General features: G+C 36.3%; 8 protein-coding genes and 1 non-coding gene across 15 annotated transcripts in view; 5 read left to right on the top strand and 4 right to left on the bottom strand.

Moving 5' to 3' along the window:
* Positions 1 to 3,746: 3,746 nt before the first annotated feature.
* On the top strand, positions 3,747 to 6,572 carry LOC103328700 (10 kDa chaperonin, mitochondrial-like). Its single transcript, XM_008231109.2, has 3 exons — positions 3,747 to 3,944; positions 4,538 to 4,677; positions 6,215 to 6,572. Exons 1-3 carry the CDS (start codon positions 3,840 to 3,842, stop codon positions 6,261 to 6,263), a joined length of 294 nt encoding a protein of 97 aa, XP_008229331.1. The 5' UTR covers positions 3,747 to 3,839; the 3' UTR covers positions 6,264 to 6,572.
* A 2,072-nt stretch (positions 6,573 to 8,644) lies between these two features.
* Positions 8,645 to 12,021, bottom strand: LOC148917574 (uncharacterized). Its single transcript, XM_089050957.1, has 4 exons — positions 11,622 to 12,021; positions 10,935 to 11,302; positions 10,162 to 10,204; positions 8,645 to 9,574 (listed from the first exon to the last, which is right to left on the bottom strand). The coding sequence occupies exons 1-4, from the start codon at positions 11,752 to 11,754 to the stop codon at positions 9,078 to 9,080; spliced, it is 1,041 nt and encodes a 346-aa protein (XP_088907083.1). The 5' UTR covers positions 11,755 to 12,021; the 3' UTR covers positions 8,645 to 9,077.
* Positions 12,022 to 12,028: 7 nt separating this feature from the next.
* On the top strand, positions 12,029 to 14,339 carry LOC103328698 (carboxypeptidase). The gene is made up of 2 exons (XM_008231106.3): positions 12,029 to 12,304; positions 13,937 to 14,339. The coding sequence occupies exons 1-2, from the start codon at positions 12,094 to 12,096 to the stop codon at positions 14,089 to 14,091; spliced, it is 366 nt and encodes a 121-aa protein (XP_008229328.2). The 5' UTR covers positions 12,029 to 12,093; the 3' UTR covers positions 14,092 to 14,339.
* A 2,230-nt stretch (positions 14,340 to 16,569) lies between these two features.
* On the top strand, positions 16,570 to 17,439 carry LOC148917573 (uncharacterized). The gene has a single exon (XM_089050958.1). It carries the CDS (start codon positions 16,625 to 16,627, stop codon positions 17,096 to 17,098), a length of 474 nt encoding a protein of 157 aa, XP_088907084.1. The 5' UTR covers positions 16,570 to 16,624; the 3' UTR covers positions 17,099 to 17,439.
* Positions 17,440 to 17,950: 511 nt separating this feature from the next.
* On the bottom strand, positions 17,951 to 18,256 carry LOC148917572 (signal recognition particle RNA). The gene has a single exon (XR_016126571.1).
* Positions 18,257 to 21,240: 2,984 nt separating this feature from the next.
* On the top strand, positions 21,241 to 23,206 carry LOC103328696 (protein PIN-LIKES 2-like). Of its 2 annotated transcripts, XM_089051205.1 has the most exons (2): positions 21,241 to 21,376; positions 21,913 to 23,206. In XM_089051205.1, the coding sequence occupies exons 1-2, from the start codon at positions 21,286 to 21,288 to the stop codon at positions 22,950 to 22,952; spliced, it is 1,131 nt and encodes a 376-aa protein (XP_088907331.1). In that variant the 5' UTR covers positions 21,241 to 21,285; the 3' UTR covers positions 22,953 to 23,206. The 2 variants fall into 2 exon arrangements, with proteins under 2 accessions (XP_088907331.1, XP_008229326.2); XM_008231104.2 differs by lacking the exon at positions 21,241 to 21,376 and having other exon boundaries at positions 21,388 to 23,206.
* Positions 23,207 to 24,145: 939 nt separating this feature from the next.
* On the top strand, positions 24,146 to 29,593 carry LOC103328694 (uncharacterized). Of its 5 annotated transcripts, none has more exons than XM_008231103.3 (10): positions 24,147 to 24,254; positions 24,475 to 24,592; positions 25,460 to 25,505; positions 26,059 to 26,305; positions 27,491 to 27,562; positions 27,666 to 27,733; positions 27,869 to 28,022; positions 28,553 to 28,633; positions 28,733 to 28,822; positions 29,174 to 29,593. In XM_008231103.3, the coding sequence occupies exons 4-10, from the start codon at positions 26,060 to 26,062 to the stop codon at positions 29,249 to 29,251; spliced, it is 789 nt and encodes a 262-aa protein (XP_008229325.2). In that variant the 5' UTR covers positions 24,147 to 24,254; positions 24,475 to 24,592; positions 25,460 to 25,505; position 26,059; the 3' UTR covers positions 29,252 to 29,593. The 5 variants fall into 5 exon arrangements, with proteins under 5 accessions (XP_088907279.1, XP_008229325.2, XP_008229324.2 ...); XM_089051152.1 differs by lacking the exons at positions 24,147 to 24,254; positions 24,475 to 24,592 and adding exons at positions 24,791 to 25,000; positions 25,117 to 25,192; XM_089051153.1 differs by lacking the exon at positions 25,460 to 25,505 and having other exon boundaries at positions 24,146 to 24,254.
* A 4,390-nt stretch (positions 29,594 to 33,983) lies between these two features.
* Positions 33,984 to 36,610, bottom strand: LOC148917571 (eukaryotic translation initiation factor 5-like). Of its 2 annotated transcripts, none has more exons than XM_089050203.1 (2): positions 36,481 to 36,610; positions 33,984 to 35,747 (listed from the first exon to the last, which is right to left on the bottom strand). In XM_089050203.1, the coding sequence occupies exon 2, from the start codon at positions 35,398 to 35,400 to the stop codon at positions 34,084 to 34,086; it is 1,317 nt and encodes a 438-aa protein (XP_088906329.1). In that variant the 5' UTR covers positions 35,401 to 35,747; positions 36,481 to 36,610; the 3' UTR covers positions 33,984 to 34,083. The 2 variants fall into 2 exon arrangements, with proteins under 2 accessions (XP_088906329.1, XP_088906328.1); XM_089050202.1 differs by having other exon boundaries at positions 33,984 to 35,758; positions 36,481 to 36,601.
* Positions 36,611 to 56,017: 19,407 nt separating this feature from the next.
* The window catches only part of LOC103328691 (uncharacterized), a 5,723-nt gene continuing 80 nt past the window's right edge, over positions 56,018 to 61,660 (bottom strand). The window contains exons 1-7 of the mRNA XM_008231098.3: positions 61,459 to 61,660; positions 61,039 to 61,164; positions 59,806 to 60,006; positions 57,679 to 57,775; positions 57,117 to 57,220; positions 56,881 to 56,932; positions 56,018 to 56,460 (exon numbers count right to left, since the gene is read on the bottom strand). The exon at positions 61,459 to 61,660 is cut by the window's right edge and continues 80 nt beyond it. Of these exons, the coding sequence (XP_008229320.2) occupies positions 56,260 to 56,460; positions 56,881 to 56,932; positions 57,117 to 57,220; positions 57,679 to 57,775; positions 59,806 to 60,006; positions 61,039 to 61,164; positions 61,459 to 61,660 (983 nt within the window). The 3' untranslated portion in view covers positions 56,018 to 56,259. The remainder of the gene's footprint in view (positions 56,461 to 56,880; positions 56,933 to 57,116; positions 57,221 to 57,678; positions 57,776 to 59,805; positions 60,007 to 61,038; positions 61,165 to 61,458) is intronic.

The raw sequence follows: 61,660 nt of genomic DNA, 5'->3' as shown, positions 1-61,660 counted from the left end.
TATTTGTTTACTTTAAATTGAGTTGTTGTATTCTACATCAAATTGTTATCTTCTATTGAAGGACACCCTTTAGGGTTCCCTATACTTTTTTTAACAATCCAAATATTCTTTCATAGATCATCATTGCAAAAAAATTATACAAATTGAAAATCATTAAGGCAGCCAATTGGGACCAACAAAATAGATGAATACGGTGCTAACAACCATCTAATTGAGTGGTCACATGGTTTCGAATTCAAGTGATTTTTTTTTTGAAGATATGATATTTGAGGGAATATCTAAAAACTAGACAGTACAAATCATTAAAATATAATGCATGGTGGGTCCTACAATGGTGTCTCTCAAGTAGGCTTATTTGAGAGATCACTCAACTAAGTCTTAAAGATTGGGTATAAATAGTAGCTCCCTAATAACCAAGATAAGATTTAAGTTGAAAAGAACAATTATTCAGTCTTTAAGTCTTTATACCCAATCTTTAAGTCTTTTCGCGTACTAAACTTTATCCACTTGATAAAATTTTAAAACATTAACATTATATTTGGATGAGGCACCTTGAAGTGAGGGGACTCCAAAGTGATGGGATTAGTAAAATCGCTTGTTTTGCTAATTTTAGTTAGTGGGATTTAATTGGGTAATTTATTATATTATGAAAAAGAACAAAATATGGCAAGAATTGCCAAGAAAATTTCTTACTTGTTTAAATTCATTTATTTATTTATTTTGGGTTATAGAATCTATAAATTTGTTTAAGTTTAAGGTCAAAGAAAGAAAAAGGGAAAATGACATAACCTGCCCTAGATTCCCCTTTGGAATCTGTGACGAACCCTATAATTGTCCAACATCTAGCACTTGTCAGCACTTTTTACCAACAAAAAAAAAACGCCTTAATCTATATTTTCAAACTAAGAAATAATACTTATACTGAAAATCCGGCAGAGTCCCCTTGTAACTAGAATGTTTACCAAATTTTTTACATGTCAGAAGACACAACATACCAAAAATCAATCATCAATCAAAATTGGGTCTCAAATCCTAAATAAAAATTATGCAACATAAGTAGATCACGATAACCGTTCCCGGCATAACAGAGCATAACATAAAAAGTGTTTAACCTCATATTAGTTAGTTCAATGACAAGATAGAAAAACCAAAACATGAAATATGTGAATTAATTCTCAATTTTCTCCTGTCATTTAAACAAATTATGAAAAAGACACCTAAACAAATATAGGATCATAAAAATAAAATAAAAAATATTAAATAGATTAAGATGTTATTAGTATGCTTTCATAAGTTGTTCTTCTTGATCATGTAAAAGTTTCAACAAAAAAGCAAGACCGGACCCTAAACATGTTAGTGTAGCACTAATACCACATGTAAGAATACATACAACACTAAAGCCATTAACATATGAAATATATGAATGTAAAATAAATAATCAACTACCTGCAGACGAAGGCATGATTGACAAGCAAGGCTTCTATAATCAGTAAACCAAAAGACTCAAGGCTATTGAATATGGTTTAGGACCTTTTATGAGCGTATGTTTATGAGTGCAGGGCCTATACTTTTATACTTATACTAAGCTCTATCTCTATCCAACCTATCATAGACAGAGTAGAGTTCTTAGCCCAGCAAACACTAAAGAGCCCTAGTCTAACTGCATAGACGAGTTACAACATTAGGAATCTACTAGTTTAATTCTTATACAACACTGAGCTAACTTTATAATGTAATAATTAATACTCAATAAGGTTCTTACAGTTTAATCTCCTTGGCATCGTATGTGTGTGTGTGAATAACCCTCTTATAGGGTCATTTTTCAAGTTCATACATACTTTTGGGGACATTTACAATTATATACTCAAACTCACGAAAAACTTACAATTTACCCCATCCGTTACCTAAACCATCAATGAATCAGTTAAATGCTTGCATGTCAACTATGAAACATATTTTTTAATGACATGGAGTTCTATGTGGACAAAAAATTAATAAACTATTATACAAAATAACTAAAATTATATTAAATAATTAATTTTCATTTAAAAATGAGAAGGAAAAGAAAAATCATTGTCCTCTCCTCCTCCCAACCCCTCGGCCCAACTTACCATACCAAACCCAACACCCAGTCCCTCTATGCTCTCACTGAACTGGCCAACCGATCCAAACTCATCTATCCGCTGTAATCCTCTCTCCTGTCTCTCTCTGCTCTCTTTCTCTCTCTCTCTCTCTCAAATAATGTAAGAACTTGATTTTTTTGTAGAAGAAAAAATCAAGAAAATAACTTCTCAAGGCTCAACTCATGACTCGCCATACCCCACTCAACTTGTGAGGCTTCGACATAGCAAATCCATCCTACAACTTCATTCCTAAGAATCGTGGATGCGTCATTGAGGCCCTAGCGCTTTGTCGCTTGTTCTCTCGCATTGATCACCCCTAGCCAATAAACACTGACACTGCCCACTCCCTTAGACCTAGAAATCTTTGATCTACAAAACCCGGATTTGGGTCGCCGCCTAATTTCTAAAAATTCACGACGACTATAGACGCTTCAAGACCTCACTGAGCTCATTGTGCCCTTGTTCAATTGGGGAAGGCTGAAAAGAGGGAAGGATAATGATTTTTATTTATGGCTTATTATCACAGAACGTCCCTAAGGTTTACAAACTATCGTATTGTATATATATATATATATTTTTTATAAACTTTTTTTTCTTCAGTTTTTCAGTTTTTCATTTTTTAAATTTAAACATTGTTTAATCCACTTGGCATCCACGTTAACAATTTAACAGGAATTTTTTACTGAACCTGACAACATTACCAAATTGATATGAGATGTGTAACATAAAGGACTAAAATGTCATAAATAAGTAAGAAAAAGGACCAAAGGTGATAATTTGACAAACCTCAATGACCATTTGTGATCAAATATAAATTTACTTTTTACAAACCTATTTTTGAAAACACATAGAATTGTTTATTATAGGTTTTGTCCACGTGGAATCCATCTCTTTTCTCCCACAAACCCCCAATCCCCCAATCCCCAGTCATTAAAAAATGGGACTGTTGCTATTATCCCCAAGCATAGAATTAACAGACCCGCTAACAATAAGGAACATAGGGGTAAATTGTAGGTTTTGAGGGGGGCCAAGGCCACTCGTGGAGTGGCTTTGCCACTGCCTATTTGACTATGTAATCCACTTGTCCACGTTAACAATGTCTCTAAAATTACCAAATTGATATGTGATGTAACATAAAGGACTAAAATGTCATAAATAAGTAAGAAAAAGGACCAAAGGTGATAATTTGACAAACCTCAATGACCATTTGTGATCAAATATAAATTTACTTTTTACAAACCTATTTTTGAAAACATAGAATTGTTTATTATAGGTTTTGTCCACGTGGAATCCATGTCATTAAAAAATGGGACTCATGTTTGCCATATCAGCATTTAACAGACCCGCTAACAATAAGGAACATAGGGGGTAAATTGTAGGTTTTTCGTGAATTTGACTATGTAATTGTAAATGTCTCTAAAAGCATATATGAACTTGAAAATTACCCCCTAGTTTGGTGGTCTTTTGTAATTTGACCAAAAATGAACTACTTAATTATTGAGGAAAAAAGGGTCATTTTTCAAAGTTTTTCCTTTGTTAATGGCCAAAAAAGGGTTTTCATGTAAATTCAAGGGGCTGAGAAACGATAAAGCCTTCAAAAACCATTTACTTACCCTTCAAAAAGCTAAACCCTACACAAGATATAAAGACTCGATTGAAGGGTTTTAGCAGTCTCGGCTTACTCTTACCCTCAGTGTGCTGTTTGCCAGTTTTCTGATGGCGAAGCGTTTGGTTCCACTGTTGAATCGTGTTCTTGTTGAGAGAATTGTCCCTCCATCCAAAACCACTACCGGAATCTTACTCCCTGAGAAGTCCGCCAAGGTATACTTACCATTTTACTCACCCCCTACTTTCTCATTATTGTGTTTGTTTCCTGAGAAACTCGAGGATAATGACATAAAATGAAAATTAGAGTAGTCCATGGTTTCTGGGATGTGGATCCTCTTTGGAACAGAATTGGGTCGCTGGTGTTTGACTGATACCGGGCTATGGCTGTGGGTTTTTGTTTTCTTGGATTTGAAAGTAGTGGAATGTTAGATAGTATAGGCTTTTGATTTTTTGCTTTCTCTCACATTTTAATCCTTTTTTAATTACTTTTATGGTAGCAAGGCAAGGGTTTTGTTTTAAATCCACATCGAAACATATATTTCTTAATTGGGGTTTTCCTTAATTAATTAAGTTCCCTCTTATACAGAAATTTGGTAGAAAGTAACATGAACTTAGGCCTTTTATTTTATGCAATATGAATGTGGCTTTGCTGTTAAATGAATTCCAGTACGTCTCAATTAGAAGAGTCCAAAAATGATATTTTGGAAGTATAATTTTTCTCCTCAAGGAGAACTAGTAACTGGCATGCATGGATTGAAATATATGTTGTTTTTGCAAAATTGAAAATTTCCTGCTTTACACTTTAGCTGAACTCTGGAAAAGTCATTGCCGTGGGTCCTGGGACTCGTGATAAGGAGGGCAGCTTTATCCCTGCCACTGTGAAAGAAGGAGACACTGTTCTGTTACCAGAGTATGGAGGAACTGAAGTGAAGCTTGGTGATAAAGAGTACGTATATATTTTCACAGGGCCTTATTGCTTAAGCTTCTTGACATACATTTTCTTTGTCTAAAATCTAGATATAATTTTTCAAGCACTACTAATTTAGCAGATGTGTGTGTCTATGCATATTCACGTAGATACTTACAGATGCGTTTAGTATACATGATGCATTGAGTGCATTTGTGCATGAAAATATAAGAAAACTACAGAGACACATGATCCATTCATGAGTTTGACTGTAGTCTCTGTGATATGGGGTGGAGTCAAGGTACCTCAGCATTTTTATGTAAATTCAGCCTAAGTGCTTCAGTTGACTATTAGCATAAACTGCCTAGGGCATGTAATTTGAAGTAGTGGTTAAGTAGATAATTTAGCTTATAAGGATTATAATTAACTTGTTGAAAAGATTCCTGTCATGATGCAAATAGTTTTATTGGCACTATATCAAACCAATGCTAATTTGCTAACCTTAAATCAATCTAGATATATTGAAAGCTGAAACTTGGATTTGCAAGCTCTTCATTGAAGCATGGGGGCTTTTATTTTACATATTGTTTTTCACATTTGTAGATAAAATATTATAAGGGCAGAACTTTGTACCCTAAAGGAAAACCAGATCTTTGATTTTGTGCTGATGAATTCCCTTCCATTATGAAATGTTAGCCAAACAATGAGAGTGGCATTCTTTTAATTCGATGGTTTTCAGTTATACAAATCTGTTGTGCATAAGTGTGGGTACTGATAAATACTTATGTATTTGTCGTCACATGTATCTACATATTGACATGTCTCTTTTTTCTTATATGCATGATTGCCCATGTATTTTTCTAATGTATGTCTTACGTGCATATATCAATATGCATGTATCTATCTATATACAACAAATAGCCTTAGGCTCCTCAAGCATGTTAGTTGGGTCATTGATTAGGATTACAATTCAATGAATTCACTCAAGTAGGCATCTTTCTTGTTTCATGTGAAATGGCCCCCATTCTCCCTCTCGCTCAAGTAGGCATCTTTCTTAGCTTGTGTTTTGGCTTCATAGTTCTCGTATGAGCTCAAGCTCAATTCTAGCTCACAGAAGGATGTCAGCTTGAGTTGAGAAATTTTAAGTAATTTTAGCTGTGTTTGAGCTATGGCACTCAGGCATTGTTTGGGATGTTTCAGGAAACTTGGAGCTTACATTCGACTCCATTTGATTAATATACACAAATCAAGCTTGATCTTGTTTTGGGCTTGACTAATTAGCCATAATGTTTTAAAAGTGTTGAATTTTACTTAAATGGAAAACGCACATTGTACCCAAAAGAACAAGTGGAAACTGCAGGTTAAACATGACATCTCTTTATAATCACCTCAAGGTCTCAGGTGTGAGTTAGAATAAGACACCAGCCCCCACATGGTATTATTAGGATGTCTTACCTCAAGTAATATTTGGTGTGCCTTTTCTCAAAGTTATTGTGCATAGGCTTTGGAATGCTTTCAGAGTGATGCCTGATATTTTTTCCAATTGATGCTCATGAAACTATTTTTGCCATTGTAGGTACCACCTATATCGAGATGAGGACATATTGGGAACACTGCACGACTGATTATCAATGGAGTTAAATTTGTCCATGAGTTATCCTGGAGGATTTGAGTTCCATAGCATGTATTTGAGTCTGCCCTTTGTTGATGCCCTACCGTCAGTGCTGCTTATAAATTAGATTAGATGAAAGAAACATGTAAAACTGTTCTGTTATTGGGCAAATAATTTTAATGCAACTAAAACGTCTTTGGTTTGTGTTGGAGTATTACATAAACTCTTTTGAACACATTGAAGAAGTTTAAGGGACTGTTTGGGAATGCTTATATAGGAAGCACTTATGCTTATAAACGGTTCTTAGTTGCTTTTGTTAGAAGCATCATTTTTTTTAATTTTTTTATTTTGGCTGAGCAGTGGCTTTCCTCCCAGACATGAACTAAATAGTAGCGATATCTCTAGTTGTGACAAATAGGGATGGCAATGGGTCGAATCAAGGGTGGGTTTGCCATTCTCTTCCCTATCCCCGTTAAGCTTTTTTCTCTCATCCCCGCCTTCATATCCGCAATATTTATATCGGGGATTCCCTATCCCCACCTTTGTTAGGGATGGTTCCCTGACCAGCCCCGTTACAAGAGAAAAAATCAATATATAACTACTTTGTTGAAATAAAAAATACTGATGCAAAATAATGAAAATATATATGATATATACTTATAAGACAACATAAGAATGTTTATAATGTCGTGCAGTGTGGCTTAAGATTTGGAGTTAAATTTGTCCATGAGTTATCCAGGGGATGGTATTGAAAGTTAACTAAATAAATAAGTATTGTGGCTTAAGATTTGTATAAATAAATATATGTAAGTATATAATATAATAATATAATAATATAAAACTTAGTCAGTACAATCACTTTAATAGCATATTTATATATACAAAAAAAAATAATATATATATATAAAATACCATCACTGCCGGTCCCCGAACACCATACCCAAAAAATTCTCCGTACCCATCCTCATACCCCTCTTTTGTCTTTCATATTTGACCCATTAAGATCGAATCCCTGCAAAAACCCTTACCCACAAGTAAAATTGCTATCCCTAGACAAAAAGAGCTTCATGAGCTACTAAACTGCTCTTATGGTACCTAGAGAAAACATTCCCATATATTGTCCCCCATCTTAGGAGGACTTCCCTATACCAATGCGAAGATAGTAAAGAAGAACACTGCGATGTATTTTTTTTTTTTTTTTTTTTTTGGGTCTGAAAAATGGAATTTCATAAAAAGGCAAACAGCCAAGAGAAGTACACAGCCTATAAAGCTAGGCACAACGAACAACAAGAAATAAAACAGCACAGCTGCATGGAAGGAGGACTAAGAAAAAGACGTAGTCATAAGACAACCGGATACGTCGAAGCCCACACAACCGCAAACATTAAGCACTCCTTGGGGGGCATGGTAAACCATCTTTGTTCAGGATATGCATTAGAGAGGATGGGGGTCGGTTGACCCATACTTCCGGGCTCATCCTCGAAATGGCAAGCATTGCCAAATGATCTGCCGCTTGGTTGGCGGTTCTAGGAATCCACTTCCAAACGTAGGTCTGGAAGCAGTTCAAAAAACATCTCGAACATTACTTAGGATAGGATAGATTTCCCACCTTCCATTGGATAAGGGGCCCTTCAAAGGAGAGATTATTTCCTTGCAATCAGATTTCAAAAGTTACTTGACGATAACCCATCTCAGCAGCGAGCTTACAACCTTCAAGACAAGCCTGTGCCTCAGCCTCTATGGCAGAGTTCGCCACTGATGGGATGGATGTACCCTTGATAGAGTCTCCATGGGTGTTCCTAATTAGGATACCAATGCCAACCCTCTTTGAGTTTGGATTCCATGATGCATCCACATTAACTTTGACAAAGGGAGAGGCAGGGGGGGCTCCAAAGATGTTGCTGGTTGTCATTAGAGAGGGTAGGAGGCTCAATTTGATGTCTGCCATTATCAAGGGAGCCAAGGAATTCATTGATGGCAATAGAGGCAGCGTGGGTAGTTCTAGCTGGTGAAGGGGAGATGTGTTCCAGCACTGCTTTGCACCTATCCTTCCAGATCTGCCAGCAGAAGTACGCGATAACAGTTAGGCATCTTGATCGCTCCTGTGGGGTCTTCCCTTTCTCAATAACATTCCTAAACACTGCGATGTATTTCTACCATCTTAGCAGCCTAAGATATTTAATTTACAAACATAATTTAAATTACTCAAGTCTTGAGCTCTCAATGAATTCTGTGATCCATCAAACATAGTCTTTTTACTTTTCGTCTAAAGAGATGCAGCTGGTATGGCACAGGCATACCCAGTCAACATATTCCTGTTTAAAAAAGGTCGGATGAATACATTGCAGCCCCATCCAAATACTTTGTTTCAAATGCGATTAGACACATCGAAAATTCAAAGGCAGTAAAATAGTGAATAAAATATATGCTAATAAACATTACAATCCATCAGTTTTTGTCCTCCGAGACCATGTCCCTTGATATTAGATACATCATAAAAAGTAGTCCAATCTACATAATTTACAATACATTTTACTCGGTCAATCTCCCATCAAATTGTTAGATCTACTCAAGCATGTCAACCAAATTGGAGAAGAGACCCTCACATGGGATCTCTGCTGTACCAGATGGTGGTCTAGATGTACACAATTACCAAGCTTTCAATCAAATTTTCAGCCTAGTAGCAAGGGTGAGACATGTTTGCATCATTTTGTACCTACTACTTCCGAGGAGCATTTTTCCATGGAGAATCACATTAATGCTAGCTATGTTATGTACTTACTACTTCACTATGCAAGGTCTTTATATAATGCCTCTTTTCGTTCCACTAGATAGAATTTACTGAGTCACCACCTTCACTGCTTTCAGTATCACTGCTGCTACTCACGCTCTCGCTTTCATTTCCACTGCCACTTCCACTGCCGCTTTCACTCCCACTACTCTCACTCCCACTACTATCACTAGAGCTTGAAGTCTGCTTCCCTTCCACCTCAGCATTCACTTGAGCTCTAAGGGCTTCTGCAGCATTTGGGACATTATCCACCACATCATCTACATCTACATCAGCAATCTCATCATCCAGATCACCTGGATGAGGTATGTTAATGTCAATGCCAGTGTGAAATTCATTTACAGGAGACTTTCCTTTCCCAGTTGTATCATGCACAACAACAACATCATCATCATCATCATCATCAATGACAACATCTACTTCTTCATCCATCTCATCACTTCTAGGTTCTGCATCAGGAGATGCAGCTGGTGGATTTGGTAAGGAAGGTGGACAATCAAAATCCTTGTCAGTTTCAGATGTTGGGCCTGGGGCTAGAAAGAAGATTATAAAAAGTATCAACATGTTATCTTTTTATAAAAAGCTAGATTAAAAAACTGCAATAATTAAGGCATTTAATGTAAGTCCATCTGTTTAATCATCAAAAGTCAATTCAGAACACCAAAATACCAAAAATAAAATAAAACTACCATTGATTTTTAATGCAGTATATGCAACTACAATTTTATTTTATTTTTATCAACATTTAATTTTACAAATTCAACTTTTCTGTTCAACATCAAATTGAAAATAAAAAGTATAAAAAAGAAGGATGATTTATATAATCACATATTCTCTGAAGGGAGTGTATTTTGCACAGAAAAACGTTTTAAGCTAATAAGAACAACTTTCTCATTAAAAGGCTCCACCTGGCGCAGGATAGCCAAAGAAAGTTGACGGTCATCATGCATCTGTTACTTACATTTATCATCTTATTTTGTGAAAAATAAGTATCATTATGACATTATTAATTGAATTTGAAGAAATCCAGTCATGAAGGTCAAACATTAGAAGATTGTATCACATAATGCAGAATAACAAAATTTCCATAGAACAAACAGGGGTTTAAGAACACATGTACCTAAGCTCTCTGAGTTGTTGATATCAATTCCTTTCACCTCCACCTGTACAATTACATGTAAGCAAGAAGTTTGAATCATCATATAATTGTAAGATTCCTGTAAGGAATGTGCAATTAGAAAGAGATGTTCATGCTATTTAACAAATCCAATTCTTTCACAATTCTATTTAACAAAAGGGAAAAAAAATGCAGCATTCAATACTTCAGGTTATAAGTGAAGCAGAACAGAAGGATATGGGCAACTTTCTCTAGATATGATAATAGCAGTTAGCACACCAAGAAGATTAATTCAGCCCCATAGAAAGCAAAAAGAAAATACGAAGTATAACAAAGACGCAAGATTTCATTTGATTCCATGATGTGCAAAATAATAATATTGAGGGGTATGAGTTTCATAGTGCTACCGCTCCCATTCATAAGGCAGTGATTGCAATTGATTAGTGCAAGCAATAAAGACCGGGCACACAAACCACATGTGCCAGCATAGGCAGATCTCTGATATTCAGTATTCTGGTTGTGGTGGTCAAACATAAATTATATGACGCAAAAATTGGTTTAAATCCCAGATATTGCAACCCCTGACCTTAACTCTACTCAGGTTTCATAGATTGTATCACAAGATCAAAACTCTACTGCAAAGTCAATCACCATCCCTGGATATGCAATTCATATGCAATTACACATACAATTATCCCTCTTTTGAGTCAGATCACACTTCAGCCTTCTTTCTTCATTCAACAGATATGAATGATAATAAAATCAATGCAACTTACCGGCATATGAGGAAGAACATCCTTGTTCAAAGACTGAAGCTTTGCTCCTTTCCCACCAGTTGGTGGAGAATAAGATTCCAGTGCTGAAATTGATGTACTCGTGACTGAGGCTGCTGGAGCTGCAGATTCACCAGGCAGCCTTAGATGTCTCAACCGCTTCACTGCTCGGTGCAACCTCTCCAACCGAAAACTCTCACCATCAAAGAACAAAACAGCATCATGCTCCTTGTAATCCTCACTGACACCTTCAAAAGTAACCTTGGGTTTTCCATGTTGGTTGTTGTGAAACTCAACTGTAACCCTGTTGTCCTTGCTCTTGTGGAACGAACCAGGTTGATTCTTATCAATTGAAGCTGGTTTAAATTCATCTGAAAAAAAGAAAAAGAAAAAAAAGTAACAATCTTGATACAAAGTTTGACATTATGACTCTCTATTGGTAGCAGAGAAGTTCAAATCAAAGAACAACTAAGTGATAGTATAAGTTTCTAATTCACAAGTTTTGGATGGTGCAAAGTAAAAACAAAACAAGTTTACACAATTAAAGACTTGAAAAGCTTTATATTTAGATTTTCTTTCATAACAGACTAATCATAATTCATATATGATACTCCGAAAGCTTTCATTTTCCTCAGTTTTCTGGGCAGACAAACAGAACCCACAAAAAATTTATAGGATACTGAGACTTACAACGTAAAGTACAGAATTTGGGGAAGGGACGGTGATCCACAAAGGAGGAACCTAGGGATAGGTTGTACCATCGGTCAGGCTCTGGAGCAGTGTTTGGTTCATCGTTATCGTTGTTCTTCCGATTTTTAGCCATTTTCTAAAGCTCAATTTCTCCGCAATTTACTATCTGAGTCGAAACTGAATTTTGGTACCAAATAGGAAGTTGAAATTGGAAACCCTAGGGTTCTAGGGAGGGATTGCAACGAAACGAAACCACCTGCAGAAGAAGAAATGAGAGGGCATTTTAGTCCTTTAACCTCTAGTCCGTGACTGTGTCACTGTCACTGTGTCAGTATGATAAATGGTGACTACGGGAACCCAGTCCCAGACCCCAAATCGACCCGAGGGCCCGACCCGACCCGTTCTTCACAATCTTTTTTGGATTATTTAATACTGGAGAAGGTGGTAGTTGTTTTGTGGGTTGTGAAGTGTGATGGCTCTGGCTTTGGGTTTTGCTCATTCACCGAGTCCTTTGCTTTCTCTTCATCAGAAGCCAAAACCCACGTTGAGATTGGCTGCATTTCGATGCTCAGCGAAGCCTAGCAATGAAATAATCCTCAGGACGTGCAAGAATTGCAAAACCCAATTCGACCCTTCCATCAATAACCCCCGGGCTTGTCGCTTTCACACAGCTCATTTCGGAGGTAGCTGATTTCTGCCTTCTCTTCTTTCTTGTATGAAATTAGATTTAATGGTTTTCATGAATTGTATATGTTCTTGTTGAATGAAGTTTTAAAGCCAAAGGGTCTTAATATCTGTTTTCTTGCTGATTAGCTTGGCTTTGAATGAAGTTAACCAAAATTTCTGGGCATTTTTTTGGTCGAAAAATTTCTGGGCTTTATGAGCCCAGAAATATTATAAGCATACTCATGTTTGAATATTGTGGCTTCCTAAGTTTGAGTATTCAATTCTATGTGCACATACTCGCTGAATTCGAAACTTACCCGCTGTTGAATACGAAATTCTTGTGAGTGAGTTCCTGTGTTTGTGTTTATGTATGTGGGACTTATGAACTTTCAGCTATTATGCAGTGCTAATGGGTTTTGGGCGATTCATGTTTGTCAGTTTCTTGGAAATTCATTAGTTGTAAATTTTCACCTGCATTCTTCGAGGAGGACGAAACAGTTGTGAATTTGCATTGGTGTGTAGTTTGCATTTCGGCCAAGATTTTTGCTGTAGGCTAATCAGCAAACCCTCTTGGGCACAATAATCAAACATAATCAACAATTGTGATTCATTTTGCTATAAGATAGGAAAAGACTTCCGTTTGTAAATATTTCGGATCACTGAAAATCTTAAGCATGATGTTTTTTCAAGAAGGCTTCTTCTTGTGGGTGGAAAGGAATACAAAGGGGAAAGGTTATGGGAGACATAACTCTCAAATAGTTGGAAGGGAATATGTAGAGTTTCAATGTTGCTTAAATATAATCGTTATCATCATTCCTGCAGTGAAATAATATGATTAGCTTGTGGATTGTGGTTTTGGGGTTTCAATGATTTATCCAATTTGGAGAAATTAAGTCTTCAGCGGTCTTTCTTTTTCAAAACTAATGAGTAAGGAATAATTGAATTGGTTAGCAAAAGTTAACTGAATGCAGGGAGAAAGAATCTCGAGGTCTTGTCTATATTTAAAGATGTTATTCAATGTGGCTGACTGAGTTTAGATAATTGAAGTGAAGGCTATGTTTCTGCATTTTTATTTTCATGAATCAGTGGCTCTTCCATATCTGAAAGGCAATGTATGAGAAAGTAACTTGTTTGTATATCCATATGTATCTATATATATAGAAAGTTTATAAACAAATAAAAGAGTGCATGTCAAAAGCAATGCCTTTTTTTGTTTTTTTGTTTTTACTTTCTGCTTAAACTCAGACAGAATAGAAAGGGACTTATTCCTCTTAAGCTCACTTTTATCTGCTTGAGAAATGGAAGGAGTTGACAAGGAGTGTTTTTCTTTCAGTACTGTCTGCATATTGCTCAAAATTTACTTTGTGTTATTTTGTATCAGTTGCAACTGAAGTTTTGGTGGTCAATGAAAGGAGTATAGTTTATATGGTTATGTCACTTAGATCGTATTACATTGATGCCCAAAGATATGATTAAGCTTATTTTCATTTTAAAATACCTTGTTTGAACTCTGTTATAGTTGTTAATGTCATGTTTATTTACTTATTCATTTCCCCATAGTTCCTAGTATCACGTTCAGTGTGTTATATCTTTCATTCCAGATGTTTTGTTTTTCTGGTATAATGCTTTTAACACCTGTGCTCCCTTAGGAGAAACAAAGAGGAAGTTTGAGAGTGTGCACACTGGGGGCACCATGAACACTCCTGACTCTGGAAAAGTTGTTCAATACTGGCATTGTTGTGGATCTGAAGATCCCTTTGACCCTGGATGCACAGCTGCTCCTCACTCATCCTATGATGACTGATGCTGTCATATAATCCTCCCCCACCGGTACATGATTCGATTCACCTTGTATGTGTGAACATTTACTTACACTACTATGGATTTTGCTCATCTTTTTCCATTTTCTTTTTTTCCTGTGTATGCAACCATATCAGATTAAGTTTTGAGCTTTAAAATTTGTTTGTAAGCTAATTTTTACTATTATTTCTTCACTGTTGTGATATTTGTGTACAAATCAATTGATGAAATGATTTTCAAGTTCTATTATCACATTAAGTCTCGAATGACAGAAGAGATCCATCAAGTGGAAGCACAATTATCAGTAATATGATATCATCTTAGATTTCGTTGTAATTCATTCGGATACTTTCTTGCTGTATTATCTATGGTTGACTTGCTGGCCATATGGTAAACGAATGATAGCCGTTGATTTGTACGACACTTGTAGTGGGGCCCACACAAATCAATGGTGTTCAGTCACGCACGCACCCGACTGATGTTAGGCACCTCTCCTAGAATTATAGGGCTGCTTCAGTGTGGACTTGACACGTGGAATTTCTAGTCTCTGTCACATATGTTAGATTCAGTGATATTACATTGTCCGTAATGCTACAGATACCAACTTAATATGCCAAATTTTCGACACCAATAGAGTACACTAATTTTGTGTACCAACTGACTCTCTCTAGTGATATTACATTGTCCGTAATGCTACAGATACCAACTTAATATGCCAAATTTTCGACACCAATAGAGTACACTAATTTTGTGTACCAACTGACTCTCTCTCTCTCTCTCTCTCTCTCTCTGTGTGTGTGTGTTTTAAAAACTCTTCTTCTTCGTCTTTTTTCTGTAAAAATTGTTCCGGTGGCTTTCTGGCAATGATGAAGTAGATGGTAGTCTCAACCCCACCCACATACGCAATACACTTCCAATAATTCTCTTTTCATTGTCTTTTAATTACGATGCTCTAACCCAGAAAAGTGTTCAATCCCTTCCATCTTCCCCACCGTTTACTCTCTATATTGCTTTCAATTCTGACCTGCCCGCATCTTTCACGGCTGGATTGAACGGAAAAAGAACATCAGTACTGTGTATTAGTATGTCTCTCTTCTCCCACTCCCAAACAATTTCCTCAATCGCCAAATTCTCTCTCATCTTGTGGTTTTTTTTTTGGTCAAGTCTCATCTTGTGGTTGGTGCACCAGTCATAACAAACATCGACGATATACCACACGATGGCTTCATCACAGGCTACCTCAAACAAAACTAATTTTGATGGTGATAGCACATAACTTACAGTGAGAAGAGTTCTTTACAAAGGCTTCAGTATTTGTACATCCCATATCGATAATTAATGGAGAAAAAGTTCAAAGAAAAATTCAATGAATTGCTGCAGCAGACATTCTTTATTTTTACCATGTTTCCTCATCAGTGATTTTAAAAATACAACCGATTGATACTACCACAATGAGACCAAACTTGCAAAGCAAGTAAGAGAGATTGAAAGAGATAGGTACTTATGGACTTTTTCTGTTTTGGTTCAATACTTCAAGTCTTTTTTTGTTTTGTTTTTTTTTTCCATGTGATAACAGAGAAACAGAAGCTTCTTGCTCTGCTGTTAGTCAAGATTTAAGGCTTTCAAAGGTTCTCTTTTCCTCCCTTAAAATTGAAGTCTTTCAAAGTTCCTCTTTTTCTCCTCTTTTTCTGAAATTTCGAAGAAGACACCAAGGTGTGTGTGTGTGAGAGAGAGAGAGAGAGAAATAAAGAAGAATACGGCTAAGAGGGAAAGGAGAGAGAAAAGCAGGTGGTGTAGAGGAAAGATGAACCTGTGCACTAAATGTTTTCAAAAGTAAATTTTATTTATTTTATTTTGAAATAAAATTATCTCATATGCATTTATAACCATTGGATGCTCTTAGATCTAAAGGCTAAAAATATGTGTCAAAATTTGTGGTTTTATGTGTCTCCCAATCCTGACCCTATATATATATATATATATATATATAAGAAAATACTAAGAAGATTAACTTTAAATACCAACTTGTATCATCTCTAATAGAAATAGATTTACAAGTTGGTATTTAAAGTTAATCTCTTTAATATGACGGATATATATATATATATATGTATATAGTATAATCACTTTCTTTAATATTGCATTCACTGAAAGTACCTACATACATTGACAAACTTAAAATTATGAAACTCGGTGCCATAAACAATTCATATAACCATCTATGCTTAATTAAAACACTAATAAAAAGCGCCGACCCTGACTGAATATGAATGTCAAATGCTGGCCGGCTTCGCTTCCCCAAGTCACAAAGAGCTAACCATGCAACGACACGTGATACCATGACTTCAGATCTAACTAAAAAACGCGGAGAAGCAACACGTGTCAATCACCCACTAGCCTTTGGTTGAGGCTTTTAAGTTCTGTTTAGCCCATCCTTGGATCTTGATGTGCACAGCCACATCTATAAATACAGAACCAATAGTCAATTCTCTCCATCGATCCAAAAACACTCCTTCACTTCAAACATCTTTCTTCCCATGGAAGCAAATTGTCTTTGTTCATCGCCACTTCCTCCTCCGCCATTTTTCTCTGGTCAATCTCAATGTCCAAAACTTGGATTTGGGCACAGAAGATCAAAGAGATCAACTGCTAGAACTGCTGGCATGGCTGTTGTGGCGGCTACAAGGGACCACTACGGAGGGCGATCCGCTGTCGACGAGAGCTTGATTGTTCTGAGAAAACGTATTCATGAGATGAAAATGGTGGAGAGGAACTACGAGCCTCCTCAGGATTGGATGCATTGGGAGAAGCAATGCTACGCAAGTTATGATGAGTATATTTGCAATTTGGTCGGTTGTCTCCAATCTTATCTCATGAACACTAGGCCTAGTTTAGCTCTCTCCATGCTGCTTCTCGTCACCGTGAGCGTCCCAGCGTCGACGGTCATGATCTTGCTGCGTTTCATGGAGGTGGCTAATGGGGCTCTATCCGCCGTCCATCATCTTAGTTAATGTGGTTAGGTTTAGGGGTTAGCTTTATGTAAATTTGTAAATGTACAATTTGAATTCCAATGTTCAGATAAGAGATCCCACTTCAAATTGGTGGTTGCCTTCTCTTTCAAATTTGGTGCACCTCCACCCAAACAAAAGAGAGAGAAACCTTCTCTCTCACCAAATGTGGAGGCCAGACTCCTCAAATGAGAATAAGATGGCTTACATGGGGGTGCAAATGGTTAACTCCAAAACCCTAAGTCACCAAGCAAGTGGGCTTTTCCAAACCAACGCAAATGGGATTTCAAATCCAGTCAAATTTCAAAGCGGATGACAAATAGGTCAAAAATCAAAGATGAAGTAATTGACAAGAAGGCAGAAATTGGAGAAAGACTATCCTTACATGCATTATTATAGATATGACAATTGCGCTTGAGCAACATATTATTCACAAAACGAATGGAAACCAACACTAGAACATCTTTGCAAACAATACATGCATATTGTTGTTGTCCTCTAGAAAGGTCATGACAATGGACTAACATGACTCAAAACAGGAGAAATTATACAATGGTATCGCATCACCACGTTGGTGATATTTCCACTCAAAATCTATTTTGAGAAAATAAGAACATCGAAAAGACAAAAGAGCCACCGCCTACCCCGACTCCCCTGGCTGCCATTCTCTCCCTCTCTTTTCTTCCTCCCTCCATCTCTCTATTCCATAAACAACCACCATCTCTGTGTTTTGAATCGAGAGAGCATCCCACAATATCAGTAACAATTTTCAGAAATTAAAACATGGGTTTTGTAGATTTTTTACATTGCAAGCAGCTTGAAAAAGACCAAAATGTGAAAATGAGAAGAGGAAAAAAAAATGTTGGTTCAATCGGCTCAGCCTAGCAGCTCATGATGGGTCAAGTTGGCTCCGTCCCGTTATCCTTCCACCGCAAGGAGAGGGAGGTTATCGCTGCTCTGTGAAACCAGCCTCACGCTTTGCCCTCCTGTCTAAGGACCATGTGACCCAGAGCCTTCGCCCAAGACACATGACCCGACTCCTTGCTTGGAACGGGCGGGCCAGAACATTGCCAAGAATGACCCGACCCGCTATAGCGGAGCCAGCGTTCCAACACCTTGGTGCCCCCACTTGGGTTATAAGCTTGAGTTACCAAGCTCGGCGATAGCATTACCTTGTTATGGGTTTATAAACTATAGTTTCTAGGAGTAGTTTGTCGATGTGGGACTACTTGCTACCGTTCTCTTTGTGTTTTTCTCAACTGAAGATGACAAGTTTAAGTCCTTTTCGGAAATAGAAGCTAAAAATTTCATCCGCAATGACTGATCAATTTGTTTTTTTTCAATACCAAGTTGTGAGATTGAACTTGGACAATCATTGAAATGGCTAAATCTGATCAATTATATAATGGTATTTGAAAAACCCATCCATTTTTTGATATATTTTCGGTACCCTAGAGGTGTGAGCTTCAGTTTACTGGTGCTAAACTGTTGTTTCATGGATTTGTCAGTTATACATCCAATTACTAGTGCTATCATCCCCTCACAACTTAAAATCACATGTGAAGGTTTTCGAGCTCATATGATTAAGAGCAGTTATCCTTATATCAAAGGTTTTGGATTCAAATCCCCTCCCTCAATATTGATTGTGTTAAAAATAAAAAACCACATTTCATATGTTTCATGGTTCACTTCTCAACAACATTTTAACACATTATTCTATATATAAAAACGTAATTTAGATTTATATATAGAATTCTAAAATGACAGAATTTAGATCTTCATCGTTTAAATGTCTTGCAATTAACAATTTTAGTGTTTGGATTTATGCATGCCAAATTTTGTAAATGATATAAATTATAAGGAAAAACAATATCATGCTCAATAGAAACTATGAAATGACGCTTTTTTTGGCGGAATTTAAACTCGGAAATCTCGATCCCCAATTTCCACAATTTTTTCCGCACATCATTTAATAAGTTTTGTGGCTTTAAGTTGCCAAACAATAGAAATATCAAATTCTCCTCTTCAATTCTTAATTTTTAACTAAATTCCGAGTTATTTTCCACTATCCAAATAAAAGGTAAAAGAAAAGAATCAATATACATACATACATTCATATATCAAATTACCTACACAACGTTTAATTATGTGGTTGTTTATATGTTTCGTTAACAATTTATTCCAAATAAAAAACAACCATGGAATCAAAATTATTGTGGTTTAATCAGAATAAATTAAATCCTTAAGTCCATTACGGAAAACCATGAAATTTCTTAATCATGCTTTATTATCACATTTAAACATAATTTGGATAAAGTTATAAGACTCAATTCATGACCCAATAAGATCTTGAACTTCATGATTTTCAAAATACTATAAGGTGGAAATTTCAATAAACATAATTTACATACATTCCTTGATAATCAGCCTTCAAAATCTATAGTTAGAGAGAGTACAATTTTTCTAGTATAGCCCTAAGTAAGTACCACCCATCATGGAAGTAGAATAGGAAACTACTTCTCTTAATTTGACGAATATAATTCTTATGAATAATATTTACTAAACCCTTATAATAGCAAATAATTTGTGTAACATATAGGTCATTCATGTGAGCCACATAAAATATTATTATATAGAAATTTCTTACACAACTTTTCCTCCACAAGTTGGATAAGGCTGCATTTTTTTTTTTTTAAAATTTTTTTTGGGGCTTTTCATGTAATGGATTCTCTATATGGCTCGGCATTGGACTTTCTAAGTCATTCTATAGTGAGGGCCTTAGTCCTTAGATGATGCTCTATCTCTTAATCATTGGATCAAACTAACTAATTTGATCAATGACTAACCAATTTGATTTAACGGTTAAGAGATATGAACTCTTCTAAGGGACTTAAATAAGGCCCTCTCAAGAAACAAATCCAGGACCTCAGGTGCAACAGTAAATATTCTTAACCATTTAAGTTACAAGTCCCTTGCAAAAGACCCACTAGTTTAGTGGTTGAAGTAATTGCTCCCCCAAGAAAGGTTATGGGTTCAAGTTCTAGAATTTTTGTAGTATATATGAGTTTAATATGTTATCGCTCCTCTCAATAGGAAATGTCCTCATAAAAGCACTCTAATTTGATACTTTATTTTATCTGATAGAAAAAAGTGCACATATATATATATTTAATATACCCCAAATAATTGTTTGATGAGCAACTAAACTTTATATAATATTACTTATAACGAATTGCCCCCTTCAACAAAAAACAAAACAACTTGACCCCACATATTTTGTTTTTGTTTTTTTCCGATGATTCACTGTCACGGCTTTAAAAAAATCAAATTACGTATTGCTTTTGCTTCTTTTTATTGACTTTATACTTTTTTCGGTTGGAGTACCACTTTTATTTTAAGCGCTACCTCATCTACTAATGGAAAAGGTCTTTTTCTCAAAAGATCCCAAAAAATTTATGAATTATATTTTAGGAGATTTATTATTATATTCAATATAAGAGCTCAAATTTTTTTTAAAAAATTTTGTTATATGAAATAGACTTTAGAAATACACCCAAATTTCATTTACAACATAACAAAGAGACTTTTAATTTCTTATAAATTACAAAATTGCCATCAATTTCTTAAAATAAGTCCAACCTTAAAACCTCATAAAAAAACTCAAAACACTCAATAGGGTATTAAAGTAATTTAATAATAAAAATTAAATGAAATGGTGTAAAGTTTATTTATATAATTAGTGCTAAGAATAGGTATACAACTAAATAACTCTATTTATAATGGAAAAGATCTCAGATTTATATATATGTTTTTTTAATAGCCACCACAATTATGGAACATATCACGTGCATCATGTGATATGATCTTCAAAGGTCAGACTCTGATTGTATGTTACGCTTCAAATCTTATGCATTATTGGATATTCATTTTCAACCCTCTGGTCTGTCCCGAAATTAATGTATTTTTTAAACTCTCTCATTGTCTGAATATTAAAATAATGGAATTGGTCGGCTGGGTCTATTACAATGGAAAATGACATTCGCTTGCAAACTAATAGTTTCGGGTTCGAATCACTATAGCATTATAGTAGTATGTGTGTGTGAGAAACCCTCCTTCCTTATAATTTAGACTACAACTTTTACTAATTTTTTTAATGTAATTGATTATTTGGTTAATGTGAAAAGTCGTTGATGCAGGTGAATTGTATAAAAGCTCAAACCACCAATCAAATGATTGCTTCAAATTGGAAGGTCACAAACAGCCCCACATCTCAAAACACAGGTCAGATTAATTTAATTTCATGCTTGTTATGAGATCTTATTGTGATCAATTCTTGTGATTTCTGAATTTATAAGAGGTGTTTGATCCAAGTTTTGCTCAGTTCAATTCTTCTGATTTCTGAATTTCTTGGGTTTCCATTGAAAGCAACAAAACAATGGATTTTTTCCTTGCTTCAATGCACGGAAACACTCTCAGAGGAGGTTTGCTCCTAAGTGCAGTACTGCCTTTATTGAAGCTCCTTTGTATGGCTGCCATTGGTTTACTTCTTGCTCACCCAAAATACCAACTTGTCCCAAAAGCCACTTTCACATTTCTCAGTAAGCTGGTGTTTGCTGTCTTTTTGCCCTGCTTGATCTTCACCAATCTTGGTCCATCCATCACTTTAAAGAACTTGCTGAATTGGTGGTTCATTCCTGTAAATGTTGTTATAAGTACCACAATTGGGTTTGTTTTGGGGATTTTGGTAGCAATAATTTGTAGGCCACCACCTGAATTTTTTAGATTTACCATAATCATGACTGCATTTGGAAACACAGGTAATCTTCCTCTTGCAATTGTGGCCTCTGTTTGCCACAGTGATGATAACCCTTTTGGTACTGAAGATGACTGCACTGAGGCTGGTGTGGCATATGTATCTTTTTCCCAATGGGTTTCTGTTATTCTTGTTTATACACTTGTTTATCACATGATGGAGCCCACCTTGGAATCTAGTAGAAGTGCTTATGAAGTTGTTGTTGAGGAAGAGGAATATCATGAGATTGAGGAATTGGGGTCTAATGGCAATGGCAACGACAACGGCAATGAAAATGGAAATGAAAATGATCTCACTAGGCCACTTCTTGTTGAGGCTGAATGGCCTGGAATGGAAGATAAGGAAATTGAGCATTGCAAGACACCCTTTATTGCAAGACTTTTTAATAGCAGCAATTCTATACTTTCCCACACCGCTATTCCGGATTTCAGCGGCGAGGAGGAGGAGAAGGAGAAGAAGGGAGATCAGCCAAGAAGTACCAAGTGTCTGGCAGAGCCTAGAATGGTGAGGAAAATCAGGTCTGTTGCTGGGATGACACCAATTCATGGCATTCTTCAGCCCCCAACAATTGCTTCTCTTTTAGCCATTATCATTGGCATGATTCCTAAGTTGAAATCTTGGGTTTTTGATGATGATCAAATCCTTTCATTCATCACAGACAGCTTGGGAATTCTAGCTGAGGCCATGGTGCCTTCGGCCGTGCTTGTTCTTGGAGGCATGCTGGCTGAAGGTCCAAACGAATCAAATCTAGGAATGAGAACTACAATTGGGATTATTGTTGCAAGGCTTTTGTTACTTCCTTTGATTGGAATTGGTGTGACTCTGTTGGCTGATAAATTGAACATTTTGATTGCCGATGATCCATTGTACCGGTTCGTTCTTTTGCTGCAATACACCACACCAAGTGCTATCTTGTTAGGAGCAGTTGCAAGCTTGAGGGGTTATGCAGTCAGAGAGGCTTCTGCACTCCTCTTCTGGCAGCATATTGTTGCTGTCTTCTCCCTTTCAGTCTATATAATTGTATACTTCTACATATTGTTTTGAAATAGAGCTTGGACCTCAAATTCTTTCCAATATACAGACTACTTACGAACTATTGAAAAACGGTTTCATTTGGTGTTTCTCCTTCAAGTTTTTACGTTAGCACACGAAATGTTTCATGCATATACTCAAGAAATTGTTTGCTATTTGAGCCTTCTAGTAGCAAGGCCCCACAGTTTTCCGGGGGTATTCAATTGAGATTTTAATATATTGTAATTACATGATTTTAATGTAATGGAATTCAGCCGGATTTGTAATTGTATGATTTTACTCATGATTTTAATAGATTGTAATTACATGATTTTACTTATGATTTTAATTCACTTAGGATTTTACTTATGATTTTAATAGTATTCATTTGTTTTGCGCCCCTTCTGAAAATGGAGATAAAGCATCCTTAGTCTTGCAAGGTATAGCAATCACAAAACAAGCAGCCCTAAAACTCAACATAAAATTGAGGAAATATGATAATTACACTCCAATTTTCACTCCACTTAAAAAAAAAAAAAAAAAAAAAAATCTTCAAAACGAATTAATAAATAGTTTCTTTGGAAACAAAATTTGCATGTAAGGTGGAAAACAATTGGCATTTATGCACTGAACCTTAGGATAAGACTATGAACTTTAAATCTTAATACAATGTGTAGAATATATTTTCTCTGTTCAATTCCATGTTTTATATACTTTATAAAATCATATGATACCTCAAGAGTACAAGATAAGTTTTAGGCTTAATCGGCCTGTTATTTTTTAAAAGTATCATGTTGTTTTGATTGATTTGATGGTGGGATGCAATGTCAATCACAAAACTTTAGTTAAAGGAACAATGTGAGTCACTTTAACTTGCTGGAGGAAACAGTTGCAACATTTTTCTTTTGTTGCCTTTGAATTTCAAATCACACTTTGTGGAATGTTGACTAGAAATTGCAAGGTTTCGTAGGATCAAAATTGCACTGAAATTCACCGAAAACTTGACCAAAATTTCCACTCAACTACCTCTTATTAAATCTCCTAATTTTGTGAGATATTATACCGACATTGTCAATGCATTGATGAAATTATTTGGAGAGATGTTTCAGTAGTACTGCCCTGTCAAACACTTGTTCACCCTTTTTCAGTACCATCCCCAACTTAACGCAACCAAACTCGCGATAATTGAGCAACACGACAAAAAAAAATATGGTGAGAGAGAAATTGAATGACTAAAAAGTAAAAAGAAAACGAGGAAATCGGTGATAGGAGGAAGAAGAGGAAGAGTGGGATGAGATGTGAGTGTGGCGTGGTGGGGTTATTTTCTCATTTGCGGTTAGAATCTCTCCCTCTCTCTCTCACCTTTCCCTCTTCGTCCCACTCTCTCCCATTTCTACAGACTCGTGCGTACAAGTACAATGTCCCTTAAATGCTTGGTTTCTTCGCTTCTTTACCCAAAACAAGAAAAATGCTTGCTTTCTTTCTAATGGATTTTTGGGTGTTGTGTTGGTGATTTTATCAATATTATTGTTGTTGTAAATTTGAAATACTGTAGTGTGTACTACGACAACACTCCATCTCTTGCTTCGTCGTTTCAAGATACACAAGCTACAAGGCAAAAGATTGCTGCTTTCTTCCTTTCTTCCATTGCAGAGAATCCCATTCCTATTCTTGTAAGCTTCCCTCTCTTTCTCTCTCTCTCTCTCTCTCTCATTTAATCTTTCCCACATGCCAATCAATCATACCTTAACGTCATTTATTTTTGTGGGCATATCATTTTCTAACCTCTCTCTCACATTGTGCATTTCTGGTGTTGTATTTGATTTGGGCAGTTCTTCCAAGTTATTGGTTTCTGGGTTTTCTTTTTTTTTTTCTTTTGAAAAAAAGAATTAACAAAAAAGATCAAATCTTTTTCTTTTTCTTTGGATAATTTTATATTGCATTTTTTCTGTTGGGTTTTCCTTGTGTCATTTCAATGTCGTTAATTTTTTGTTGTCAACTATATTCTGTTCGACTTCCTACAGCTGCATTTTCTGCTTTTAATCCCTATCCATTATAGCTTCTCATTTTTTCACAAAAAGGTACATTGACTTTTGATATCTTTCCCCTTTTTTGTTTGTTGCTCGGCTTTACCTCTCCTATTTTCCTTTCCTTTTTCCCTTTCGTGCCTGATGGTCCTTTATTGATCTTGATGCAGCTTGAGTGTTGCTCCTTTGCCTCTACCTCCTTTTTTGGGATTCTTCTCGTCATTCTTTAGTATTTGTTTTCACAATGTATGGATAATTATTTTGATGCATTGATAATTAGGTTTCATGGTTGCATTGATGGTTGCTCAATGGTTTCAGAAAATTCCTTTAATTCCTGAGAAAACAGAGTGAAAGGGAGGAAACCAGTGTTTTGGATTTTTGTGTTGGATCTTTCTTCATCTTTAAATTATATAAATATTCGTCTTCGAGTAGCTGAATTTCAAGATTAGAAGATCTGGTTTCATCTTGTTCCACAGTTATTTTTGTCTCACTTCTTTTTCTTTTGATGACTAGGGTTCGTTTCTATAGCGATGCTAACATTCTTTTGACTGTGTTAGAGGTGATATTCCCAACCTTTCTTGCTTCTTAGTTGCACTATTTGCAAATTTCTTAGCGCTCTATGAGATATGTTCTGTCCTTTTGTGCATGGATATTTAGTGTTCCTGCTCTTTTGTTCTGAGTAGACGGTTGAAATGAGAGAAAATTATTACTTTCAATATCTGCTTGATCAAGTGGAGGTTTTATTTATCATATGAAGAAACAGTATGAGCTTTAAGATTTGTTTAGGTGGCCTTTCAGTATCCTAAGTTGTCCCATCAATTAGAACAGAACATTTGGCTTTTCATTTTCATCATTTTTTTTTTCACAATTTTTTGCTTCTTATACTTCGTATTTTATTTTCTTTGTTCTTTCCTCTTTTCATTTGTCTAAGGGCTTCAGTTTCTGTTGCAGATTTATATTTCCTTGACTGGATTGTTTTAATGGTTTATTGTTTTGAAATTATACGGAGTTATGGTGATATTTTAGTTCTAACTTTTGGTGGAAATTGAAATGTGAAGTTCCAGTTAGGTTGCTTAGATGATTCTAAAGTGATTTTCTTTTGTAATTTAAAGGATGGGGGATCATTTTGTGTTGTTTGTTGATCGACTGATCACTGAATCTACCCTAGAAGCTGTTATAGAGAGCACATATCAGTTGCAGCACCCAACACTCACAGCAAGCCAAGATACTATGGACTCTTCCCATAAAATAGATGTGAATGGGTCATCTTCTAGTAAATTTGTACAGTGTAGGATTTGCCATGATGAGGATGATGATTCAAACATGGAAACACCATGTTCTTGCTGTGGCAGCTTGAAGGTCAGTTGTGCACTGGCTTTTCTGTTGAAACTTCTTCTCGTGTTTGCTTTTTAAAGACTGGACTGAATCTCTTGTTTCCTCTAAACTTCTTTCTCATGCATCGATGTTAATGACAGTTCCCACATAATTCTACTACCAAGTAGTCCCTTTTTTTTTTTTTTTTTTTTAATAAAATTTTATTTAGTTTGATCAAACTCATAAATATTCATTTCTATTGCTTCAAAGTTGAAAAACTTATGTCTTGCGTCATTGATTCTCTTCATCAAATTCATCCCCTTGCTTATAAACAATATTCTTACACAGAAATCTCAATTATTTAATTTTCTAGCTAGGCTACCCATCTTTTCCTACTTTATGGTGTTTATAATTACTGTCAATATGCTTAATGATGATGGTCCATGTTGTTTGCCAAACTTCAATAATTGGGCTTCTACTTTAGAATTACAGTTCCCTCAGTATGAATATCCCTCTTAAATTAGTGGTTTATGTTACCGAATTAAAAGTTTGGGAACACAGACCAAAAAATTGAGAAGCCATGTCTCTATGAGTTCAGTCGAACACACTGCAATATAGTTCCTTTATGGATATTGTACTCTGATTTAGGCTTTAAAAAATGTTCAAATCAAGTTTGAAGCAGAACATCATTTTTAACGAGAGTTAAATAGTCAACTGATTTCGTAGTAGCAGGGAAAACTGCACTTTGAACTCTAAGATTTTCAAATTTATGAATTCTGAATTTCTTTTCAAGCATCATATTATAAGGGCATGTATGTATATGTATAGATATATAATATCCAGAATCTTGAAGACGTTGATTTAATTTCTGGATAATATGTCTACTTCGGATCAAAACATGTTGAAAGTGGCATAGGAAAAATCTTCTGGAATAATTTGGAATATATAGTATAAGAAGCAAGACCGTACCACAAGTAATAACTCTCAACCAAGTTTGGACTCCTGATTGTGGCCATGGTTTACTGAGTATGATACAGATGGTCATGACAAGTTGTTTTTTAGTAGCTTATTTTTTCATTCCATCAAGTACTATTACACATCAGAGGGATTTACCAAAACAGCTATTTTCTTTGTCTTCCCCTTTCTCTGGCGCCTGCTTTCTGGCCATGGCAAGTATTCAATTGGATTTATATTGCAGTCATTTATTTACTTGATATTCATATTTTGCAGTATGCTCATCGTAAATGTGTTCAGAGGTGGTGCAATGAGAAGGGTGATACAATATGCGAGATTTGCCACCAGGTATGCCATTGTTTAACTGAACATGTTTCAGACTTTAGTTATGTTTTATGACCTTATTAAACTGGGGGGACTTTCCTTTTTCCTGTTGATTGTGAAATTGCAGCAATTCACGCCAGATTATACAGCACCACCTCCTCTATTTCATTATAGTGGTATTCCGATGAACTTCCGGTATCTCTCTCCCCATCCATTATACACTCAAGGTTTTCTATTTTGCTTCAACAAAGGATCACTTATAACTCATTGAGAATTATAAACTCATTGAGAATCATAAAAGTTATACTCAAATTGTTGTTACCATCTTAGGGGGAATTGGGAGATTTCCAGAAGGGATCTGCAGAATCCTCAATTTATAGCAATGGTTACTGCTGATCATGAATATATGAATACCGACTTTGATGATGAATACTCAGCTCCCTCTTCAAGAAGCTTGATATGCTGCCGTGTAGTTGCTATCATCGTAATCTCTCTCTCTCTCTCTCTCTCTCTCAGGTGCATTTTGATAGTAAGGGAAAATAGAAAAATGGTACAGAATTTCCGACATCTTACTCAAAGAAAAGAATATTTCCTGCTGAGTATTTTGTTTTTCCATAGTATGACATTCAAGAAAACCATTGGGTTCTCCTCATCTGTTTGTTTAAACAGAACACTCTGATCTTTATATCGGGCAACCTATATTTGGCAGAACATATAACCATGAAACTTGAATAAATGAATCTCTCTTCTGATCATTTAAGTCTGAATATAATTTCTTATAAACAAACCGTATCATATTTCGAAATTGTACATGGCCATTTTGTCTAAGGTGGAATACGCTACCCAATGACCTTTGGGATTCTTTTGAAACTATTGGAGAATTTTTGTGTTCTGAATTTTAGCCATAAAAGAATATGATATGTCAAGTCTGATAAATTTCAAATAATTGGTATTTTGGACTTCTGTACTTCACCATATTTTACAGCATGTGCTTACGTATTTGTTTATTTTCAGTTTATGGTTCTTCTGGTTTTACGCCATACTCTTCCATTCTTAATAAGCGGAGCTGGAGAGTACTCATTGACATTGTTCACAGTAAGTTTGGCTAGCGCAGTTTTCTTTTTCCTTTTTAAGGATGAAATGCTCTTCAGGAAAATGTAAAAGAAACATATTGATATCTTCATTATGCTGCAGTTACTGATGTTGAGAACGATTGGGATTCTATTTCCAATCTATATCATGGTTAGAGCATTCACTGCTATCCAACGTCAGCGGCGTCAACAGGTTAGTCATATAAGAACTCATTAACCATGTCGGATTCACTTCATCATTTTATTGAAACACTGAGCAGCATCCATGACTTCCACTATTACTTCCTGTGTGTGCACGTGATTTTGCCTGTAACAAGTTAATGCAATTCCATAGAAATCATGAATCTTATCATAGTTTTGTCTCTTACGCACTTCTGTTCTGGTATTAAGTTAATATAATATTTGTAGAAATCATCGTATGCGCATGACATTGATCATCTGTGTAAGCATTGCTTTTCATTATACAATACAGTAGATCTGGAATAAGCAGACCATGAATTCTTATTGAAATTGACAGCTGAATTTGTTGGTTCATGTGCACTAGGATCCTGAAATTTCCCTTGCCACATCTGACGAAGAAAATGACTTGGCATATCCATCACGCTTGATTCAAATTCGATAATTGATTCAGCCACCACTCTTGGCTGGTGGAATCATTTGCTATCACTGCAACATCCCAGAAACGGATCAATAATCAAGATCTGCAATTATGTGTAATGCAGATGAACATGATCAGTGACATCATCATTTCAAGACAATGTGCTCGAAGCATCGATTACCGGCAAACCTTTTGCTTACCACGATTCTGAAAGCTGTGTGTAGACAGCATTGGATATAAGCTTTTTTCTTTTCAAGTACAGCATACAAATTATGGGAATCCTAGAAATCAAAGCTGCATGTAAATTTTAATAGTGAGTTGATGTATTTTATCCAAAAGGAACATGATTGCTGCTTTCACTTTTAATATGCTCCCTTCAAGATCTTGTTTATAAATTACACACACATAAAAAGTTCCACGTGTAAATTTGCTATTATGGGCCGATGCTCTAGCCACCATAAGTAAGGAAAAAGTAAGCAGAAAAGAACTTTTCCAATGATGAGTTCGATTGGCTTGTCATCCATGGCTTGTCATCCAAGGAATAGGGTGCATACAGGAGATTTGCTCAAATTAAACACAAGATTGAATAATTGTGATTGTTATTATATTTCTCGAAGAGAAGGAGATATATACAGGTATAAGTTGACTTTCCCTACAGGTAAATGTAATTAGCTATTACAAGGAATCCTAATTAGGTAATTATTCTAATTAGGTAACGTGAATTACACCAGGAAATCAAGGATCACAGATCTCTGAATTATGGCTCATGCCAACACTCTTCCTTAAGTTGGTGCGTAGATATCTCTTATGCCCAACTTGTCAAGTGAGTCGTGAAAAACCTTTGTTGACATCACATGCATTAAGACATCTGCCAACTATTCTTTTGACTTTACAAATGGTATATCGATTAGCTTATCTACCCGCTTCTCCTTGATATAATGCATATCCACTTCAACATGCTTAGTTATGTCATGTTGAACTGGATTATTTGCTATCTCTCTCGCAGCTTGGTTGTCACAGTAAAGCTCCATGACTTTCTTTGATGGAAAACCAATTTTAGACGGGAGTATCCTTAGCCAAAGAAGCTCACAAACTTCATGTGTTGTGCCCCTGTATTCTGCCTCAACTAAAGATTAAGCCACTACATTCTGCTTCTTACTTTGCCATGTAACCAAATTACCCCCAATGAAAGTGAAGTAACCTGATATAGAACGTCTATATGTTATATTGTTGTTGAGGCCCAAAAATCCAAGGGGCTAAACCCAGATTAATTCTTAGCCCAATACAGATAATTGAACGCAAAAGAAGCTCAATCGGGACAAAAGAGAATTTGTAGGATGCACCGATACAAGCTACGGGCCACGTCAGGTCAAGCAAGAACGTGCAAAAGAGCCAAGAGCATGCCAACTATACAAAATAACGCTCACATACCCATTCGGTGTTACTTGGCCCGATTATAACCTATCACTGCATAATAAAACTCAAGCACAAGCGTAGGTGTCATGCAAGAAGAGACATTATTCTAACACCAAGCTATGCCATAAGCTTTAGTGGGCCCAAGCCACAAAATTACCCTGGGCTTGATGAGAATGTTGTGTGGATGGGTACAAGCATTCACAAGGCCCATTTGAAGGATCAAGGAATGAGAATTTTGGGCTACTTGGGAGCACCAAAACTCAAGCCCATTTCTTAACCCTAAACACATGGGCTAGCATGAGAGAGAGAACATGACCCAATACCTTAGGAAGAATACAGTAGTTTGCTTAGAAGAACCTATGTTAATTAGAATGCCCAAATACTTTGTTAAAAACGCAACAGGCAAACTGCTTCCAGCAGCTTGACGAAAACAAGCTGACCAGTCGTTGTAGAGTAGAATATCATCAACCCAAAGCCTTGGGGAAAAGCCCAGCCCAACACTCTATAAAATATCTAGCAAACACGTTCAGCCTTTGCCCAAAGGAGTCAACGGAAGCCAATACAAAAACCAGAGGAAATCCATGCGCGCGAGAGGTTTACTCGTTGTGTGAACAGTATGTCCATTCCCCCTTTTTCTCTGTTAGCTCGCATAGGAAAGATCGAGAAGAAAGTTAGTGGCGCTTCACCTCTACGGAGAAAGAGCTATGCCAAAACCTTCGAACCACAAAGAGCTCCTTACCTATGCACCTTGGATGGGAGAATTTCACTAAAGAAGATTATGTGGAAAGAAGCAACGAAAAAGAAAGGAAAGGGTTAGATGAAATTAGGGTTCTTTGTGCCTATAAAAGAGGGCTTCTACTACCTAGGAAAATAACCCATTCAAAGCCTGACCAAGCTTTGTCAAGCAACTGAAAATTTACTCAAGCCACCCAATCTTCTTCTTAGTTTGTTTTCCTTCTTTCTTTAAGATAGAAATCGTGCTAATTTTCCTCTACCTTGCTCTAGATCATAGTTCTCCACAAGAAATTCATGCCTTTTCTCTCTCTCAAATTTGCTAAACTTGTGAAAGCTTAACTCCCATGCCACAAGCTCCTCAAGCTAAGCCATTAATTGATTTATCATGTTTATTTGGCTATTGGTGAAAAGAACCTAAGAGTGTTTTTCTAAAGTTTCATCAGACTTTTCAAAAACTCTTTTGGGGGCTTGGTTTTCGAACTCAGATAGGGAATTTTGTTTCTTTTCTTCTTACGGCAGCCCAAGCCCATTCGTCAGGCTGTTGGAACAAAAAAAATTCCTACAAATGTCTGCCAAATCTGCATTTGTATAACCTTTGACATCCAAATGTCCTAGTTTTCAGAATATCATGCCTCGGCTTGGAGCTTTCTTTAAATAACTCAAAATTCTCATAACTACCACTAAGTGATCCTCACATCATCAGGGCACTTCATGTTGATTGGACAACGATGGTCTGGTTCCAACCAAAAGCTCTTGAGCTCAACAAAGTAGGATGCAATATCACGACTTGCTTGAGTAATACAAGTTGCTTTACACCGTAATTCATAAATCTGCGACTCAACAATGCGCCATAATACATTTGGGCTGTACTCTCCCAAATATCTTTAGCTGTTGGTAGATCTAAGAACAATTCTACCAAATCAGGTTCCATGGTTTTTATCAACTATCCTTTAACAATGGAGTCCTCAATACACCACGAATCAAAGCCCGGAGCATCTTTCTTCACTTGAGCCGCATTCCTTGTCAGATAACCTCTTTTTCCCTTGCCTGACACATGAAGCAACATCATCTTCGACCAAGTGCTATAGTTCTTTCCATTCAACTGTATAGTGAATGGGGCAGTGGAAGTATCATTGCGAACTGTAACAATTGGTTGCGCCATGTCAAAATTTTTGAGGGTTTTTGAAGCACTGGAAGCACTGAATTTTGTGGCTACGGTGTAGTTGTCTGGGGTATCTTCGAAAGCCATGGAGGAGAGAGAACAAGTTTAGATGGGTTGGTGTTGTAGGAGTCTTTTGCCGCACTAGGTTTTTGTGTTTTTTTTTGGTAGTCGGTGCTAGAGGATGTCGATGGGTAGGGTTTGTATTTTTGTTTGAGAGACTGGGGTTTAGTTTGAGTTGGTATCAGAGCCGGTTAACCAAGAGGAGGATTAGAGGGGCAAGGCTATCAGGATAAAGGCGCACGGCTAACTGGACAAAGACGCACGGCTAACATGATCTATAACTTTAATTGATATTATATTTCTCAAAGATGATGATATACAAATACAAGTTGACTTTTCTACAAAGAAAAGTAAATAGCTAATTACAAGGAATCCTAACTAGGTAATTATTCTAATTAAGTAACGTGAATTACACCAGAAAATCAGAGATCACGGGATTCTTGAATTATAGCTCACACCAACAGATTTATTTTTCATTATTTTTAAAATTGGGTTTCAGTTAGAAGTAAAAAAATTGATGAAAATTTGTCGACTATTGGAGTTGCAATGGACTATTTCTTAATGACGTGCATCGCTCCATACGCAAGAGGGAATCAAGCCCTGAATAGGTGACACTGAACCCATTTCTTAACCATGAAGACAGCCTCAAACTCACATTCAACTTCAATCTGCCTCAAAATCACATTCAACTTCAATCTTTTTCACCCAGCGAGACCGTGACACGACGTGGTGTTACATGTTATAACACATTTTATATATTAATAATATACCCTCAAACATAGCCCAAGTTTCTTATAAAGCCTTCTACACAAATTCTTTTCATTCCACCTCCAAAGCTACCATCCACATTCAAATTAAAGCCAGCCAAAAGGAATCCAGTGAAGAAGGCTTTAAAGTTAGAGATCCTGTTAACCTCATACCGTTCACTAGCAATACATGCATAAGATTTATTGTAGGGAGAATTTGAGGGGCCAAAGGCGCAGGGTTCAGAAAGGGAGGAAAGGTTTGAGCCTCTTGCCCCGGTGTCTGGGAGTTCCCCGGCTAAAGCCCCTCTTACCCCTCCCTCAAATAGTGGTATCGGCTACCACCAGTCGACATCGGAGAACAGTTGAAGTCTTCATGTCAGTAACAAAATAGAAACATGAATTTGGTTAAAGGGATCAGGAGGCATCAGCAATTTTGTTGGCAAAGTAAAATGAGATCACGGTTAAAATTTTGAAACATGCAAATAGCAAACATATATATTGGAAACAATATTTCAGACCAAAAAAAAAAAAATATTGGAAACAATATTCAACATTCCGATACCAATCAAAATCCCAGATAACACACAGATCTTATAGGTACTGCAGGGCATAGTAGAAATTTTTGACAGTACTGGACTAAGAGCAACACCTCTTTATTTCACGTTATTGGTGACGACAGCAAGCCTAGCAACAACAGAAGACATGAGCAAGAATAAAAAGAATAAAAAATGAAAACATTAATCCTCCTCCGTTTCAGACTCAGCACTCTGGAGCCAGTCAATGAATGGTTTGGCGTTCTTCCAAATCTGAGAGTTCTTGCTCCCACCCTTAAGTCCATCTTGATACCACTGCACTATGCATTCTTCCTCCAAGATATCAACATCATAGAGAGCTTTTAAAACAAGGGCAACTTCCTTCAAGGCACTTGAGCTCGACTTCCCACAGAAGCCTTCAATTGCTTGAAGCAAGAGCAATTGAGATCCCTCATCCTGAGCAGCAGCTACAGCAAGGTAGTTTATCTTCTTGGATACTTCTTTTGCAAACCCTTTCTCTAGGCCCCCAAATAGCGCCTCAAATAGAGCAGTCATTTTTTCCTTGGCAGACCCAGAAAGTGACCCCAGAAGGGGTTGGAATTGTTTGGGTGAAATACCCTTATCCAGATTCTTTTTCAACTCATCAGTAAGTGTTCCTCGAGCAGTGGAGTTCCCATTTTCCAAACTCTCATTTGCCTTTGTTTCTGCCTTGGCCTTCTCTGGTTCATTGGTGGGAAGCATCACCATATCAGCTGTCGCATCATTCAATTGTTCTTGCATCCGTTGACGAGCTGCCTCTATCGACGTATCAGTTTGCCACTGAACATCATCATCATCATCATCAGCCTCCTCTTCATCAGCCTGGCTGAGAGTAGGTGATGTACGATCCTCGTCAGAGCCACTTGTTTTCTTTTTTGAAGAGCTGGCCTTCACAGGGCCCTCCTTACCAGAGGAAGTGCCCTTCTTCTTTGCCTCTTTCTTCAGTTTTTTCAGCTCCTCATCAGCAGCTTCACCTTCTTTCAGTCTTTCCTTCTCAGCTCTTCTCATTGCTTTCTTGTCTTTGGATCCCTTTTTCTGCTCAGGTGGGTTCTTAATAATGAAAGTAGTTAGCTTGTCCCTCATGTCCACATCAGACACAAAACCACAAGCAGCACATTTGAGTTGAATCATTTGAGTCTTCGTAATCAGTATCTCTGTTTCTGGATTTCCACATCCATAACACTGAACAAATTTCTTGATAAAGTTTTCAAGGAGGCCAGCTAGCTTAGCAGTGTCATGGGACCCATTAACAATAGAAGTCCCAGTTTTCTCATCAAACTTGGATTGTGCGCCAAGTTCACAACCAAAATACTTTGTAGTGTACGCAGCGGGCCTTGCCAAAGCCTTTGCAATATCAACCATGTTGACTATATTTGTCTTGATGCCATTTCCTCGGCCCTCAATTTTGGTAACCATTTTGGGCATCTTATACCTGTAGAAGGCATCATCACTGTTCCCAGCACCAATGTTCAGTAAAGCCATCTTGATAGAGAACAGAAATCAGAATGCAAATACAAGAGATATCACGAGACGGAAATACTGGTAGCTGCAATATCGTCTTCTAAGTTTTTCAAGACAAGAGAAGATTGATTTTCGGAAGCTATGAAAGGTTGCAACCAGTAGCAACCATGAAACTCGGGATATTCCTGATATGGCAACCGATGCATACAGCTATTTCCTTTTAACAAGGGTCTGTTCTTTTTTCTTGAAGATGGACAATACTCTCCAAGCAACCCAATTGATCCCAAATAGAAAATGGCCTGCTCGGACATAAAAGAAAATTCACCACTGACAACTTCACCTTGAAAATCTGAAGGTAACAGATACACCTGCAAGTTTCCTGAATCAAGAATTCTGAGGATTAAAATTATAAAGAACTCTACAGATTAGAGAGTAGTCTATGGAACTACATGAAAGAAGAATCATGTAAAGAATAGACATAACTTTCCATATCTCAAGCAACAATAATTCAAAAGGATAACACACTCTGTGATGATTTATCATGCTAATGAAGATCATAAATAATTACAATCGTAAAGAATACAAGTCAAATCCCAACAGCTTACTACAAATCCAAAGAGACAATCCCAAAGTTTTTTGCAAACCAGTTCAATTGTCATCACCGTTGCAAAATATATACAGAAAAAGTAAATAAATAAAAAAATTCCATCAGTTGCATATAACTATGGAGAATTATATATAAGAGAAAATAACCTATGCATATACTCCAAAGTTACCAACTTTATACGATAAACTGAAATCATATTATTAGGTAAGAACATATATTATACAATCAGTTCCGAAGTAAACATTCAACAGACTAGTTTCACTAACAACCATCATCGCAGCTCAACTAAACCCAACAACAACCCCAAATCCAATCCAAAAACATCAAACAATCATAAAATCTATTTCCAATTAGCCCTAAAATAACTGGGATGACTCAAAACATGTAAACAATCGAAGACAAATAAGATCCAATCGTGAATTAATATAACAAAACAATATTCAAAATCAAACGAAAATTACAATCATAGATGAATGCTGAACTGAGGCTCCTACCTGAATCCGATAGAGATCGAAGTTCTGGAACGAGAGAAAACGAAGAGTTTCAGAGATAGAAGATGATGGGATTTAGGGTTTCAATGCTTTGGGAGTGTGGCTCAAGAGAGGTGGTCTTGCTATCTCTTATATATACATATATGCGGTTGAGGGCGACACAGAGAAATTATCACGTGTTGCAATGACCAATTTTAGATTTGGTGGTATTCAATTTGTTTTTGGATTTCTATTTATCAACTAGAGAGAAAAAATAAAAAAACTTAGAGCCGTTGGATCTTTTGAATAATCGTTAACCATATTTTTGATGTGATTTTTACAGTTGATGCTAAGATAATGAGTTCCTAAACAAAGGAAAAATAAAAAAGATCATTTATAACACGCAATGTATTACACAGATCTCCTTGTCAAAATAGAGGTGTCAAATATGCCGGGCCGGCACAACCCATTTATAGTCGGCCTATTTAACAAACGGGTCGTGTCGGACTAGCTCATTTAGAAAAACATCAATATGGGCTCGGGCCGTGTTCATATCGGGCCACTAAACTGGCCAATATGAGCCCACGTCAAATTTAACTTATGTATTTCTTTTCATTTTTATAAAAAAATTTCATCTTCATTTAAATATTTTTTTACGATTATGTATCTACTAATAATATTTATTATTTATTTATTATAAAAAAAGGTCAATAACTATATTTAAATTCCATTTAAATAGAAAATGGCTTAGATTATTGTTTGGGTTTTAAAAATTGAAACTTGAAAAACAAAATTATTATTTTATATATAAAGAAAATGTTAAATTTAATATATAAATATAATAATATTATGTATTATTTTTCTCTAAAATAACTATAATTTAATAAATGGGCCTTAAACAGGCCAGTCCGTCCCATTGGACCTAATTATCTCGTCCAATAAACCCATTTCTGAATTTGTTTAATTCTAAATTCAAGTCATGAAGGAAGCAATAGCACCATAAGCTCAATGGTGGAACTACATAGTGGGCTATAGTGGGTTGTAGCTTAGGTAGGTTTTGAAGGAAAAAAAAAACTATATAGCATATCAACTTGTCATTCCCACTTGTAGCTAGGATCCTCGTTTTGTGGTTTTCTTGGCATTTTCCCAACTTTTTCTATGAAACCCTAACTTTCTCAAGTGACAAAGTTCACTTATATTGACCCACAAGAGGGAGACCAAGGTAAAACCGGCCATGGAACACAACGCTTCAACATCGCTAAGGGCCCATGATGCTTTCATGAGACAACTCGTGATGCCTCAGGTCAAGGATTAATTTGCAGTATTCCAACTTGAGAGATCCTGATTGACATGTAAGTAAAACTTCAATTCAAGTTCTCTCTGTTGATCGCATTCAGTGAATTCATTCTCTAACGAACACTCATACACTTATCTTAGTGTCTTCACACGAATGACTCGAGACCAATCATCCTCCTAATTGAGCAGATACAATGCATGATGGTCTTTGTGGATTATCAATGTCCAGTTGATTATCCTATGATGATGAACAGTTTAGGATGTGGACATGGTACAGAAAGGTCTCATGAACTTAACTTCTTTAAGTTACTTTCTACGTTCACGATCCATGGACTTGTTGGTTAAGTAAATAACTAAGATAATTACTCAAAACAACATAATGCCCTTAATTAATTAGGTGAAATGTCTTTAGAGTTTACATCTCATAATTGGCTCTAGGGCACATTTCTACACTTACAGTGTTTGTCAGCTCGCTTTATAATCAACTTTGTTTACACTATAATCAACCGAGCATATCCAGCATCAAAACGACTAGCACCAAGGCAGACACGCCTTCTTCCTGCCAAGAAAGATACTCTTCGAAGAGGCAGCCACCAAGCTCCTGACGCCGAAGTTTTGAAGGCGAAGCTTCCCACTTGCCGAACCTAATCTCCAAGAACACGTGTCACCATCACAACAACTTGCACAAAGTCTCATACCGAAACTTTGTGCAAACCTCCCACTTTCACTTCCCTATAAATAGGGAACAGTATCCGAGTAAAAAGGTAACTATTTTCTTACCTTCACTGTTACTTTGCCAAATTATCACATATAGCTGACTAAAGCATTGGAGAGCCTTCGGTAGGCACCACACCGGTGTCCGAAGCTTGACGATTGCTTCTTCCTTTTTGTCTTCTGCAGGTCCTTTCCTTACCGAAGGTTCTCACCTTCTTCCCTGTTGAAGACTCTATACTCCTCTCTAAGTTGACTCTCCCAAAAAGAGCATCAACAAACTTAAATCAATCAAACCCACCATGCAATGCATTTCCTGCTAATTTTGTGATAAAATATAAATAATTGACTAAATAAACATCCTCTAAAGTTTCAATCAAAATTTCCAAATTTTTCTTACAAATTTGGTGGTTTTTATTCAATTTTTACCGATATCGATAATTTCCACATATTTCAATGTTTTTGGACCGCTGATATTTATGAAACCCTCAATATTTTAGACCTTGCACACAATATTCTAGGGAAGGAGGTCTCTGAGTCAAATGGCTAGAAAGGGAAATTTTTAGTAATTAGATAATTACCTAGAAAATCAAGGATAATTCATGCCATTTCTTGGCCACAAAGGCAAATCAATTGGATAATTTATTCTAAAAGATTACGATCTAATCTTCATGATAGGTCGGCAAAAGCCATATAAAAGGAAGAAGATAGCTAATAACGACAAGGGGAAACAACTTTTCAATAATCAACTCGATATTAAGAGAATATGATCACTCATACTGAACCAAAGCCTTCAAACTTGGATTACTTTTTCGTCCTCTCTTCAGCTTACACCAGTAGCATTCAAGATAATTCAAGATATATATATATATATATATATATATATATATATACATACTAGTAATACCATTGTATTCAGAAAAGATTGAATTGAATAGAAAGAGAAATTCCATACCTGAAATTCCTTTTGTGATTATGATTCTATCAACAATATATATATATATATATATATTAAATTTATGATTGTACTTTCTAAATATGAGGAAGTATGGCCCTCCCCTTAATATTCATCATGTTTCGTGTCTTATATGGTGACCAAGTTAAATTCAAAGAGAACTTGAGGTCCATATACAAGTAAGTGGTGTAAAGTACGACTTAAATAGTTGATAGAAAGAGTTGATTAAGATCAATCCACGTGGCCTGATTCACCTCTATGAGTTTTGGTATGAAATTGTTGTGTACGTGTATTCTCATTATTTTCGAAACAATATAAGAGTATGAGTTATTTACACTAACACTTCTTGAGATTTTTCGTGTTTTTATATAACTCTTTAAAGTTCTAGAAATTACAGAAACACCCCCTCATGTTTCAAAATGATTTCACATAACTCCAAAATCCAAAAAACCCTAAAATTGGATGTAACATGACTTATGAAAAATACTAAAATACCCTTCATAATATTAGAATATTGTTTAGATTCAGTTGCACTTTAATTTATATACATTTTTATAATAAAATTAAAAATTAAAACAAAAAACAAAAAAAACCCCTACCCATCAAACTCATCGTACTCTTCCACCAAGAAAAAAAAAAAACAGATCGACTACCAGACATCTTGAGAGCCTAGCAGCACCTTCATTCGAATACTAGTTACATACATTCACTTATCTACTAGGTTCAAACCCTAAAAATGCACAAACTCGAGAAATTATAGAATACTACTGTACACAAATATGCTACAATATATATTAGTTAAACTAAAATAAGCATGTGGGGGAAAAATACACAGGTTTTAGGAGATGTGCGACCAAATATTAGAGGTCGTTCTTCAATATTATATATTGACTCCAGTAGATCCTATATACAAAACAAATTATTTTGTACCTTTTTAAACACACATTTATCTACCTGCCTGCTGCACTTTCCATTTTTTTTTTTCTGGACCACGCATGGCACTCCATGTTAAATGTTTGATAATTTGTTTTGCTCATAGGACCTTCATGGACCACGAAAGAAACATCCACCAGACAAACCATTTATTATTATAATTTATATAATTACTACCGATGTGTCTCGTTTCTGGTACTGGTCAATCATTGCCCATTTTATTAAGCTAGAGTCCGTTTGAAATAGTTTTGTTAAGAAGCATTTTTATTCATAAGCGAATTTTTAAAAAGCGCTTTTATTAAAAGTATGTTAAAAAAACATTTACACTTAGAGGTGCTTCCTAAAATAGCACATGCTAACTACTTCTCCAGAAAACACTTTTAACACCCGTACAATTTTTAAGTGTCTTCTATAAAACGAGAAAAGAAAAATAAATGTTGTTAATTTTATATGTCCAATCACCCAGTCGTTCTTTATATATTTTAAAAAAACATTATTGGCTAATAACACACAGCCAACTTATAAATTATAATGTCCAATGTTAATAAATATCCAAATACATAACCCCAAAAGTCAGATCAAACTAGTTGTCTGCGGCTCTTTGCTACTTTGACCTCTAGGTTAACTTATACCTATTAGATAATGTCCTCAAACACTTCCCCAACGTTGCTCATGGCTGCCGTACGCAGTTAATTAAATTCGTCACTGGTCATTGGAAACTTGACAACAGTGCATGCCTAATCCAGCTAGAGCTGGCCACTCGTCAGTATCTGTTGACCGCCAAATTATAACCGGCTATTATGTCTATAAATATACATAAGAAAACAAGCCATATGCAGAATAGGCAAACAAAGTTGGCTTCACAGAACGCATCTGTACTTTCCCAACCTACATTACATTCTTCTGGGTAGAGAAGCCTAAACTCTCTAGAGACCCTTTTCTCTATCTCTTTTTATTCTTTCTTTCTTTCTTCTTCTTGTTTCGCTTTTCGATTTGTTTTGTTTTCGAAATTACAGTGATCAATATTGGAGGAAATCTCACAGTCAGGATCATAAGCAGAAATATACAAAGAAACATGGCCAAGGCTTCTTCTTTGTGTTCTCTTCATGTACTACAGCCATCTATCCGGAGCAGTTGCAGTCGTCGTCATCATATCATGCAAGTAAGAGCTCAGAGCTTAGATGAAGGTAACTCTCAATCCCTAGTTTTGTTATTTCGAAATATCTGAATTCATTGCCTTATTAAAAAAAAAAAAAAAAATCTAAATGTCATCGTCTTTGCAGTTTCCTTCTGCAATATTAGTGGCAACTACTTTTAGCAAATCTAAACAAGAACATGTCAAAATATTCATCTATTCATCCTTTATTATTTATTTATTTATTTATTTTTGGATGAATGCACAACATATACGAAAGTCTAGCTTCTAATGCTCATAAAAAGTATCGTGGTTACACTATGTATTTTTCTCCTTACATTATAAATTCAACTAACTTAATTTGTTATTTTATATATATTATTTTTTTTGGGGATGGAGATTTATACAAATATTGATTTGGTTTAGGGTGGGATTTCGAACCTCTACCCACGTGAGTGGCAGGAATGGCTATGAGATTTTAGGAGCCCTATGCAAAATGAGTAATGGAGCCTCTTAAAACATAGTCCTTAACCAAAAAAAATAAAAATAAAATTGGACCATATATATTGATAGCAAATTTACAACTTACACTCAGCGAAAGACAATCACATCAAATACAAAACATATAATAAAGTAATATAGTATTTTTGGGGCCCTCTTGGAAATGGGGCTTGTGCTTGTGCTCACCTTGCACCCTAAGAGCACTTCCAGCAGTGTAGGCAAAACTCGGGCTTTGGGGAGGAGGGGAGGGAGGGTTAGAGCCAAAAAATCGATTCCAGAACAAAAGTGGCGGTCAGGAGGTGGAGTCCAGAGATCACTGGCCCAAGGGGGAGAAGAGCCCGCGCTGCCCGAGGGTGGGTGACGTCATGGCTTTTGTCAGCCCACGTGGTGTCCTCTCAGCTCTTCGATCGCTTTTGTCCTCCAATCCAACGACAACCAATTTTTGTGCAATAAAAAAATGAAAAAAATTACAATTTTTTTGTTTAAAATACCAAAAAATTAATGAATTTTTTTCTATAAATACCAACCAATAATACTCTTCACTTTTGAAACCAAAAATCTTATTTGAAAATTTTATCCGATTATGAGATATGAATAGTATTGACATGTAGGAACTCAAAAATCTTATTCGAAAATATTATCAAAATTAATTGTTTAGGTAAAAAAAATTTGTTAAAAAAACAAAAAAATGAATAGTATTTGCCATTTGCCATAGTAACTGTTGGAAACATATATTGTTTTTTGCAAGGGCATCCACTATTCACATGAATAGTAACTACCCTATCCCCCCATTGCCATGGCAAAGGGCAAACTGCTGGGTGTGCTTTAAGAGCACCTCCACCCCAAAGGGCAAGAGGAAGGCAAAGGCAAGACAATGCTTGTCACTATTCACTTGAATAGTGGCAGCCTTGTCATTTTGGTTCCATCCCAAAAGACAAGGGCAATGGTAATTACTATTCACTTTAATTTATTTTTTAATTTTTTATACTTAAACCATTAATTTTGATAAGCTTTTCAGATAAGATTTTTGGTTGCCACGTGTCACTATTTATTATAAAATTCTCACCTAAAAATTCAGATAACATTTTCGGATAAAATTTTCAAATTAAATTTTCAGATAAGATTTTCGGTTGCCATGTGTCCATATTTTATTATAAAATTCACATCTCACACATCATACAATTGAAATACCGGTCCTCATAGTCCGACACAATCGAGTACAAGGACGACTCAATCATTAGCGAAGGCGGTTTCACTTGATCAAGACGTGGGGGAGTATTTTCCTTCAGAGGACGTAATAGTGTCGTTATTTCCGACATGGAACGCACCACTGGAACCGACTGCGGGCATTGTTCACTTGAGGAGCCATGTGTAATGGTTTTCCAATTTTTTGTTTTGCCTTCAATAATCTATTAAAAAAATGAAATTGGAAATGCAAGAAATATATTTAAAAAAATGACATTAAATTGTCGTAACCAAGATTTTGACCTCTTCGAACGTTTGCTTCGATGGAAGAGGCCATTTGTATTTTTGCACAAATGGAAATTTTGTAGTAGAAAATTTGGTGTGGAAAGTGAAAAATATGGGAAGGAGATGAATTTGTATGAAGATTTGGTGTGGAAAGTGAATAAAATTGTTAGGCATTTAAAGGGAAAAACTCAAGAATTTTTTGGTATTTTCGAATTTTTTTAGCCAAAAAAATTTCAATCAAGCGTCGAGAAGGGCCACGTGGCTACTTCCGTTGGTGTATATTAGCGTTAGCGTCAGCTGAAATCAATTTTTTGTACTGTTGGCTCATGAAATTCACGCACCAACGGTTTTGATTTGCCTTCTTGACGTCGCGCCTTCGGGAAAGAGCCCACCAGATTTGGGTGGGTGTGCCCAGTGGGTTTTGGGCGCTGGAGGTGGAAATCGGGCCTGGGTGCCCTTTTCCGCCAAGCCCTCGCTGCACTCACTGGTGGATCCAAATTTTTTTTAGCATAGGTGCAATTTTGAAAAGCTAAAAACTCTTTGTGGATTGAACATCTATGACTTTTTACCTAGATTGGACATCTAAGACTTTTTACCTAGATTAACCTTAGGTCCTTTCATTCATTCATATCATACATGAAAAATTGTTTTATGTAAAAATATTGACTAAGTATGAAAAACGGTTTTTCGAAATAATCATCTTCTCAAGATAATTTTTGGCGGCTTTTATTCCTTACACATCAAATAAGAAAACTTAATTTTATGGAATTTTATTATGAACTATATATTGACTTAATGAGCCATCATTTTTAGCCTGAATCGTATTTTGCACTAAAACCAATTTTTCATATTTTGATTTGGTGGGAATTTGATTTTCTAGTATTTTTATTTGAATCCAAATGGTGGGTACTTCCTTATTTACATGGTTAATTGAGTAATGTAAAAATAAATAGAAGTAAAAGGACAAAGACATTTACTTAAATGTTGAAAATGGAAATAAGGTAATATGTGCACCATCACTAGTTGAGTAAATGGGCAATTTGAGGCACCCACCATGGTTTTTCCTGCGAGAGGAGGTGCACTGCACCTCCTTGCGCCTTAATAGATCTGCCACTGGATGCACTTGCTCTAAGAATTGCCTCTGATGAGTGGAGGTAGAAGAGCTCAACCAACTGAGCTACACCCCACTTGCGTTATATATATTCTTCGCCAAAAAGATCAAGGAATAGTTTAGATGCAATTTCTAGTACTTTTAGAAATTCTCCGAACACATTAAAAATACTTATTTATTTAGTTTATTTATTTTGTCGATTTATGCACTAACGTTATAACTTCCAATGTGTTTGTAAAATATTATATATCATGACTATATATATGTTTATATTTCTGTTTCTATTTACCAGGTAGATCAAGGAATATTGTAGATGCAAATTTGAGTGTTCTAAGAGAGAAGATGGAAGTAATAAGGATGAGGGAGAGACTTGAGAAATGTTGCAATAATAAGCACCAACAATGTGGTTGGAATTATGCAGCGGGTTATAATTACAAACTCAGAAGAGCAAGGGAGGTATCAACGTTCTTCGAGCTCATGCAATTGGTTTGTGTGACTGTTGGTGCCACCTGTTTTACTGCTACTCTATGCCTTGTCCTTGTTTCGCTCTTGGTAAATTTGAATCAATAATGATAAATATACATATCTTTGTAAAAAGAAAAATGTACATCTCTCTAGCCCGCTTATTTGACTATTTTTTATTTGTCAGTTGTTTTTCATGAGATTTGAATTTAGAATATCAAATATGCACATTTTTTTTTTCTTTCAGTGCAAACTTTTCTTCCTTCCTTTTTTTTTCCCCCGATTCAGCTTGTTTTGTAATTTTCAAGAATGAATATGCTTCCCACTATGCACTTGAGTTTAAATCATCTCCACATAGTTTAGATTAGATTAAAGTAGAATATCATTTGTATTAAATTTAAAAAAAACAAACAAACAAACAAACTTCACCAACTTTGGATCTTTGATTTTGCCATCCCCATCACTCCCTTCTTCTCACATACACAAACTCTGATATGGAAAAAGAATGACAGAAGAAGAAGAATACGCAATCAAAAAGACATCGATTCTTACGAGAAGTAAAAAAAATACCAAACTCTATTGATGAAATAGTTTCAATCTCTCTTGATGAAATTGTTTGGTGCAAAGTTCTGGACTCTAAACATATACTTGTTCAAACTTGCAAGACCTCAAGATTCAGTCTCTCTTGAGTAAACATTTTGGTACACATGAACAGTAACTACTAAGACCTCAAATAACATCAACAACAAATTTATTTGCTGCCTCTTTGTTTGAGCAAAATTCCGCCAGGGAATATTCGCAGGTTGACTCCTCAACCTTTGATATTACTTCTCTCTCTTCGTCGATCTTTGCGAAACAAATAAGAGTAAATAAACCACATTTGGGGGATGTTGACCAAAGGCCCTCCGATGCCTAAGTTAGTGCAATTGGATCATGATAAAGATACGACAATAGCTAAAGTGGATGGCGTTTTCTCTCACGGGGAGAGCTGAGCGGCCAGAGCCATGTGTAGTGGCACTTAGTCATGTGAGGAGAGAGGGTGAGAGGAGCGGCAAGAGAGAGAGAGAGAGATATATATATATATATATATATAGTGTGTGTGTGTGTGTGTGTGTGTGTGTGTGTGTGGTGTGTGGTGTTTGTCTAGGGTTTTAGAATTACCTCAAACGTCTTGTGTAGCTATGTATTTATATTCTCCTTGTGTGCTAAGGGTTTTGGGAGAATATTCCTTATTTGGTTAGGATTATTCTTCCCCAAAAAAATGATAGGAATTACTCCAAGAGATTTGGTGGAGATTGGTTCCTTGATTTAGGGAGATATTCCTATCTTAAATAAATGATAATTTCCCTAATTAAATAGAGTTTAATTAGGATAATTAGTTTGATCTAAGGAATATTAATTTTTCATGTGTCATCTTCTTATTGGCTAGTGAAATATATGTTCCCACAAATGCCCCCCAGCTTTTGCATGGCGCTTGTGAAGCATGGAGGAGATGAGAAATATTTATCAGGCTCTTTAACTACATATGGGATTTTATCTTTGAGTTAGGCTCTTAATTGGAGTACACTTTTGACTTCTTCTTAGAGTTGGGCTCTCAATGGGAATAGGCTTGTGATTCCTTATTGATCTAAGATGCCCAACCTTTATAAATACAAAGCTTCTCTTCACTCATCTTCAAATTGCAAACTTGTCATCCTCTACTTTCTAACTTGTGAGAGAGATTTTGAAGGAGTGTACTGCTTGCTAAGGAAAGGAGTCATCGTGCACACTAAGGTAGGTCAATTTTTTTTATTCACGGTTAGGACCAGCTGGTTGTGGTCGTGACCGACACTACTGGCGTGGTGGTGTCTCTGTGGCTGTTGTGGCTACTGCCACAAATTTCCCTTTTTTTCTTCACTCGATCGAGGACCGGTTGGGTAGGCTCTACTGATTGTTTTCGTGATGCGGTGGCTAGAGTCGTTGATGGCGAGGACTAGCTGGGCTTGGCTGCTCAACACCGGCGGTTCGTGAGCCTAATCGAGGGCGCTGGTAGCAGTGGCAGTAGCTATTCTTTTTGTTTTTTTAAAAGCTGCGCTATGACCTGCTAGGCAGGTTATGGCTCGGCTAGGGTCGAGGTGCTTTGTTGGCGGCTTGGGCCACTTGTAGCTAGTCAACGATCATGTCTTCTGAGGAGGGTAGCTAGTCATCAAGTTCTCCAGTGCCTCTGTATCTGTGGGGTGATTCCAAAGTGCACAAGAAGAGATTTGTGGCTAATCTGCATCGCATTACATAGAAAGCTCACTTACAAAAGTGGCGTGCCACCTATGCTTTTGCCATACCTGATGACGTGCATTTTAAGTTGGCGGCGTCTTCGATGACGATGCGCTTTGTGTGGATTCGAATGATCCGATGCCTGAATTTTCACATTATGCCCCTTCTATTTCTCCTTGGGCTTCACGTGCTCCGATAAGGGTAGCTGATCATGTGTTCCGACGAGGGTAACCGGTCAAAGTTCTTCAGGAAGGTGTTATGAGCCATGAAGTGTGCCCCACGCCAACGTATTCTGAACGTCTACCAGACGATCATGTATTTTGCGAACTTGAGTCGTTTCTTCAAACTGGATTTGACGATGCAGGAGTTCTTTTACTTCTTCGAAGTGAGGCACTATGAAAAGTATGCTCAAGTTCCTGTATGCAACACCAAGTTTGACAATCTTAGCCAAGGAGATCATGTATGGCATGCTAACATGTTGGAAGTCAACGGACGGTGGGAAAGCGAGGTCGGCGACGGTCCATTTGTTCCCCTCACTTATTGTGATGGTACGTTATACTTCTATTGATTTGCTTCAATTTTGTCCAAATTAACTTATGTCTTCTGCTTGCAGAGAATAATATCAACAAGAAACTGGATCTCGAGCCGGACATGTCTAAGGTCCGACGGACCCTGAACATCCCTGTAAAGTTTCTCAAATGGCACTGGCTATTAAGCGAGTATCAAAAGAAAGCTAATGGTCTGCCTCTTGCCTAGGATGTTGAGATATGGAAGCAATATGGCCCAGACTCGAATGATCTGCCTGCCGAACATGAGGAGTCTTCGACTGAGCCCCCCTCAAAATGGAAGGCCGACACCAAGACCTCCAAAGGTGAAGCTACAACTTCGGGAGCAAGAGATGTGTCTCCTCTAAGGAAAATGAAACTTTCTTCTACTGTGATCAAGTCTTCTTCGAAAGGGGTCTTGTCCGCTAAGAGGACTCAAGTGAGAGTTGCTCCTTTGTCGTCTTCTAGGCTCAAGCATCTTGTAGGCACAGATAGCAAGAAGATTGGCAGCATGCGGAATGTTAGAGACATTATACTTAAGTCTCCCACTAACCAGCTCAAAGACTGCAATCTGCCCTGCATAGAAATTTGTCCTCGAACCAATTCGCATGCCGAGAAATAAAGAATTGCTGACATTCCACCTAACCATCGCGATTCATTTGCCGAGCCACGAACAGTCATACATGAAGTTGATTCAACATCGTTAACTCCTTTGGAGAGAGTCATTTACTCTGGCTAAAGGTTTTTTGGAAACGCGAACAGTTGGTCCCAAAGTTGACAAGTCCAACTCCGGAAAGGATACATATGTGTCTGATATGCTCAAGATGAACTTTCTGTCAAGCCCATCTGCTTGCGTCAAGCTTATTGATCATATACATCAGGCTAGTGATCTTGGCACGTTCTTTAATCTTTCCTTGGAGAAGCAATAGGAAGCAATTATCACTTTGCTTAGAAAATGAGTATTTTTGCTATTTAGGCCATCCGGAACTCTTTTGTTGTTGCCCACCTTTTTGCTCAGCTCAGTGATTTGGAGAAGAAGAATGTTAATCTAACTGGCAAGGTCTCGGCCGAGTAGACCCGTCATGAAATGAAGATGTTTGAAATAAATGAGAGCATGTCTGTGCTGAAGAGTTCCCTTGCTAAAAAAGATAGTGAACTCTACTCTTCTACTGCTACCCTACCTGGTCACAAATAGGCCTACTTCCATCTTGAGCGCAAGATCAGGCACACATGCATCCCTTACAGAGTTGGACTTGTCAAACTTTGGACCAGCTATCACATTTCCAAAGAATCCTTCGCCTAAGTAGATAACTCTCTGACCTTCTCAGTACATAAATCACGATGGTTAGGTGGATAAGCAGTCCTCCTAGTTTGGTCCTCATCCCTTCACTGGTGTAGACGACTCAAACTTCAGGAAGGAATGTCGCAACTCTTTATTTCTCGACAGGCGAACCAGCTCGGGAATGGGCTTCGTTGCAGGGCAGATTGCAATATTTGAGCTAGGTACTAGAAGACTTAAGTAGAATATTATTAAAATTCCACATGCAGCCAATCTTCTTGTTATCCGCGCTGACAAGATGCTTCACACTAACAGATGACGAATGAGCAGATCCTACTTGAGTCTTCCCAGAAGATCAAACCTCTTTTGAGGAAGTTTCAGCTTATTCCTTAGCGAAGATACATCCCTTGCTCGCAAAGTTGCAGCTTCATCTTTAGACGACTTAGCGTCGGCCTTCCTCGTTTAGCAGGGTTCATCAAGGACTGCTCCTATTCGTAGGCGATTATCCGAGTCTGGGCCCAAGATCTAGTTTCTTACTTATGTCATTTTCTGAAAGCAGAAGACAGAAATCAATTAGTCATACATCAAAGAATTTAGAGAAAATTGAAGCAAATCAATAGTAGTATAATGTACCATCACAGTGAGTAAGGGGAACAAGTGGACCATCGCCGACCTCGCCTTCCCACTGTCTGTTAACCTCCAACACATCAGCATGCCACACATGATCTCCTTGGCCGAGACTTGTCAAACGACTTGGCGTTGCATACATGAAACTACTCAAATTCGCAAAACTTATGATCGCCCAGAGACGTTCGAAGTACATTAGCTTGGGGCACACTCTATAGCGCATAATTCTTTCCTGAAAACTTTGACAACGGGAATGTGAAGCCAAAAGAGAAGTAGAAGGGTCAGAATGTGAAAATTCTGGTATCCGGATCATTTGAATCCATACAAAGGGCATCGTTAGTCGAAGACGTTACCAGCTTAACATGCACGTCATTAGGTATGGCAAAAGTATAAGTGGGACACCACTTCTGGAAGTGAGCTTTATATGTAATGTGATGTTGATTAGCCACGAATCGTTTCTTGCGCACCTTAGAAACACCCCACAGATACAAAGGCACTTGCGAACTCGGTGATCGACTATTGTCATTGGAGGACATGGTCAATGAATAGATGTAAAAAGGGAAGAAAATTGTAAGTCATATAACGAGAAGGCGACGTGGCCCAACCCGCCGATGCAACACCTCAGCCCGAGTCAAGCCCCAACCTATCCAACAAGTCACGACGCAACTCGGCTTCAACCAAAAAAATAAAAAATAAAAAATAAAGTTGTCACTAGCTATATCCGGCAACCACTGCAGCCACAGATTGCTACTCGAGACTACCACCAGCACCTGCGATGAAAACGCATACACGGCCAGTTGCCGAACCGCAACATAGGCCAAGGTCTAATAGCTAGGCCCGTAATACGCACCGTGGGAAGAAGAAGTTGTTGTCGCCGCCATCCATACCTTCATCACTTCAGGTACTACATCACAGCGGCAACTAGTCGGGCCCACCATGATAGTCCTCGCCGCAAGTTAAGAAAAAGAAAAAAAGAAAAAGAGAAATTCAAGACAGCTCTGCAGCAGCGCGGTAGACAACTGCGACACCACCACTAGCGTCGGTCACGATGACAACTAGCCGGGCTTATCCAACTAGTCCTCGCCACAAAGAAAAAATAAGAGGAAAAAAGAAAATCAACCTACCTTGGTAAGCACGGCGATTCCTCTCCTCAACCAGAAGTACACTTCTTCAAGATCTCTCTCACTAGTTAAAAAGTAGGGGATGACAAATTTGCAATTTGAAGAGGAGTGAAGAGATGTTTTATATTTATAAAGGTTAGGCATCTTAAGTCAAGGAGTAATCACAAGTCTATTCCCATTACTCCAAGAAGAAGTCAAAAGCCTACTCCAATTATGAGCCTAACTCACAAAAGGAGCCCAACTCAAAGAAGAAAGCCGAAATGCAATTGGAGAGCTTAGTAAATATTTCTCATGTCCTCCATGTCTCACAAGCGCCATGCAGAAGCTGGGGGCATTTGTAAGAGCATATATTTCACCGGCCAAGAAGAATACGACATTTGGAAAAGGAATATTCCTTAGGTCAAATAAATTACCCTAATTAATTCCTATTTAATTAGGAAAATTATCTTTGGTTTAAGATAGGAATATCTCCTTCAATCAAGGAACCAATCTCCACCAAATCTCTTAAGGTAATTCCTATAATTTTTTGGGGGAAAAATAATCTTAACCAAATAAAGATTATACTCCCAAAACCCTAGCACACAAAAAGGCTATAAATACATAGCCACACAAGACATTCAAGGTAATTCAAAACTCAATTCAAATACCCTACAAAAAAAAACCTCTCTCTCTCTCTCTCTCTCTCTCTCTCTCTCTCTCCTTCCTTACCATCTCGCCCCCTCTCTCCTCACACGGCTAAGTGCCACCACACACCTCTCCGGCCATCTGGCTCTCCCTATGAGAGAAAACTTCATCCATTTTAACTATTGCGGTTTCTTTTCTCAAAGATCCAATTGAACTAACTTAGGCATCTGAGAGCCTTTGGCCAACACCCCCAGGTGTGGTCTATTTACTCCTATTTATTTCGCATGAATAGAGGAAGAGAGAGAAGGAAGATTGAAAGTTGAAGAATCTACACGCGAATATCCCCGATGCTGAAATTTGCACAAACACTTATCATTTTGGAGACACAAAAAGTTGCGAATAAATAGAGGATCGGAGATGGTAGCACACTAGCGCTTGGAACACACTTGCATCTAATAACAAATTTATTACAAGGAAAGCGACATAAAATTTCAACCAACAAAACCGCTGGGAGATCGCCAATATTGATATTCTTCTTCAACTTGGATGATGATATTAATATTCTAGCTACTGATGCCAATGATGATCTTTTTGATCTTTTATGACGAGGAATATCGACATCTTCCCGTATTACTCCAAGAGACGACTCATATACTTCAAGGATACGACATTGTCTCTTAACTTGTATACTTGGCACCATTGCGGCAGAATTGTGTATTGAGAGACTGATCGATATATTAGGGTTGGTATTCAGATTGGTTCACCCCAAATAGCAAGCAGAAGATATACAAATGCAAGTAACGTCTTTGTATTGTATATATATAGTGGAATATTAAATTAAATTAAATTAAATTAAATAACCAAAATTACTTCTTAGTGTTTGGACAGGAAAGAAATCAATTAAGCAGGAAGTTGCCGTTCGGTATCTTTTTTTAAGCACCGTTTTCTATTTTCAAACTCAGAAAACATATTGAATATCTGTTTGGTGGATTGTTTCCAAAATAAAATTAAAAATTTGGAAAACGAATCCGAAATTATGCCTTAGTGCCCGTTTGACATTGCTTATTTATGGTGATAAGTGATTTTTTTAAATTTTGGAAAGCTCAGCCCGTTTGGTAAACTATGAGAAAATCATTTATTGTTAAAATTTGTTGTAAGAGAAAGCTATAAGGAAAATCAGCTAATGAGGCGTTTTTATTTTCTGATTATGTGGAAATCAATTTCGAAGAGGCACTAGGTTTAATGAAATTTACAAACTTCAGAAAATACCCCAATCTATTTCATGCAATCTCTTGTCTTGAATCTCTTATATTCTTCCTATTATTTTTTCTTGTTGAATAAATTTAAGCACACTCTTGAGAAGCCACAAAACTCAGGTAAGAGGCATATTATGTTTATTTCTTCTCAATTTCATTCTTCGCCATTTCTCTTTAATTTCTAAGGTTTTAATTATAAATTTCATTCTTCACTCTCTCTTTAATTTCTAGGGTTTTAACTTCAATAGTTGTTGATGTTGATTTTTATTTATTTTTTTATTTTTTTGTTCTTGTTTTTGTTTCTTTGGTTCTTTGACAAAATATTTATTTTTAATGGAATATATTGGATTTAACTTGAAACATTAGTTTAGAGTATTTGGATACAAATATTTAATTTTTAACCTAATATTTTATTTATTTTATAATTAAATTAATTTTTAGGGTGTGATGGAAACAAATTTAATTCAAAAAATATATACAAGTGAAAATGAAAGTGCTTTCCTTTTTATAAAACACTAATGTCATTTCAACAGAATGCCTTTGTTAGTCATTATACACAGCTCATAACACTTTCACAACAAAATTTACTGTACACTTAAAAACTGATTATTGTACCAACAACACTTTTAACAAAAAGTTTACTAAACCTCGAACTGTTTTATCTCACAACTGATTTCTCTCACAACAAATCTAACAGTGATTATTTTCACAGCACAACAATGCCAAATTGGCACAGGAAACAAAAAAGCATCCACAATTCAAAACCCAGCTTCCCAAAAGAAAACTGTACATCTCTCTAGCTGGCTTATTTGACTATATTTTATTCATCAGTTCTCGTTCATGAGATTTGAATTTAGAATCTCTACCAACAATTATTTCCCTTCAAATTAGTTATATTCATCTTGTATAAATTTTCATACAGTGGTATTTGAGAATTTTCTAATATTATTCTTCTTCATAAAAGCGAAACAATATTACATTGAGCAAGCTACAATAAGCGTAATTAATTTGTAATTACACTAAAATAGATAAACTATATGGAAAATGTAACAAATCACCTTGCAACTCACATAAACACTCCCGCTCAAGTTCAGCAATCCTCACTGCTTCAAAATCTCAATATTAGCCATTGTTTAATCCTTAGCAAAAAACCATAATTTTGCTGTGATTAATGGGCATTAGCCATTATTTTTATTTTTATTTTTAAAAAAAAAAAATCCCAGAACAATGGTAAAACTATCAGTTTCTTTTATAGGCTCTATCCAGTTAAAAATCCCTAAGCATGAGCATCTCCAAGTAAGATGTCAAATACCAAACATCAAATTTAACTTTGAAGGCGGATGTGGCAATTTGACATCTTACACAGCTTTACCCTCCACTTGATATGTCAAATTAAATTATTATTTTATTACATTTTAATGTTGATTTATTTTTAATTAAAAAGAAAAGAAAAGTTGGTATCTAAAATTGGTCACCCTACATTTTCCATCAAATATTCATTTGACATCTTGCTTTTGGGATATCAAAAATAACATCTCAACCTCTAGCCTTCATTCCACATCAGCTTTGACACATCAGTTGGAGTGATGTGAGATGTTATTTTTAGCGGTTAAATGTCTATATAGCACTTTTGACACATCGGTTCGAGATGCTCTAACATGTCATTGATTACATCTAAAATGTAGATAGGGCCAAAAAAGAGTCTCAAGCTATATTTCCTCATTTAGGTAGAATCATGCTGCAACGAAACAATAATTCGCACTCAATTCCATAGTATCCGATTAAATTTGAGTCTGTTACATTCATTTAAGCATTCATATGGTTTAAATAGCAATCAAAAACAAAAACATATATGCTGTGAGAATCAAAATTTACACAATGGTTCATATTAAGTAGCAGAGGCATAAAAATGATGCACAGAACAAAGGTGAAACCAAAGATTAGTAGAGAGAGAGAGAGAGAGAGTGTATGTTGGTTCAAAACCAATACAATTTAGTCAATCCCTATCCGATCCAATATAGATTGGATTGTGATTTTTTCAATATGATCCAATCATATTAGATGTTTAAATTCAATCCAATCCGATCCGATTCAATTGATATTGAATTGGATTGGATTGGATGATTGATTTTTATAATGGAAAAAGACAATAATAAAATAGTAAACATTTATCCTTAAGTTTAATCTAATAAAAAATATTAATAGACATAAATGTAAATATAAATGAAATACTACATAAAATTATTTTGATTATATTATATTAAATATAACTTCATTAAATGACTTAAAATATTCATAACATTTTCAACTACAAATACCTACACGAGCAAAATAAGCATAAAACTAACTACATTGGATTGAATTCTCATAAGCAAATCCGTCATCCAATCCAATCATGTCGGTTTTGAAAATTACAAATCCAATCCAATCCATCAAATCATCGAAACCAATTGAAATTGGATTGGATCAATCGATTTGGGCAGATTGGATTGGATCTTGTACATGCGAGAGAGAGAGAGAGAGAGAGAGAGAGAGAGAGAGTGATGGGGAAGGCTAGAGGGTCAATTTAATTACTTTGTGTTGTTGGATTGTATGTGGTCAATGTTCTCAAGATAATGTGTATGAATTTGTTTGACAAGGAGTAACTGTAATCGTTGCTTTGATTTAGTTTTATGGCTTTTGTAAAAAGTTCTCTTGATTCTTGGGGTGCAACTAGTTATATACTAGACTCAACTATAGTTTAATTTGTTTAGTATTTATATCAAGAGCTTTACCAAATATACCAAATCAATTAGGGCAAGTGTTTGTTAAGATCTAAACGATTGCTAGACCAATATACTAACTTGGTCTTAAGGTACGTTTGCTAACCCTAATGGTCTGATTGAATGATATATTTTTGCAAAATGTGTTCGATCCTAATTAGTTTTGTAAGTAAATTTTAACACTTTTTTTCATTGTGTAACATCTTTGATAAGAACATGTGAACTCAAGATTACATAACTAACAAAGCGTAAAAATTGCATAGGGGTTTGTCCTGCAGCTAGACCAAGTTGATTGTTATACCTTTTGACATAGTGTTTTTATCTTATTTCGGCACAATGCTGGAAAACTACCTAGAGTTTGGTAAATAGGTCTTCCAAATTTCTCACCCTAATTGTGAACATCCTGGTGGAAATTCACACCACAGCCCAAGCAAACAAAGCAGATCAAGGATACCCCAACATGTTTTAAGGTAATCTCTCGCAGAGAAGGTAGTTGAATTCCAAAGAATAGGAAAATCTAATATGTCAAATAGCTATTTAACCAAAATACATTCATACTAGCAACTAACAATAAAATGTACATTTTATGTATAAACTTTGCATAGCAGAAACCCTGACAAAGAAGAAATAGCTTAAAATGAATCAGAGTTTCATGGTTTTCAAACAAATAAAAGAACTTGCACAAGTCAGTACATTTACTTTCTCGGTGTGCACACACAAATGCATGAACCGCATCAAACCATGTTACTCGCAAGGATTAGTGATTCAGTTTCGGAGAAATGCCACAGTGGCAACACGTGATCCCACAGATCCACCGAACATGAATGTCGGATATGTGCGGACATGACTAAGGTATTGGAACTTATCTTTGGATGTTTCACCATGTTCCTGGGTCACACTTCTTTGATTGAAACTTTCCACTTCTTGCACCAGTTCATCTTTTGTGCTGTTACACGATGTGATCACCTACAATGGTGTTCCGCAAGGCAATGGAAATATCAGGTAGTGTCAAAAGAAACAAGAACTTGACAAAGAGAAATTTTAAAAATAATAACAAAAATAAGAAGAATGATGATGCAAATGTTAAAATCTTATATAGTTTTAGGGTGTGTTTGGGGATGATTCTGACAGTGCCAAAAGCACTTTTAAATATTCAAAAGTGCTTCTTATATTGTTCGGCAGAACACAAAATGCTTTTCGGTTAAAAAAGAACTTTTAGGTGCGTCGTCATAAAACACTTTCAAGGTGAATGTGTGAAGCATTTGCGTTCATAATGAAATAGTTTATATACTCTAACATCCTACTTTAGCACTTTCAAAAACATGCCGTAAATGAAGTTGAGTGCAACTTTGAGTAACAAGTACTAGGCAAAGTGAAGATGCTCACCAATACTCCACCAGGAGCCACCAATCTTGAAACTGAATCCCAATACATTACCCTGTATAACAAAAACACAATCTTTCTCACTCTAGTTTCCTTCTATTCAATAAAGACAAGCAATTAGATGAACTGAACTAATCATTAATAGAGAAACTGAGGAAATATCAATCAGAAAATAGAAAAGAAAAGAGTAATGATTTTAACAGAGCAAATGCAGCAATGCAGACTATGCTGGCCTTTACCTTTTGATAGAACCATCTGGATGCAATCCAATGGCATCTAATGTTCCTTTGTCCACAACAAGTTGAAACTGCCTTCCTAACTTGGTGTCTAGAACATCATCAACCTAAAAAATAAATGTGATGCAATTCAGTTTAAATTATTGAAAAAACAAAATATCAAAGTAACAGTATACACAAGCCAAGATTCTGAAGACAATAATGCTAAAGAACCAATTACAGAAATTCAGCCTCATATAAATACTTGTTCTACATTGCTTGTATAGATTTAACTTCAACTAATGGAAAGAATAACAAGTTTATCATAGTCAATAATGCATATCTGGTGATTTAATTTAGAAAATTCCATGCAGATGTTTATAAATTATTGGTTATTCCCATGTTCAGCAGGTACAAGGGGAAAAAGCACTCCACAAACTTACCAAGTAGATAGATGATAAATTCCATTTCATTCACTAAAAATATAGAGATGTCCCAAGGGATTATAGAAGACATTAGGTTCTAATCTGATATTTTTTCAATGTTTAGACATACCAGAAAAAATTGGCCAAAAGAAAAGGCATACCAAAAAATGAATGTTGGGTAATCCAACACGAGCAGCAAGGCTTCGAGCAAGGTCAACCGCTCCTTCACTATAATCGGTTCCAGTTAAATCCGAAAACCTGAACCCAAAACACCAATAATTTCATTCATTATGGTCAATGTGGCCATTTAGAAAAACAAATGGAATTTAAGTCATTGACTAAAAGTTCATGAAATCTTTGACTCACACTTTTGTTGACAACACTCCCTCCCCCTCACCCCTACCCTCCAACAAGGGAAAAGAAATAAAACAAAGGGAAAAAGCAATGGGCATTCCTGAGGCATAGCTTTTAAATTTTTTTTATTAAAGAAAGACCATATTTCGAACTGGGTCGGGTATAACAGTTCATGGTACGTAAGCAACCTGGATCAATAGATTTAATGAACCAAATTCATTAAGTAGCATAACAGTACCTGTGAAGAACAGATACTGCACACACGGTCCTATTGTTTGCCTAATATACTCCACACATGGATCAGTAGATTAGACCCCATAAACATCATGCCTACTATATTATTACTGTTTGCGTACTATACTATAAATATCATGACTGTTTGCCTATTGTATTATAAATATCATGCCTACCACATTCATATACTTATAAATCCATTGAAGTGCATCTCTTTATATATATATGAGTATTTATAAAATAAATATTGTACCGAATTAAAAAGTAACACAAATTGCGACCCAAAATACCGTACCGTCTATGCCTACCCCTTCAAATCCCGTACCGTAGAAACTAGCATACCCCAAACCCATTCCTGTTCCACGTACCCTCTCATTCCCTGTACCAGGTAACTATGAGAAAGACCATTTTAATTGACTTTAGTCAGTCTGTTAAATTTAGCAACAAATGTATTGAAGACGAAAATTAAAGGCTCCATGTACATTTCCAACAAATCATGCCCACTCTTTAAGACAAGATTGATGCTTGGAGGATCGAAATGCCACATAATACCCAAGAATATTGATGTAGGACAAAGAGAAAACAGACTTCATAAAGTAATACAAAACAAGGAGAAAGAAGAAAACAATGAGAGAGAGAGAGAGAGAGAGAGAGAGAGAGAGAGAGAGAGAGAGAGAGAGAGAGAGAGAGAGAGAGAGAGACAAGGCGAAAGAAGCAATTACGGTAAACGAACCATGGAGGCTCACAGCAAGATTCAACGAGGGCAGATCCAGACTTCCTACCTATGTTGTTACCCTAAAAACAGAAGAGGAGCTTCTTTTAACTGGAGCACGATGTGCAGTGGTTACAGTAATGCCACTTGAGTGTAAGTAGGTAGGTGTTAAAGTGACGGTAGAGTTTATTGCACTCTTAAAGCCTAGACTGTCTACTACTGGCAAAACTGGATCACATTTTGAGCTCTAATGGCAATCGATGTAGGGCATAGTTGGATGGAGAGCTAGAAGGAACAAGAGAAAAATACAGAACAAGGAGAGAGGAAATGCGGGTACATTCAAATAAATATTTATCGCATCATATGCCAAAGCCTAAAAACCTGTTTTCCTATAAGAAAGTCTAGAAACCTTATTAAAATAAGGCCCATATAATAATGCAATAACTAGAATAATAATAACAATAGTAGTGATAGTACTGAAATCACTGAACCAACCTATTAATTAACTCAGAATTATAGTTCTCTATTATTCTTATTTTTAAAAAAAGCTTAATAAAAATAATAATATAAAAATAAAAGAAAGTTAATTTCTAAAAGTACAAAACTGATTGCATAATTCAAATATGACAACTTATTAAGCACTGCAAATAAACATTTCAGGAGACACACACTTCCCTCATGGTCGATATCAATTTATTTTAGATTTTATTTTCAAGGTATCGATTTATTTTAGATTTTATTTTCATCTCTGCTACATCACTCTATGGAATCTAAACGTACATTATTCACATTAACCATGTGTCATACACATGCTGACACCTCCACCGATGAGCAACTTGTGAATTTTAAAACAAAACCCTTATATTTCCAATCTAGACATTATTTGAGATATGGTTCACTTAGTTTTGAATTGAATCTGCCTCCATACAGGACTTTCAACTTAGCTCAACATATAATACCAGATAAAATTGAAAAAATCGAAGAATACCCTTGCTTGGAAAGTTCTTGAAGTAGCAATCCATTGCCAGTCCCAATGTCAAGTACACTCCAATCTGAAAGATACTTATCACCTTGTTCAACAGGATCAGACTTGATATTATCAACATGATTTGGCATGCGACCTTGAGAAATATCAATGCATAAGTTTTTGGTCCAAGAGGTGACAACTTCCATGACATCAGCTCCAAACCTACAGAAACAGCACGGGGAACTGCTAAATGCTCCAGGTCTTACATTATCTACCCATTTTAGCAGAAGTGGAACTAAAATAGAAAATGCTCACTCAATTGGGTTTTAAAAAAATTAGTTAAATTTGACAAAATTTGGTTAACCATAACCAAAAGTGATTATAAAGCCAGTAATATTTCAATATTTCAAAGAAATTTAGGTAATAAATATTTTCTTTTGGAATTTTGTAATAGATTTGCTTTTCATATTTTCATCATTCAAACACTTTAGGGGATTTCTAAATAACACCCAAAAAGAACAGTTCTCTCTTCTCTGTCTTTCTTATATTTTGTTGATGAATAAGTAAAGGAAATAACGAATTGTTAAAGATATGTTTCCTTCACTCTCCCACTAAGACACCTAGGCTAAATAAATCCTGTATGCTTCTCCCACTTCATTCTTGCTAAGAAACCACAAAGGCTGAAAGAGAACAAATGAATGACAAGTAGCTAGTCAAAAACCATGGTGATCATATGAGTAGAAAATAAGTAGATGATCAAACAAAGAATTGAAGTCAACCACAAAATCCTTTACAGTCCATAAAGTAACCCAAAACATAGATTCCAATTGCATGATTTTTGTACCTTGTGATTCTCTACCAACATGACGAATACCATATGATGAAGCAGAGAGTAAGCATGCATCATTTTGCACAGTAACTTATAGAGGACTGGTATCTTTACCAATTCCTTCATGAAAGACCATCTGATGCTCTTAATTATTAAGTTCACACCAAAGTCAATCGTTCTCACTGAATACTCCTTTCATTTATTACTTTTAAGATCTGATTTTTTTTTAACTTCAAAAAATTATATTACTACATATAGCAAGTCTAATCCCGGCTGAAGGACTTATGAATTAATATTTCCTATGACTCTGAAAACTTCAAACTACATGAATTGAATCCATATAGATGCTTTATGCTGCGCCCCCAAAGCCACAACAAATGCATTGACAAGTTAATTTGCAGAGTTACAACTAAAACCAAGCTTACCAAACTTCACCAGTGTGACCATGTTCACGAAAATTCGCCAACTCATCTGCATATGCAGCATCCCAATAACTCTGAAGACCTAGCATTGATGTCACACCTTCAGCATCTGGTTCCTCCTTGTCAGAACTGCACACATACAATTACAACACACAACATCAAACACAATACATACAACATTAAAAAGAAAATAATTATATCATGAACTAATTAGTTCATTAAACAAAATTAATCACTTTAAAATAAAATAATTAATTCATTGACTAAAAGAGTCTCACTCATCCTCTAAAGTCAAGAGTTATAACAGAGGTTGTAAAACCAGAATAAGCCTAAATACAACAAGCAATGGGAAACCTAGTCTTCATAATATTTTCTTCACAAGATTTTCTGGGAAACCAAACAGGAAGTGGACTGAAATTAAACCTGTAATCGGAAGGGGCGCGGAGGTTAGCCGCGGAGAGGGCCTCGGCAGCGTCGGCGTGGCGCTGGTCGTCGTCGAGAGTGCTTCCGTAGTCACTCTTGATGGACCATGAGTCTGCGGCGACGGAGCGGTCGTCGTCGGAGATGAGATCGGCCGGAGCAGCTCGGCTCTGCTGCGATAGCTCCGAGTCATCTGGCCCCAATC

This window comes from Prunus mume, linkage group LG4 (genome assembly GCF_029339155.1).
Source record: "Prunus mume cultivar Tortuosa linkage group LG4, ASM2933915v1, whole genome shotgun sequence".
Lineage (NCBI taxonomy): Eukaryota > Viridiplantae > Streptophyta > Magnoliopsida > Rosales > Rosaceae > Prunus > Prunus mume.
Note: the sequence above shows the minus strand (reverse complement) of the source record. Positions and strands in the feature narration are given on the sequence as shown.

Coding starts and splice junctions, on each gene's coding strand:
- LOC103328700 (XM_008231109.2), top strand. CDS start 3,840: ATGGCGAAGCGTTTGGTTCCACTGTTGAATCGTGTTCTTGTTGAGAGA. Junction 3,945..4,537: donor TCCCTGAGAAGTCCGCCAAG/GTATACTTACCA, acceptor TTTACACTTTAG/CTGAACTCTGGAAAAGTCAT. Junction 4,678..6,214: donor GTGAAGCTTGGTGATAAAGA/GTACGTATATAT, acceptor TTGCCATTGTAG/GTACCACCTATATCGAGATG.
- LOC148917574 (XM_089050957.1), bottom strand. CDS start 11,754: ATGGCTAAAAATCGGAAGAACAACGATAACGATGAACCAAACACTGCT. Junction 11,303..11,621: donor CAAATTCTGTACTTTACGTT/GTAAGTCTCAGT, acceptor TCTTTTTTTCAG/ATGAATTTAAACCAGCTTCA. Junction 10,205..10,934: donor ATGTTCTTCCTCATATGCCG/GTAAGTTGCATT, acceptor GTAATTGTACAG/GTGGAGGTGAAAGGAATTGA.
- LOC103328698 (XM_008231106.3), top strand. CDS start 12,094: ATGGCTCTGGCTTTGGGTTTTGCTCATTCACCGAGTCCTTTGCTTTCT. Junction 12,305..13,936: donor TCACACAGCTCATTTCGGAG/GTAGCTGATTTC, acceptor GTGCTCCCTTAG/GAGAAACAAAGAGGAAGTTT.
- LOC148917573 (XM_089050958.1), top strand. CDS start 16,625: ATGGAAGCAAATTGTCTTTGTTCATCGCCACTTCCTCCTCCGCCATTT.
- LOC103328696 (XM_008231104.2), top strand. CDS start 21,531: ATGGATTTTTTCCTTGCTTCAATGCACGGAAACACTCTCAGAGGAGGT.
- LOC103328694 (XM_016793604.2), top strand. Junction 26,306..27,490: donor CTTGCTGTGGCAGCTTGAAG/GTCAGTTGTGCA, acceptor CATATTTTGCAG/TATGCTCATCGTAAATGTGT. Junction 27,563..27,665: donor TATGCGAGATTTGCCACCAG/GTATGCCATTGT, acceptor GTGAAATTGCAG/CAATTCACGCCAGATTATAC.
- LOC148917571 (XM_089050203.1), bottom strand. CDS start 35,400: ATGGCTTTACTGAACATTGGTGCTGGGAACAGTGATGATGCCTTCTAC.